The sequence below is a fragment of the Arvicanthis niloticus genome, chromosome 12 (genome assembly GCF_011762505.2).
Source record: "Arvicanthis niloticus isolate mArvNil1 chromosome 12, mArvNil1.pat.X, whole genome shotgun sequence".
In the NCBI taxonomy this organism is placed as follows: domain Eukaryota; kingdom Metazoa; phylum Chordata; class Mammalia; order Rodentia; family Muridae; genus Arvicanthis; species Arvicanthis niloticus.
In genome coordinates this window covers 7,024,879-7,096,967 of record NC_047669.1, presented here as the reverse complement: position 1 = coordinate 7,096,967, position 72,089 = coordinate 7,024,879, and the positions used below count along the sequence as shown (strand labels likewise).

The 72,089-nt window shown below is 41.4% G+C and overlaps 1 protein-coding gene and 1 pseudogene across 1 annotated transcript; one reads left to right on the top strand and one right to left on the bottom strand.

The window, feature by feature from the left end:
- The first annotated feature begins 38,929 nt into the window (after positions 1-38,929).
- On the top strand, positions 38,930-41,515 carry LOC117718262 (YEATS domain-containing protein 2-like). Its single transcript, XM_076942673.1, has 3 exons — positions 38,930-39,157; positions 39,900-39,973; positions 41,183-41,515. The coding sequence occupies exons 1-3, from the start codon at positions 38,945-38,947 to the stop codon at positions 41,289-41,291; spliced, it is 396 nt and encodes a 131-aa protein (XP_076798788.1). The 5' UTR covers positions 38,930-38,944; the 3' UTR covers positions 41,292-41,515.
- A 4,999-nt stretch (positions 41,516-46,514) lies between these two features.
- Positions 46,515-50,708, bottom strand: LOC117717992 (MAP6 domain-containing protein 1 pseudogene; annotated as a pseudogene).
- Positions 50,709-72,089: the final 21,381 nt, after the last annotated feature.

The window sequence follows — 72,089 nt, the reverse complement described above, 5'->3', positions numbered from 1 at the left end:
GTGTCAATGTTAATCATGAAATTCATCAGGCTCCTAATAAAAATTTGAAATTTGTTAAGAAACGTTATTTAAGGCAGTCTCACACTGTCCAAGCTGTTCATAAACAACATATGGTAGAGGCCGACAATTTAGTTCTACCCAAAGAGCCATTGCTACCAAGACACCAACAGCATTATCACTAAAGTGGTTGTCTAATCAACCCATTTGGATTGAGCCGTGGTTCTATGACAAAAGAAAAATTACAGGTATTAGAACAGCTGGTCCAGGAACAACTGGAGGCTCAGCATATTGAAGAGTCTACCAGTCCTTGGAATTCTCCAGTATTTGTCATTAAAAAGAAATCTGGCAAATGGAGGATGTTGACAGATCTCAGCGCAATTAATAAGATTTTCAGCCTATGGGTTCTTTGCAGCCTGGTATCCCATTGCCTTCCTTGTTGCCTAAGGATTGGCCCATTATAGTGATTGATCTGAGATTGTTTCTTCAGAATTCCTCTACATGAATGTGAGGGAAAGGTTTGCTTTCTCAGTACCTACCTTTAATAAAGGTTGCCAGTAAAGAGATATCATTGGAAAGTCTTACCACAAGGAATGGTAAATAGTCCTACCTTGTGTCATACTTGGTACAACAGCCATTGGAGATAATTCGCAAAAGGTTTCCAAATCAATTATTTATCATTATATAGATGATATTTTGTTGGCTGATTCAGATATTAATATCTTGGAAAAAATGTTTGATGAAGTAAAGAAAATTTTGCCTTGCTGGGGATTGCAAATAGCCCCCGAAAAATACAAAGAGGAGATTCTATTAATTATCTAGGGTATAAGATAAGTCTACAAACGGTTAAGCCACAAAAGTACAAATTAGAAGAAACCAATTAAGAACCCTAAATGATTTTCAGAAGCTACTTGGAGATATAACTGGCTGCGAGCAGCAATTGGCTTGACCACTCAAGAACTAAGTAATTTATTTCAAACCTTACAAGGTGATAAAGATTTAAATAGTCCTAGAAATTGACTCCTGAAGCTGAGAAGGAGTTAGCCTTGGTAGAAAGAAAACTGCAGGATACACATCTAGATCGTATTGATCCAAAAAATGGCCTGCATCTTAGTTATTTTTACCTTCTACTCACTCTCCTACTGGAATTCTTATGCAGAGAGAAGATTATATTCTAGAGTGGATATTTTTAGCGCCCACAAACAGAGTAAAAAATTAAAAAACCTACGTTGAGAAGGTTTCTGAATTAATACTGCAAGGAAAAATGAGACTTAGACAATTAGTTGGAATGGACCCGGCTGAAATTGTAGTACCTTTTACTAATGCAAAATTACCTCGTTATGGGCACAAGATGAACATTGGCAAAGAGCATGTAGTAACTTTTTGGAGAGATTACCAACAAATATCCTAAAAGCAAGCTGCTTCAGTTCATAAAAGAACTAATTGGATTATCCCTCGTATTTTAAAAGGAACTCCGATATCTGGAGCCCCTACATTTTACACTGATGCTAGTAAATCAGGAAGGCAGGATATAAATCAGAAGACATAAGTAAGGTGGCTGAGAGTCCCTATAAGTCAGTTCAAAATCTGAATTATACGCAATAATCATGGTATTGTCAGATTTTCAAGAATCCCTTAATATAGTAACTGACTCTCAATATGCCGAAGGGTTGTTTTACACATAGAGACTGCTGAACTTATTCAAGATAATCTGAATTGACCTCATTATTTTTTCAACTACAACAAATTATTGAAATAGAAGTACCCCATATATATACACACATAAGATCCCATACAGGTCTGCCAGGCCCTCTAGTACAAGGTAATAATGATATCGACCAGCTATTGATAGGAAGCGTGCTAGAGGCTTCAGAATTTCATAAAAAACATCATGTTAATAGCAAAGGTTTAAGAAAGGGTTCTCTATTACTTGGCAACAAGCAAAGGAAATTGTGAGGCAGTGCCCTACTTGCTCATTATATAACCAAACTCCTTTGCCTACAGGAACTAACCCTAAGGGTACTCAAAGAAATGACATTTGGCAAATGGATGTCTTTCATTTTACAGAGTTTGGCAAACTGAAATATGTGCACCATACTATAGACACATATTCAGGATTTCAATGGGCAACTGCATTAGCATCAGAAAAGGCTGATTCTGTAATTAAACATTTGTTAGAAGTCATGGCCATTATGGGAATACCCATACAAATTAAAACAGACAATGGTCCAGCATATACCTCTAATAAATGGAGAAGTTTTTTACATATTATAATATAAAACATGTTACAGGCATATCACATAATCCTACGGGACAAGCCGTTGTGGAGAGATCTAATCGAACTCTAAAGGAGATGCTTAATAGGCAAAAGGGATCAATAAGAACCCCCAAAGATAGATTACATAGTGCTTTATTAACTCTAAATTTTTTAAATGCTAATGAACAAAACTCCACAGCTGCTGAGAGACATTGGACTGTGGAAAAAACTTCTGAACTAAATCAACCTGTTTATATTAAGGATATTATGACGTCAGAATGGAAAGTGGGAAATGTATTACGCTGGGGGAGAGGTTATGTTTATGTTTCCACAGGAAAAGAAAAGCTGTGGGTTCCTTCCAAAATGATAAAGATCAGAATGACAAAGGGAGACCCCCTGAAGCACTAGTCGACACAGAAGAAAAGGGAGACTAACTCAACCAACCAAATGGGTGATGTATATATGGTATTATGTCTCTTACATAAACTTAACTGGCTGGGACTAAAATGTCAATACAAAGCCAAGAACATTTAATTGGGTAATAATTTCTCATGACTTAATACATGCCATCCTTTATGAGGGCATGTATATAAGTTATATATAGTTTGATTAAGTAATCAAACTAACCCGAAGAGGGCAGTAGCCTTTCTTTATTGATCTTCATTGACAAAGCTGTGTGCCCTACATGTTCCACGTGAATGTTTTTATAAAACTACCTGTTGCTTTTAAGTTTTATATGTTACAGGATGAAAGAAAAGAACTCAACCCTAGCATGATTTATACTCGGGGATTCTGAGTCTCTAGGACCTCCTATTCCAGCTTCGTGCTTGATTCTACTGCAACTGCATCGAAGCTGCTTCTTTTAAGGACTTGCTTACAGAACTTTTCCAGAACATCTAGCTTGCCTGTCCAACCTTTCTGACTGTAACAGTTATGGTGTCAGCTTTGCTATGAACTTTCTCAGTACACAGTGACTTCAAGGCAAATGATGCCAGCTAGCTCTCCTTTGACTAAGCCAATTTTCCTGTTTCCCTTTGGGCCCCAGATGGAATTCTTCACCCCAATTCAGCTGGAAGCAGACAAAAGGAGATCATCGCCCCAGTTCCTTATGTTGGGGTGGATGGTTCTGGTTACTTTGTAAATTATACATGTGTTGTAATTTAAGGAATACTTTACAAATGTAGCTTCAGACAGGAAGGGAATTAGAGAGCTAAATCTCAGAAATTAAGTGGGATTAATATTTTACTCTTATATAGGCATTGTGCCTGTATAACTCATACAGAAATACAAAGCTTAGACCCAGTTTAAAAAAAAATAGGTATATCTTACATTGGTAAGAATCTTTATGATAGTTACAAGGTTGAAATTATAATCTCTTACATTGATATGGAATTTATTTTATACAAATTTAGGATTTTCACTGGCATAAGTTTCTTATTAATACAAAAGTGAGATTAATATATTACTCTCATGTAGGCATTGTACCTATATATCTTATTTAGAAATACAAGGCTTAGACCCAGTCCTTTTTAATCAAAAAAAAAAAAAAAAAACCATTAGTGGAAGGAATTAACAGACAACTGTTCAGATTGCCTTACATAGTTGATTTTCAAAAACGTCAGAAATCCATAGAATTGACATTACAAACATTCTGATATAAACATTTATTTTATTGGAGACCTATCTGATCCTGACAGCTTCCCAGTCTTGGATTCTAAGAAGAAATTGAGCATCTTTGGAGTTACACCAGTTGTGGTATGACAGCCACTAGGCAAGAATTGCCTCTTTTAATCTACAGACAAAATAGTGTGCAAAAAAGAAACACACTTGCAGAATAGTCGACTGATTATATCTGCCAAGACAGAATAATCAGCCCTTAGTAATTCTGCATTACTAGGTCTGTCAGATGATTCCTGGGCCAGAAGGCTGAAGACCAGATGCTCCAACATTTTGAAATAAGGAACTGTCTAGATGTTCATTGGTCTATTTAAATTGGCTGAGTTTTAGAAGCCACGCTTTGTGCTTCCCATATCTTTAATTAACTGAGTCATTCTGGATTTCTGATGGGTTTGAAGATTTATAATCTCACAGCCAACCCAGGCTATTTACTTTGAGAAGATGATTTTCAGATGCTATTCATTTTGAAGACAGGACATAAGCCAGGTTCAGAACTAAGATTTTTAATTGAGAGAGATGGCAAAGGTTCTATTTAGTTAACAAAAATGATGGACTGGGTGTTAGGTTTATCTTGTACTTTAACAAACACAACATGGTAATATAGCTAGTGTTCAATTAATATGTGAAAGAAAAAAATTTTTTTTACTATTGGACAAAAAGGGGAAATGTGGTGGATAGCCCTAGCCTCTTGTTGTCATGGTAACTCCACTCCTGGGAGGGGCTGCGAAGGAGGAATGAATCTTGTAAACCTTCTGTCCAATCAAATTTGTTAAATAAAGGCTACAGCCAGTGATTGGGCAGTAGAAGAGGAGTGGGAGGAGCCGAGGGAGGAAAAGAGGAAGACGAGGGAGCCGAGGAAGAGAAGAAGGAGGGCAGCGCGGAGTTGGCAGTTGGTCGAAGCTAGAGGGCAGTTGGTGGAGAGAGAGAAGACGAAGAAGGCCTTGACCTAGGAACCGCAAGTTGTTAAGAGCTCTCATAGCTGGGGAATAGTGTAGTTTAATGGTAAATCTGCCCAATCTAGGCATGCAGCATTCATTTGATACTTATTGACTTGTGTCGTTATTCTATGGACTCCCTATGGGCAAGAGATTTACCGCAACAGACTTGAATATAAAATGTAAAGTCATGTAAAAGAATATGTCTTCATGGTTTTAGAATAGGGTGCCTTTACCTGACACAGAGCAGTCTAACCATCAAAGAAATTGAGGTTCTGGGAGTCAACAGTAAAGTGCTTTACAGTATGAATCATGTTCTAGGTTCCACACCTAGCACTGTAAAAGGAGAACACAATTTAAGGTTGAATACATTAAATAAGACTTTCTGATTGTAAAAACATATAACACAAACAGGGCACTAGTTTTTGAAACATACATGATTAAGACTTCAAAAGTATCATCCACCATTCATAAAACCCTATACATTAAGTGTTAGAGAAATAACTGGGTGGTTAAGAGACCCACTGCTCTTTCAGATGACCCAATTTGTATTCCCAGCACTCTTATGGTGGCTCACAACTACCTGTAACTTCAGTTCCAGAGGATTTGATGCCATCTCTGGCTTTTGTGGACACTAGGTGCACATGTGATACACATATAGACAAAACATCCACACACATAAAATAAAATTTAAAGTTTAAAGAAAAAATCACACTACAGGGAGTTAATCAAAAAATACATAGTTATGACATATATTAGAAAGCAATATTCCCAATAATCACATGAAAATCTGTTTTGTCTCATCCAAGTCAAGTTCATGAAATACTATACAACTGGTGTGCTAGATGCGTACCTGGAGAAATCTGGCAACAGATGCTAAAGAAGATGCAGGAGATTCTACGTATGTCCATGATGGATAGTGTGTGAACCTGATCCTAAGCATAAGTTGGGGATCTGTGGATGGAAGCTGGTGAGAAGGGCTCTGTGATTGTCACACATAGTGTCTTGAATGATTCCTGCTTATGTGCATGGAAGCCAACAGAGCCATTAGTCTCCTTGTCTGGGGAAACAGAATCTGGTGAGACAGGGTAGACAAGAACCCACAGTACAAAGCTCTGAGGGGAGAGAGCTAGGCAGAGGCTGGGGCCTGCAGAGGCTCCTCCCAACTCTCTGTCCTGAGCCTGAAGGGGGGTAGATAACTTAGGGAATGGACAGGAGGAATGTTCCCTTGGTCACCAGGTCAGGAAGAATTTGCATTTCTGACTGCTAACCTGGAACTCATGTATGATTCACAGGCGGCCATCAGAGTATTGGAAAGTTATCCACTCCTTTAGCTGCAAGCAGAATCTTCCTGCAGTGAGGAGACCACAGCTCATTGCTTTTGTGACAGGCTCTGAGTCACAGGACCCTATTAAACCAGAGCTGGATTCCTCATCCACAGACACTATGGAGTTATCAATGCCTTTTGACACCACTAAGTCAGGAACTTGTTATGCAATACTATATAACAAACACATTCATTATTTTTCTGTGTTAATCTAGCAGTTTATACAATCAAATATTCAATCAGCTAACAGCATAGTCAGGTTACTATATTCTCTAGCTGTGGAGAAGTATGGGGCAGTGGGACAGTGGGCTGTGAGAAGCAGCTGGGTGCTTGGTCGAGCATGAGATTGGAACCCTGGACCATTATTGGACAGCAGGAGTTCTGCTCTGTTCCCAGGCCCTGGTTCTTTTCATCTAGCTTCAGCTCTTTCTACTGCCCCTCCCACAGAGAGATCTATGACCATCAAACAGGAGGAACAAGCCTCAGGCCCTAGAGAGATTTACATACTAATGAGATATCTGAAGGCCAGAACATGGAGTCAATTAAGCATTCTTCCCCAGCCCCTCCCGCTCTTAGGTGTAGTTGAAATGCCACTGTGGATGGTACTGTAAAAGGATGGTGAGCCACTATCCAGAACACACCTGTATATTAGATGTGACAATCCACCCAGACTTTGCATACATGAAGAATATCCTGGCCTGGTGACTATGAGACATTGTCTCCATCATTCCCAGTTGTGTCAAATGAATCAGTGGGTTCCACAAATCCTAGAATCTGTAGACCTAACAGGTGTGGTCTAGAAGTAAGTACTCCCAGGTTCTTGAAGCTCTACATGTTAGAAATAAAGTCACCTAGAAGACAGCTCAAATGGGCATGTTCACTAGCAGGATGAAGTACTTCTGTCACTACTGCTTTGGTCGCTAAATGGAAGTGTGCTAACCTGGTCTGAGGAAGATATGTACTAGTTGAGGGTTGAAGAATCTAGAGCAGTTGGTGGAGAGGGATGATGAAAGAGATTGCAGCTCCAGGCCAGATGCTATAGAAGATCCTGTGCCTTCTGAACCTCCTTCTTGTAATCTGTTCCAGGGAGAGGTCCCCATATCTCAGAGGAGCTGCTGTGGGCTCTGAGATTAACAGCTAAAAGCATATGTCTTCTGTGGGTGCATTGTAGCAACCACTTATATGCCCTCAAGGAGAGAATCACATTTCAAATCCCTAGAGTACATAGATGCTTTTAGTTCAGAGCCTGGTGGGCTGTCCTAAGCCACAGGAGATGCCTCAGAGAGAATCTGAACTGTAATAACCATTTATGAAAATGAATTCTGAAAGAATAACACTACATTCATTACTGATTTTCTGACAAGTGTTATAAATTTTGTTGTGCTAGGGAAATGTTAGTGATCCCCAAACACAAACAGGAGCCAATCTGATTCAACTTACAGCAGGGTCTTTATTCTATCTGCGCTAGCCTGCACCCTCCCCTCACCCCCTAATGCACAACTGTCATGCAGAACAATTTTAGTTGTGGGGGAGCCCTGAATGTCTATTAGGGCAAAGCTTTGTAGTAAGCAGCAAGCAGAAAGTACATGTGCAAGCCTCTAATTTGAAATCTACTCTGGCCTTTAACATATTGGCTGGTGCTGTAAGTCATATCATAAACTTAACTTTGCTCCCCTTGTAGGAACTAAATGTGAGGCATTCAGTTCTTGGTTTGAACTTAGAATTCACTGCCCTGGGATGAATTCTGGGAAGTATCTCACTTAGCCAGAGGACACTTGCTAGATTAACATTCAGAGGAAAAAGAGAGAGGCTGATTAACATTCCTCAGACCACAGGGAAGGGAACCCACCTGCATGCCAGAGAGCCCCAGTGCACTGGTATCAATAAACCTCATGTGATTGCAGTGAATCCCATTCATGAGTGTTTCTGGGGAGCGCATCCCCTGGCTTTGGATCTTAGAGTCCAACACCCTCTGCATTGGTAGATGTTAGCCAATGGTAGGCTTGTAACTTGGGGTGCAAGTTTGTTGGGGGAATAACCTGGAAACACTGGTCTTGTTGAGGATGTAACCTGGGAACTCTAGTCTTGTTGGGGATTAGTCTAGAGACTGGAGCTAGACTCAGGTTTTCTTGAGGGACAATTTGGAAACTAATGTTAGGCACCAGCCTGTTAGTTTATCTGAGTTCAAACTTAGGTCAGGTTCTCTAAAATGGAGTCTGAACTTTAAAGATTTGGCATCTTAATTTTAAGGTAAGAATGTAGGTATAATGGTGTATGCCTTTAATACTATTGCTCTCCAGGCTGATGTGAGAGAATCATAGTTTAAGGCCAGCCTGGATATCATAGGGAGATATTGTCTCAAAAAAAAGCCTTTGTTAGGGTTTATTGCTGTGAAGAAACACCATGGACAAGGCAACTCTTATAAGGACAACATTTAATTGGAGTTGACTTATAGGTTCAGAGGTTCAGTCTATTATCATTAAGGCAAGAGCATGACAGTATCCAGGCAGGCAAAGTGCAGGAGGACCTGAGAGTTCTATATCTTTTTCTGAAGACCCCTAGGAGAAGACTGACTTCTAGACATCTAGGATGAGGGTCTTAAAGCCCACAACTGCCGGGCGGTGGTGGTGTATGCCTTTAATCCCAGCACTTGGGAGGCAAAAGCAGGCAGATTTCGGAGTTTGAGGCCAGCATTGTCTACAGAGTGAGTTCCAGGACAGCCAGGACTACACAGAGAAACCCTGTCTCAAAAAAAAAAAAAAAAAAAAAAAAAAAAAAAAGCCCACAACCAGAGTGGCACACACTTGCTCCTGAAAGGGTTAACAGGCAGAGCAGAACCAAGAGTTCAGGTCAGCTTGGTCATGAGCTCTGTGTTTCAGGAACTTGGCTGACCACAAGATAGATGGCTGATTACATACAGTCTCTTAGAGAATAGCCTATACAAAATGTTCCTCATGACTGTTCCTTGGACCCTGTCACAAACTGAATAATGGGCTGGGCATTTCCACAGGTGCTCTTCAATAGCCCTCCTTTACTCCCCCTGGATTATGGTTTTCCACCTGAGTTGTGGTTTATGGCTTTAAATTTTCTCTGTCTCCAAAGCCCTGGGGTCAGATCCCATTGCCCTGCGTGGGCTACAGGTCTTGACCTCAACATGTTAATGGAAATATACCTCTTGCTGATTGCATCAATTTCCGTGTCTTGTGAGTTAATGGGTGGCCTCTCGAATTCCCGAGGCTTGGTTGAGGTCCTCCCTTTGTGGGAGCCTTACAGTCCCTTCTCTTTTGGACTGTAAAGCCAGACCCACATGGCCAAAGCTGCCAAGTTCTGCTGCTTGCTGGGACTGGAACATGGCCCTACTTATTCTATTACCAGCTTTGTGTTTTGCAACTCCCTTATTGCATAAGCTTGGCTGTCCTGGAATTTACTCTGTAGCTTGACTTTGAACTCAGAGATCTGTGTGGCTCTGTCCCCTGGGATTAAAGCCATGTACCACCACACCTGGATTTAAGCTTTTCTTCACCTAGAACTTGCTCCATCCCATGATGGCCTTGAACTCAGAGATCTGCTTGGCTTTGTCTCCTGGGATTAGTGGCTTGTACTACCATGCCTGGTTGTAAACTTAGCAGAGTGGGATCTTGCCTGAAATCACCACTCCCTTCATCTCTTCATCTCCTTGAATGCATGATTCAGCTCCATTTTATTTCCTGTTGCCCCTTTATTATTACTTGAGCCACTCATTTTTGTATTTTCCTTTCTAAGCTTGTGACACTTTTACTAAATGTTCTTTATGAGACTTTACCAGAGATCAAAGTCTATGCTGAGTGTTTCTGAGACTTCCTTTGTCGATGTAATTAATCTGAATCTCTTCTCTTAGCCTTATGCAGACTCTTCAGACAAGGGCAAAAAGCAGCCATGTCCTTCACCAGAATATCACAAGAACAGTGTCTAGGCCACATACTCAGATTCTTCTTTGAAAACCCTTGAGCCAGGACCCAGCAATTCAAACCACCCTGAGCATCAGTGTCTTCCATATTCCTACTATAATAGCCCAATAAGCCCAACTTGAAGGATTACACTGCTTTTTAAAACTGAAGTCCCAAAATACACATTCTTCCAACAAAAGTATGGTTAGGCCTATATCAGGAATACCCACCCAGTCCCTGGTATCAACTTCTGTCTTAGTTAGGGTTTTTACTGCTATGAAGACACCATGACCAAGGCAACCCTTATAATGACAAGATTTAATTAGAGCTGGCTTACAGTTCCAGAGGTCAGTCCATTATCAACAAGACAGGACCATGACAGTGTCTAATCAGGTGTGGAGCAGGAAAAGCTGAGAGTTTTGCGACTTCATCTGAAGGCCCCTATGAGAAAACTGTCTTCTAAGAGTCTTAAAGCCCACACCCACAGTGACACAAGTCTTCCAAGGCCACATCTCCAAGTAGTGCCACTTCTTGGGCCACACATATTCAAACTATCACCACAAACAAAAACCAACAAAGAATCAAGGAAACACTCCTGGCCCGGAACACTGGTTCCTTCCGGTCTGGGCCAGAGCACTGAGCAGATCTTGGGTGGCAAAGCTCTGCCCCCAATCTCCAAGAGCCCAGAGGAAGTGGGGATCCCAGGCACTCTAACTCGGGCAGTATCTTAGGTAAGCAGACAGCAAGGCCTACCCCAAACAGGGAGTAACTGCGACCCACAAGGACCCAGGAAGTCATTCCTGGCCCAGAATAATAGTTCCTTCTGGTCTGGGCCAGAGCACTGAGCAGATCTTGGGTGGTAGCTCTGCCCCCAATCTCTAAGAACCCAGTGCAAGCAGGGATCCCAGGTGCTCTAACTGGGGCAGTATCCTGTCTGAGCTTGAACACTAAGAAGATTTTGGGCCCCAATGCTTACCCCAGTAGTTACACACATCCACAAAGTTCTGATACAACCAAGATAATAGGAAAGAGAGTCTCCAGTCAGGGACAGGGCAAGTAGCACTAAGGAGATACAGATGGCAAAAAGCAAGCTGCAAGAACATAAGCATCAGTAACCCAGGGTACTTGGCATCATTAGAACCTAATTCTCCCACACAAGAAAGTCCTGAATTTGCCATATCACTAGGAAAGCAAGATTCAGATTTAAAATCATTTCTAATGATGATGATAGAGGACTTCAAGAAAGACATAAATAACACTCTCAAAGAATTGGAGAACACAAGTAAATAGATAGAAGCCCTTAAAGAGGAAACACAAAAATCCCTTAAAGAATTACAAGAGAACACAAACACAGGTGAAGGAATTGAACAAAAGCATCCAGGACATAAAAATGGAAGTAGAAACAATCAAGAAATCACAAAGGGAGACTACCCTGGAGATAGAAAACTAGGAAAGAAATCAGGAGTCATAGACACAAGCATCACCAACAGAACACAAGAGATAGAAGAAAGATCTCAGGTGCAGAAGATATCATAGAAAGTAAAACGCAAAAAGTTCTTAACACAAACATCCAGGAAATCCAGGACACAATGAGAAGACCAAACCTAAGGATAATAGGTATAGATGAGAGTGAAGATTCCCAATTAAAGGGCCATAAATATCTTCAACAGAATTATAGAACAAAACTTCCCTAATCTAAGAGATGCCCATAAACATACAAGAAGCCTATAGAATGCCAAATAGACTAGACCAGAAAAGAATACCCCCCTTCACATAATAATCAAAACACCAAGTGCACAAAACAAAGAAAGATTATTAAATACAGTAAGGGAGAAAGGCCAAGTAACATATAAAGGCAGACCTATCAGAATTACACCAGACTTCTCACCAGATACTATAAAAGCTAGAAGATGCTGGACAATTGTCATACAGACCCTAAGAGAACACAAATGCCAGCCCAGGCTACTATATGCAGCAAAACTCTCAATGACTATAGATGGAGAAACCAAGTTATTCCACGACAAAACCAATTTACACAATATCTTTCCACAAACCCAGCATTACAAAGGATAATAGCAGGAAAGCTCCAATACAAGGAGCTTTCCTAAAAAGAGCAAGAAAGTAATCCTCTTCCAACAAATCCAAAGAAGATAGCCACACAAAGATAACTTCACCTCTAATAACAGAGACAACAATCACTGTTCCTTATATCTCTTAACATCAACAGACTCAATTCCCAATTAACAGACATAGACTAATGACTGGATACAAACAGGACCCACACTTCCCAAATTACAAAGGACCCTTCACACTACACATCTATACACTTTTTACAGGCTCCACTTCTCTGCATCAGGCTCTCTCCCAGCCTCTACTTAGTAAAAGCAGTCAAGCAAATGGTCCTAAGAACAGCTGAGTAGCCATTCTAAAATCTGCCGAGAACGGAGGACTCGTGGCTCTACTTATATAGGTAGTTGAGAGTGGCCTTGCATTGCATCAGTGGAAGTGGACAGCCTTGTACCTGAAAGTTTGGATTCCCTAGTGTCAGGGAATTTCAAGAACAGGGAAGTGGGAATGAGATGATAGTGGGAGCACACCCTCATAGTAATTGGAGGAGGAAAGATGGGGTAAGGAGTTAGGCATCAGTGGAAGTAGAGGGCCTTGGTGCCTGAAAGTGTGGATTCCCAAGTGTTGGGGAATTTCAAGAGCAGGAAGGCGGGAATGAGAGGATGGTGGGAGCACACCCTCATCGTAACTGGAGGGGGTAAGGGGTTAGGTAACGGTGGAAGTGGGTAGCCTTGGTGCCTGAAAGTTTGGATTCCCTAGTGTTGAGAAATTTGAGAGCAGGGAGGCAAAAATGGGAGGATGGTGGGAGCACACCTTCATAGAAACGCCCAGAATTATATGGATTAGATATGATAGAGGCAGGCTGCCAGAAGACTACATTCCAGAATTCAAACAAAAAATTATCTTGATACTAAAATTTGTTTTGAGAATTGTATATTGCAGAATACATAGCCTTGGTGTATCTACTCATCAGGCAAGCTGAGCACACCTGCTCAAACCTCTGATGTCCTGGAATTCCAGCTGGATGCAGTGAAGACACAGTGTCAGAGGCTTATCAATTTATTCTTCCCCCAACCCCTCTTCTAATATCTCAACACCCATAATCAGCTTGAAGAAGTTAATGAAGAGTCGGCACCCCATTCCCTGGGCTTGGGGACTGAGGTGGTTAATATTTTCTAGGGAAAAGTAGTGGTTTTGTTGGAACAGGGAGGATTAGCTCGGATTTATTGTATAGTCATAACTTACTGGTAGAAATATGTATAATTGTTATTAAGATGAAGTTATAATTTCTTAAATGGTACAAAATTTACTTTGATTTCAAATTTAAGGTTTTTATTGGTATGAGCTTCTTATTAATATAAAAGTGAGATGAATATTGTTACTATCATAGGCATTGCAATATTGCATAGGCAATGTATAACACATTTAGGAATACAAGGCTTAGACCCAGTCCTTCTTAAACTTTTTTTAACTTATTTGAGATGGTTAGACTGTGAGTTAAGGGCCTTTAGCAAATTCATGGCTTTTGGTTTATTGTTAGGGAGTTTTCTGCATTTTCTTTAGAAATAGCTGAGAGGAGTTAACAGACAACAGTCCAGATTGCCTTACATGGATAGTTGGTTTTCAAAACATCAGAAATCCACAGAATTGACATTACAAACATTTCAGTATTAATTTAATGTTCATTTTGATTAGAGACTTGTCTGCTCCTGACAGCTTCCTGCCTTGGATTCTAAGAAGAAATTGAGCATCTTTGGAGTTATTCCAATTGTGGTGAGACAGCCACGAGGCAAGAAGTGCCTCTTTCCATCTACAGACAAAATACTGTCCAGAAAAGGACACACTTGCAGAATAGTTGACTGATTATATCTGCCAAGACAGAGTAATCAGCCCTTAATAATTCTGCATCACTAGGTCTGTCAGATGATCCTGGGCCAGAAGGCTGAAGATCAGATGCTCCAACATTCTGTAGCATAGAGACTGTCCATGTGTTCAGCAGTCTCTATAAATTGGCTATGTTTTAGAAGCTATGCTTTGTGCTTCCCATAATCTCAATTAACTCAGTCATTCTGGATTTCTGCTGGGGTTGAAAACTTATAGTCTCATAGCCAATCCTTGCTATTTACTTTCAGAGAAAAGATTTGAGAGGATGGTTTTCAGCTGACATTCATTCTAAAGCCAAGAAAAAAAAGCCAGGTTCAGAACTAAGTCTTTTATTTAGGAGAGATGATAGAGGTTCTGCTTAGTCAACAAAATGATAGACTGGGTATTAGGTCTATCTTGCACCTTACTGACATAAATTAGTATAGTTATGCTCTAACTGTATTTTGAGAGAAAGGTTTTATTTTAACAGGAAGGGTGATATGTAGGAAGAGCTAAGGTGGGAGGAGTACAGAGAGGAGGAGGAGTAAGGAGAGGAGGAGGTAAGGAGACGAGGAGCTAGGTGATGAGAGAGAAAGAGAGAGGGGGGCCAGACATGGAGGTGGATGTTCACATGTCTCCGCCAGTCAAAGATAGTTGATATATCTAGATTGGGTGTTAGGTTACACTTCTGATTGATATTGAGCATTACCAAACTTATAAAGCCTTTGATTGACATTTAAAAAAATTGTATAAAAGCAAAAAGGAAAGGGGGTATGGGATAGGGGTTTTCTAGGGAGGAGAAATGGGGAAAGGGGATGACATCTGAAATTTAAATAAAATATCCAATAAAAAGTAAATTAAAAAAATAAAATAAAATCATGAAAATGCTCAAAAAAGAATCAAGGAAACAAACAAAAAACTCATGACATTGATTTTTTTTAAAAAACATGGAAAGAAAGTTCATAGAATCAAAGAAGCATTGCTGATTTTATGAGATAAATAGCATGTATATTAATTTGTATAGTCCAATGACATAAAAGAAAATGCATAGAAAAGTCTACTTAAAACTAGCATATTTTAAGCAGGGCAGTGGTGGCGCACACCTTTAATCCCAGCACTTGGGAGGCAGAGGCAGGCGGATTTCTGAGTTCGAGGCCAGCCTGGTCTACAGAGTGAGTTCCAGGACAGCCAGGACTACACACAGAAACCCTGTCTCGAAAAACAAAAAGAAAAACAACAACAAAAAAAACCTAGCATATTTTATATATTACCAAGTACAGTTTGTCATAGGGACATATATTTAAAGATTTCAAAACAGTTAGAGAGAATACACAACACACACACACACACACACACACACACACACACACACACACACAAGGTTGCATATTCCATTGTATATATGGTGAGATCAGAGGACACAGATGACAGCCTTGTTCCTGGCATCTTAGTACTAGGGATGTCAAGACAGGCAGATCTAAATGAGGTCAAGGCCATCTTGCTCTATGAAATGAGCTCCAGGCTAATGAGGACTAGAGAACATGAAAAGAGGAGTAGGAGATTATCTTTCTGGAATCAGTTCTTTGCTTCCAACTTCATATATGTTTTGAAGCTAAAATTCATGCCACTAGGCTTCTGTGATAAGACCCATTAAAACTGAGCCATCTTGCTGGGCATTGGCTGGAAATCTTAAAGTTTAATTCACTTATAGTAGTAGGATAATGAAGAATGAGGATTTTTCCCATGTAGTATGGGCTGGCCTTGATCTTGACTGTTCCTGCCTCAGCCTCTAGAGCACTAGATTAAATGTCATCATACTCATAGTGGCAGAGATGTAAGTTGATAAGACCACTTTTATTCATCTGTGTCTACTATACTTCAAGAGGCAGATAGACCATTGTCCACCCCATTTATGCTGAGATATAAACCCCAAGAGTAATTCTTTTACCTGGGCTACTGAGTCTGAAACTCTAGAGAACCTATGTTTGGGTGGCTCTATAGAGAAGTCTGTTAACCAACCAGGCTGAAGAACTGTGGCAGAGAGATCTGCCCTTTCTCTGTTATGAGCACCATTGTGGGCCTCACTGTGGTCTGTGGCAATGGGTACTTGTGCTGCCACAGGATGAAGATCCCTTTGTGAAGATCATCTTAACACCAGGAACCTTACCTGCTTCCTATTAGCTCATTCTTAGAAACTCTAGAGCCACAAACAAGGGTGAAACTTAATTTGAAAGCTGTTTTTATTTATTGTATGTGTGGGATTTTATGAATTTTTGTTACAGCCTAAGTAGTCCCTATTTTAGTAAAAAAAAAACTATCAATTGAAGTGAAAATTAAATTATCACATTGTTATGTTAATTATTATCAATTATTATTATATTAATAACAAGTATTAGAAAATTCTCCAAAAAGTCCAAGGCAAATTTCTCCATTTTCTTTCATATGCTTTCCCTTGGGTTGGGACCTACTGAAGGTCATTCTACCTTTAAATGTTTATCACATTTACCACTTCCTCGGGAATGAGCTGAGATGTAAATCTAAATAAAAACTCAAGTGTGTTCTTTATGTGCTATTGCAATGGGCTCGTGGCTTTCTTTTTTATAGTTACTGTAATAATTTGTGTGCAAGGAGAACATGTAACAGGCCATCTGGTTAGAGAATTATTTTGTTAAAGTAACACATTGGCTTTTGCACAATCCTGCCTACATGAATGACACCATTAACTTTTCAAAGAGCTTCTAGAGAAGCCCAAGCACTTCCTGAAGTGTGAAACTGACATCGACATGGATGGTGGAACACTGCTTGAATTAATCACTTATCTGTTGGGTGAGTTCATCTTACACAAATATTAGTGTAGTAGTCTTTGAGAGAAAAACCAAGATAAAAATGACATAAAGATTTTTATCCTTTTTAGTGTTTTTTATTGGACGTATTATTATTTACATTTCAGATGTTATCCCTTTCCTCTCTCATTCACACCTCATAAACCGCCTATCCCATCCCTCCTCCTTTTTTTGCTTTTAATCTTAATTTAATTTATTTAATTTTTAAATTTTTCAGTGCAGAATTTTATCAGACCTTCAAGGAAGATCTAATACCAATTCTTTTCAAACTGTTCCACAAAGTAGAAATAGAAGGAACACTGCCAATTCATTCTATGAAGCCACAATCATGCTCATACCTAAACCACACAAAGACCCAACAAAGAAAGAGAACTTCAGACCAATTTCCCTAATGAATATTGATGCAAAAATACTCAATAAAATTCTCAAAAACGAATCTAAGAACACATCAAAACAATCATCCATCATTATCAAGTAGGCTTTATCCCAGGAATGCAGGGTTGGTTCAATATATGGAAGTCCATCAATGTAATTCACTATATAAACAAATTCTCAATTGAGGAATCTCGAATGGTTGAAAGCACCAAAAGAAGTGTTTCAACATTCCTAGACATCAGAGAAATGCAATGAAAAGAATATTTCAACACACCATCCATCTGTAGCTTTTTATATTCCCCTTCCTAGGGAATACCTTCCTCATCTCTATTCCTTATTCTCTACTTAACTTCTGTAATTTTATTGGTTGTAGCTTTTTTATCAATGACTTAACAGCTAACACCTACATATAAACAAGGATCACTTTGTTTTGTCTGAGTTACCTCACATTGATTTTTTTTTTTTGTTCCATTTACCTGTGAATTTAGTGATTTCTTTTTTTACAGCTGAGAAAATTCCATTGTAAGTGTACACTTTTTTTTTTATCATTCATATATTGACAGACATCTAGGTTGTTTTGAGTTTCTGGCTTTTATAAATAAGCATCAAAATGAGCATGATTGAGAAGTGTCTTTTGAAGTAGAATGCAGAGTCCTTTGGATAAATGCTCAAGATGGGGTAGGTATTGGATCTTGGGGTCAGTTGGTCTCCTTCACCTTTCTGAGGAGCTACCACACTGATTTCTTTTTTTTTCCTTTTTCTTCAGATTATAAATGTACAGGGTGTTGGGGGCCGACTTTTAGCAGAAAGCAGCTATCAGCTCTGCAGCCATCTTGAGCCATATACCCTGACATGAGACTTGGATTACAATAGCCTACAACAACTGAGCACACTGTGATAACATCTTGCTTTAGACACCCAGGACTTTCCTTGGGTGTGTGAGATTAAGTGTGTGAGATTAAAGGTGTGTGACTTAAAGGTGTGACTTAGAGATCAGATTTAGGACAAGGCCTAAGGCATGATTAAGGTGGACTTAGAGGCATGGCTTAGAAGTGAACATGTAAAAGGTGAGAGGCAGACAGAGTAGAGAACAATTTGGAGTAACAGAGATTCAGACACTAGGAGTAGGAGTAGACATTAGACACTCGGAAGAGAACAAAAGGAGTACAACTAGGAACTAGGAACTAGGAACTCAAGACTTGGGACTTGACTAGGAAGAGAGACTGAAGAATAAACGGTATTGAAACACACTCTGTGGTCTCCATTCTTCGAATCCGTCCTCACTCTCTCTCTTGCTGAACCCTGACCCGAGGACCGAGCAGCAAGCTTGGGCCAGGATACAGTGGCCACCAAGTGCGGAGTGGAGAGGGCCTCAACATTTTAGGCCGCCCAAAGTGGGCCAGCCTAGGCCCAACGTTTTTTGCGCCCAAAACGTGGGACTAGTGTGGTTCTCAAAAAAGGGGGTGGAATACTTCTTTTCTTTTTGTATATTCAAAATACACTAAAAAGACAGAACAAAGAAATACTATTAAAAGCTGTAAGGGAAAAAGCCAAGCATATAAAGGAAGACCTATCAGAATTACACCAATTCTCAGTGGAGACTCTAAAAGCCAGAAGATCTTGGTGAGATGGCATGCTGACCCTAAGAAAACACAAATGACAGCCTAGGCTACTATACACAGCAAAACTCTCAATCATCATAGATAGAGAAACCAAGATATCTATGACACAACCAAATTTAAACTATTTTTTCACTACCCTAATCCCGCCTATAAGATAATAGAGGAAAACTTTAACACAAGGAGGGAAACTATACCCAAGAAAAAGCAAGAATTTGCTTTTCCCATAATACCCAAAAGAAGAGAAACACACAAACATAATTCCATCTATAATAGCAAAAGTAACAGGAAACAACAATCATTGATCCCTAATATCTCTCAATACCAATTGACTCAGTTCCTCAATAAAAAGATATAGGCTAACAGACTGGATATGTAAACAGGACCGTTAATTTTGCTGCTTGCAGGAAAAACACCTCAGTGACACAGTCAGTTACTACCTCAAAATAAAAGACTGGAAAATTTTTTCCAAGCAAGTAGTCCAAGAACCAAGTTGGAGTAGTGATTCTATTCTCCAATAAAATGGACTTTCAACCAAATGTTATCAAAAAGAATGGGTACAGAGCTAAACAGAGAATTCTCAACTGAGGAACCATGAATGGCCAAGAAGCACCTAAAAATGATCACCATCCTTAGACATCAGGGAAATGCAAATCAAAATGACCCTGAGATTTAGCTCACACCAGTCAGAATGGCTAGGATCACAACTCAGGTGACAGCAGATACTGGCAAGGATGTGGAGAAAGAGGAACACTCCATTGCTGGTGGGATTGCAAGCTCATACAACCACTTTGGAAATCAATTGGCCATTCCTCAGAAAATTGGAAATAGTTCTACCTGAAGGCCTGCCTATAACACTAGTGGACATAGACAAAAACATCTCCAACATATAACAAGGACACATGCTCCAGTATGTTCATACAAGACTTATCTATAATAGCCAGACACTGGAAACAACCCAGATGTCCCTCAATGGAAGAATGGATACAGAAAATATGGTACATTTATATAATGGAATACTATATACCTATAAAAACAATGACATCATAAATTTTGCAAGCAAATGGATGGCATTAGAAAATACCATCCTAAGTGAGGTAACCCAGTCCCAAAAGGACACACATGGTATGTACTCACTAATAAGTGGATATTGGCCCTCAAACTCCAAACACCCATGATACATCTCATAGATGAAACTTCACAAGAAGGAAAGCCAAAGTGTGGATGCTTCAATCCTGCTTAGAAGAGGGAACAAAATAATCACAAAGGCAGATGAAGGGAGAAACCTGGCAGGTAGAGTGGAGGGAAAGGGAATAAATTGAGCAGAATTTGGTATGGGAAGAGAAAGTAGGGAAATTCAGAGGGCTAGGAGAAGAATAGAAATATTTAGCAATGGGAGTGGGAAACAGGGGTAGCACTAGAAAGTCCCAGACACCAGGGAATCGAGATGCTCCCAGGAACCATTGGGGATGACATTAGTCAAAATACCCAACAGAGAGGAGTTAGAATCTGAAGAGACCACCTCCAGTAGTTAGACATGGCTCCCGTTGAGGAATGGGGCCACCCACCCATTTCAAAATTTTAACCCAGAATTGTTCCTGTCTACAGGAAACAATCCCCTTCACCTCCTTCAGTCCTTCCTCTAACTCTTTCATATTGGTCCCTGACCTTAATCCAATGTTTGGCTGTAAGAATCTTCATTTGTCCCAGTCAGTTGCTTGTAGAGACTCTGAGGACAGCCATGTCAGCCTCCTCTCTGCAAGCACAGTATGGCATTAGTAATAGTGTCAGGGTTTGGTGTGCATGCATGGGATGGATCCCAAGTTGGGTCAGTCAGTGGGTGGCCTTTCTCGGTCTTTGCACTATTTTTATACCTATATTTCCTTTAGACAGGAACAAATCTGGTTTAAAATTTTTGAAGATGGGTAGGTGGCCCTCAACCTCAATTGGGGGCCATGTCTATCTACTGAAGGTGATCACTTCTGCTTCCATTTTCACACTGTTAGCCATTTTGGCTAAATGTCATCCCCATTGAGTCCTGATAGCCTCTCACATCTCAGGTATCTGAGACTTTCTAGAGGTTCTCCCTGACACCTAACTGCCACTGCTGCATATTTCTATTCATTTTCTTGGCCTTCTGTGTGTCCCTCCTGTCTTTCTCCATACCCGATCCTTCCCCTCTTTTCACCTCTCCCCTCCTCATCTCACAGAGTCTCCTACTTCCATCTGCCTCCCATGATTAATTTGTTCCACTTCTATATGGATTTCAGGTACCCACACTTGGGCCTTCCCTCTTGTTTTACTTCCTAGGTTCTATAAATGGTATCATGGGTGTTCTGACCTTTTTGGCTAAAACCCACTTATTCGTGAGTACATACCATGCATGTCCTTTTGGGTCTGGGTTACCTCACTCAGGATGATATTTTCTAGTTCCATCCATTTGCCTGAAAAATTCATAATGTTCTCATTTTAATAGCTGAATAGTTAACCAGTAGAAATAAGAAAGAGTGCTAGAAATATGACCATACATGCAAGAAATACAAATCATAAGAATGATGCATTAACATTAACATCCTTTCTGTAGTCATAGTAAAGTAGGATAGTCATATTTGGGATGAGGTCTGACAATACTGCAGGCCTCGTCTTAACACTGAATTCATCCATGTGTTTTAATTATGATGCATTAGTGTTTTGACTTCATTTTTAATTTCTTTCAGGCAATTCCTATAACTGTAAAGACAGCGACAATAAAATTGTATTTCTTATTGCTTTGGATCTTTCTTCATAATAGTCAGCATGTAAAATGTCTGTTTCCTTAAATGAAAGAACAGCCTTAAAATTATTGTTATTACAGATGCTTCACTAATTTTGATTTTTTAAAATTTTGTTTCATTTGTATATGTGGTTATTTTGTCTGCATCTTTGACTATATAACCTGTACCAGCCTGGTACTGTGGAGGTGAGAAGAGGGCTTTGGATCATCTCGGACTGGAGTTATAGACGGCTGTTAGAAGCCATGATATGTTCTGCAATTGAGCCAGGACCATTGGAAGAAGAGCCACTGATCTTAACAGTTGAATTTCTCTCTAACCTATGTCTTGCTAATTTTAAACTCAGTTTTTACATTATAGTTAAATTTTTAGATGTGCATGGTTTTATATATCAGAACCATGTAGTTCTTTGTTTTATTTTGAAAAAATTAGAATATATGATAAGTGAACACTTAGATAGACATTAATTTTTATGTATATAGATTTCATTCTGATACACTGGCCTTTAACATTTTCTTCCTTTGTGTTGGAATTAAATTTATGGATGGCTGCATGCCACATAAAATCCATTTGCTCCTCCTGCCTTTTAATGAGAGTCTGGAATTGCACTACAGTTCTAATAAAAGGTAAAACTCTCACTTGAAATTTGTATGGTTAAAGTTGTCTAACATATTATACTGAGTGTGGTAACCCAGACCCAGAGGGAAAGTGCCACATTTCTTCCTTATTTGTGCTTCTAGAAATGTGACCCTATAACCTGGAGCAAAGGAAGAAGTCAGGAAATTAGAAGGCATTTTGTGGAGAAGGGAGCTCTAGAGGGAGTTAGTAGGATGCAGGTCCTATGAAGAGGGAAATGGGGAAAAGGGGAAGAGGCTCTAACTGGGGAGGGCAGAGGAAAGGTAATACAAAGGGAGAGGAAGGAAGGACAGATACACAGAATTAAAGATGCTTGAAACTACCATAAGGAAATATTGTTTATTATTACAGAAAGGTAAATCTACTATATATGTTTTGTATATGGAGTTTAAATTGATTTATGCTACATGTGGTGATAATGATTCCACTAATAGTCACAGACTAATGCAAATCAGAGTGCCATGGGAAACCTCACTTTGTCCTGTTGGTCAGAGGAGGGAGCTGAGAGACTCCCTAAACAATTTATGCTATCACCATTGCCCTTGGTTATCTATCAGAACATGAAGGATAGATCCTCTTGCTGAAGGCACCATACAGTTTAGACAGAGGACTATGAGGTACTCAGACTAGAATTGATCTGGACACCTTCTCCTCGGAGACAAGCTCTCATGGTATTGGAAGGAGCTAATAAGTAAGGCTGGTAAGAGAAAAAAAAGAAATCAATGGTCCTAACCAGCTGTAAATTCCATGAACATCAACAATGACCAGACTGGCAAGACAACACAGGGGTGCAATGGTGTTATTTTTTACCTTGAAGTTGACCAATAGTTGTTTAATTGTACTTAGGGCCCACTAATAGAAGGAAGTTCATATAGGAGCACTGCAAAACTTAGCCAACTACTACTGCTTGGAGAGTCATAGACTGGAGAGTAAAACCTGTTATTGCCCATTTGGTACATCAGTATAATGTCTAACTACATTCTATGTTCTTGTCTTTATATATCCATAGGTGTGTGTAGCTCTCAGCCCTCATCAAAGAAGCTTCTTTTGTAGCACATGGAGACTATTATTGGAGTTTATAATTCACCAAACTGCAGAGAATAAGCAACTGAGGTATGCCATCCCAAACGGTACATCTCTAACACAACCCCTACACCTAAGGCTCAGGGAATGCCATGGAAGAAGGAATGAAATCAGTGTAAGAGCCAGATGACTAGGAAGTCTGCTGGGAGACAGTGTCTTCTAGTTCTGGAACAGAAGCTGCATTTATGAAATGTCAACACTGGTTTGAGTTTTATGAGCCTTCAAATATACGCAGTATTGTGCATTTTAAGTAAAAAAATAGTGTAGATGGGTGTGCTAGTTACTTTGTGTTGCTGTGACATATCATCTTGACTAAAGTGACCTGTGCTTTATGTTTCCAGAGTGTGAGCCATAATGGTGAAGGAGGCATGGCTGCATCACGAAGTTAATAAAGCATATATTTAACCATATGTGGAAAGAAGAGAGAACAATATGAAAGTGGGACAAGGCTATAAACTATCAAAGACCACCCTCACTGATGTCCTCCAGCAAGGTTCTATATGCCAAAGATTCCAAACCTCCCAACAGCATTGCACCTGGGCACCATGTGTTCAAATGCCTGAGCTGCTGGAGACATTTCTCTCTCAATCATCACTGTAAGAGACAGATGCAGGAACTAGAGAAAGACCTGTCACTAGACATGTCACATGGCACTGTATATTCATTCCTCTTGTTCTGTGTCTAAACCAAAGATTCTGCAGTTCTGGATAAATCACATGGCAATGTATGATGTCATGGTTACTGTTTCTCTCTACGCGCTTAGAACTTCAAGGTCCTGTCAGTGGAAGCAAGCAGAGAACACTGATTCCTTGTGATAATATGTCCAGTAGTAACAGAGTGTAGCTTCTACAAATGCTTCTACAGATGTTCAAAGTTGTTAATTAGGCTCTTACCTTTGTAGTCAGATAATAAAGCAACAAAAAACAAGTCAAGCACAAAAAAAAAATGCTTTAAAGTTCTTCCATGTAATTTAAGGGCTGGAAATCTAGTTCATTGACAGCATGCTTGACGGGAATGCATGTGGCTTCATGTTTAATTTCCAGTGCACGTGCGCGTGCACACACACACACACACACACACAGAAATGTAAACAGTTCAAAGGTTAGACTCAGATGATGTTCCTCCAAGTATCTTTCCAAGTATAATTTGAAAACACTCCCAAAAATCATGCTTCTGAGCAAAGAAAAGGTACCAGTGGTCCATTTGATGAGTCCAGGGATGCATTCTCCCTCTGGTGTTAGAATGAACATCTTATCATTTGTACTTCTGAAAACAGCCAACAACAAAGTAAAAAGCCTAAAACATAGAATTTGGGAACTTGGGAGGGGTTAGAAAAAGGCGGCAGGAAGAGGTCGGAGGGAGGAGGGGAAAGTAATGTAGTTTTATTTCAATGAAAAATGTAGATCAAAATTGTCGAGGGTGTGTCTTTTTTTCCCAGCTGGGTAGTTACAGATAAGTTTCCCAGCATCTAGTAAATAATGTACTATCCAAGATCCTGCAAGTAATTTATTAAATTAAGTGGGTTGCACAGATTATAATGTTAAGAATAAGGAGGACATGCTGAAATGAGAGAGTTGGTAGCAAAGAAGCATAAAATTGACTACAATATATTTCACATATCTTTTGATATTATACAACAAAATACTAAAACAAAAAATAAGAATATAGCCAATTATAGAATAAAATGAAAACAGCCACATAGTATGTAGCATTCCCTTTGAAAGAAAGGCTTGGGATATATAAGTCCTGGCTGATCTATAACTCACAACATAGAGCAAGTTGACCTACAATATGATATGAATTCCCTGCCTCTACCCTTATTCGCCTGGACTACAGGAGACACAGCTATGTCTGGCTCAGTAATTCAAATTCTCTGTGAAGTAGCATTTATCAAGTGGGTCTGATTAGATTGTGGTCCCAGCATTTGATCTGTGGAGGCAGGAAGAACAGGAGTTCCATGCCATCCTCCTTGCATAGGGACTTCAAGGTCAGCTTGGGCAATGTGAGATCAATCCTAGGAGGAAAGCATAGCAGAGCCAGCTACAGTTCTGGTTTCCAGTGAAACCCAGTGAAAGGTGAGTAATCCCAAGGTCAGGGCAAGGATGCCTGGGAGACAAACTGGAATATGGTTTTTATCGAGTAGTATACAAACCAGGCCTTGCCTTAATGAAGGGCTATTTTCTTGAGCCTCATTGCAGACATGGCAGAGCTGCACAAGAAAGGGTCAGCAATGTGCAGGCTTGGTGACACTGACTTGGCAACCTCCATCCAGCAAGTGGGACAGAAGTACCTCACAGAAAGTACACATTTTACTGACTGGAAGCGAATCAAGGGAGTGAGCATGGTGACAGCCACAGCTCAGAGAATTGAGGAGGAAGGCCTTCTCACACTGCAAAAAGTAAAACTGGCAATGAGAAGTAAGGGTGTCTTGTCTATATACATTGTCCCTAGGGGACATCAGTGCCTGCCCCACCAGGACAAAAAGTGGGTTAGCTCATTCTGTGGACAACTGAGCTCTCTCCCTGTCATCCAGACTCTGGAAGCTAGAGTTACACTTAATCTCCAGTTACACAAGGCACTGCCCTAATTTCACCTTGGCTGCAAGGAATGCACACAGGGTGGCTTCAAGACAGCAGCTAATTCAGCATGAAGACATACTTGGTATGTTTCCAGAATGGTGTGGTGAATATTGAGGACACTGTGACCTGGCTCAATTGTATCTGTGACATACTTGCACTTTCGGTGAAAGGAACAGGCTGTGACACCACCTAGAGTGGAGAACAGGAGTTCAAGATACAGCTGTGGGAGTCTAATGGGGCCAGTTTAGGCTATTAGCCTCACCCTACTGGGGTTCTCAGAGGTGACAGCAGGTATAAGATGCCATCAAAATGTGGAGTAATGTGGTTTCAGGACTGAGTAGCACAGGTGTTTGAAATAACATGTAAGGACACCTGTGACCCTCCTGTGGCTAGGTGTCTAGTGTAAACTTGTTATCCAGTCCTTGTGAGAGGGTCCTACAGCAGCTCCCCATCTGTGAAGCTCAGCAAAGTGCTTGGTGGCTCACTGAGCACTGGGCAGCCTGCCTTCCCAGGCCTAGAACACTGCCCGGAACATTTTAAAAGGAGTACTCAATGATCTATGGTTTGAAAGCCAAGAAAACTGGTTCTACCTCAGAAATACCAAGGAGCTGTAAAGTGTTAAAGGAGCATGGGAAACAGGCCAAGGAAGAGGGCCTTCATCATTTGGGCTCATCATGTACAAGTTAGAGAGTCACAGGACAGTGCTTGTGTCTCCCTCACTCCATGCCTCTTACTTTGCTGTGCATTTTGCTAGTTTCTCATGGTCTAGAGAACAGAAGAAATAGCAGGAATTGTTCCATATACATACCTTCTACATTGCTAAAAATCTGGAGATATGGCTATAAACGTGTGTAGATACCTAAAGAAGCAGAACATTATGAAAATGCACACTTAGCATGTGCGAGATGTATACATTGATTGTCCTTGTCAGCATGATGGGTCATTATTCACATTAATTCTGGTGAAGCATTTCTTGCTGCTTCCACTGTACAATGGAGAAAAACTTTCTTAAAGTTCCCAGTAAGTCACCAAGTGAAGTCCCACAGAAATGTGAAACACTTTCCTCACATCATCCCCATTCACCGGATTTTCCAGCCTGTGCTCAACCAGAAACCAGGCTGCCTTTCAGGATCCTACAGGTGTGTTGGAACCCAAGAGGGATCTCTCGCTTCTCAGTGAAAAGGATTATGTGGGAGGGGCTGAATGTAAGAGAGACTTGGGGAAAGAGGTCTTCCTGGATGTAAAGTGAATAAACAAATTAATGAAAAAAATAAAAAATAAAAATCCAAATTAGAAAACAACAAACACTCAAACATACATATTGTCTTTAAGAAGGAGGTAGCAAAAAAAAAAAAAAAAGAAGGAGGTAGCAACCTGTGAGGTAAATAAACTTCTTTTCATTTTAACATTATGCCACTTTAGGTATTTTATAACAGTAATAAAAAAATGACCAAAAAAAAAGGAGGAGGTAACAAATTTTATAGAAGACAGAGACCATACATTTTAGGTTATGTTTCCAATGACATGAGTAACTATGCTGAGTGCTCTATAATTTCCTGTTCAAGTTGATCTTATGTCCATAGAACTGCCCTTCACTCATAATGATTTCATGGACCTACTGAGCTACTGAGATTTCTATTTAAAAACTATATCTAACATTAATACATCTGAAAAGCACTTCCACAGTTCTGATGGAAACTATAACCATCTAGTTTAATATCAGACTGTTCAATTTTATATTTACAATCATCTCACATGAAAATAGTGGTTGGTGACTTGTGGAACATTTACCTTAAATTCCTTGAATTCAAAAACTCTTCACTGCTATAATTCTCACAGGCTGTGCAAAGCTGCCAGGAGATAAATGTGTGGACAGAGGTGCAGTTGCAGTGGAGGGATGATTCCCAAGAAAGTGTATGCTGTATTCTTTGACTGGAAAGTCAATTTCTTCTTACAACACCACAAACTCTACCAAGTTCTACCAAGACTTCACATGAGTATGGAATCCACATTAAAGACTCCAGTGAAACTACGGTCTCATTTGATGGGTCTAAGCTGGAAAACAGTGATAGCTTCTACACTCCTGATCAACAACTCTGGAACACCACCAAGTTAGGAGGTAGAGGTAAAGGAGAAGCCATGGACCAGAGGCCAGAGGAGGAATTACATTTTTGAGAACAAAGGGTAGAAAGAAGGCAGCTCTAGGAGACATGTTATTTTACGGAATTTGGATTTTTGTAATTGAACAACTCATTAAATTTTCTAAACTTCCAATGGATGAATGTCTTTGTGAATTGGTTAAAAACCAAAAATATTTTGGTTTTTAACATGAATTTAAATATACATATCAAATGAATTAGAATGTTTTATATGTCCCCAGAATGTCAGCAAAAACAGCTCCAGAGAGCTTCTCTATATATCTGCTGACATTAGGCATTAACTAGCTGCTTTTAAAGTATGTATCTTCATGTGCATTGATGTTTTGTCTGCATGTGTGTATGTATGAATGTGTCAGATCACCTAGAACTGGAATTACAGACAGCTGTGAGTTGTCACGTAGGTGCTAGGAATTGAACCTAAGTCCTCTGAAAGAGCAACCAGTGCTTGGCACCACTGAGCCATCTCCCCAGCTCCTGTAGCTGCCTTTTTATTGCAGAAATTCCTTTATTCTAAGTCCCAAGTGCTTGGAGTAATTAAATACCAGAACCACGTAGGAGGAATATAGAAAAAGGAATCTTTAGATATTGTCACAGATACACAGATACACACAGAGACACTGATAGGCATAAAAACGCTGTCTTAGAAGGGGTTTTACTACTCTAAAGAGACCTCATGACCAAGGCAACTTTTATAAGGAAAACATTTAATTGGGGCTAGCTTATAGCTTCAGAGTTTCTGTCCATTATCTTCAAGGTGGAAGCCTGTCAGCTTTCAGGCAGTCTTTGTGACAGAGAATCTGAGTGTTCTACGTCTTGCTCCAAAGGCAAACAGAAGTCTGGCTTCCAGAGAGCTAACATGAGGGTCTTAAAGACCACACTCACAATGACACACTTCTTCCAACAAGACCACACCTCCTAGTAGTACCACTCTCAGGGCCAAACATATTCAAACTATCACAAACACCAACACAAACACACATAAAGATACACACAGACATAAATAGACATGGACACAGATACAAACATACATACTGATAGATAAACACAGGTACAGGCACAGATACACAAGAAACACAACATATATAGACATAAACACAAATAACATACGGACACACACATACATAAACACAGGCATGCATACTGATATACAAATAAACACAGGCAGGTGAACATACACAAATACACACAGGCAAACACATACATACTGACACACAGAGACACAAGTAACCACAGATATACATTCAGATATACACAAATACACAGGCAGACTGACACACACTTAGTAAAAATAAAAATAATGTATGCAAATAACAGAATTTTCTATAAACATTTTCCATGTTTACTGCTGTGTACAGCAAAGGCATTCCTCTATCTGGAAATCTCTGTATGCTTTTGAATGGTGTAAAGAAATGGAGGGTGTCCTCAAACTTGCCAGCAGCTTGCAAATTACTAATCTGGCCATTTTAGGCATTTCCTAACATGCCAGAGACTGCTTAGAGATCACATCAAATGCAGCATGTCTGTCTGTCTGTCTGTCTGTCTGACTATGTATCTATCTATCTATCTATCTATATCTATCTATCTATCTATCTATCTATCTATCTATCTATCTATCTACATACCTACCTACCTACCTACCTACCTACCTACCTATTCATTGGTATTACTTTCCTCATTGCTGTGACTAAGTAAGAAACAGAAGAGAAGAGAATGATATACTTTACCTCATCATATAGGAAGGGGACAAGGGCCCTAGTGTCTGGGAAGGCATAGGAGCAGGAAGTAGGAACAGACAGGAAGTAAAGCTAGGTGGCAAAACCTCAAGGCCTATTCCTAGGGTACCCACTTCCTTCAGTGGGGCTCTGCTCATTAAAGGTTTCAGAAACTTCTGTAACCATGCCAAGAACCCAGGACCAAGTGTTTAAGCACATGAGCCTCTGGGGATATTCCCATTTCATACACAACCACAACAGTCTGATTTTCAAAGCAATGGGAAATTACCACAATTCCTTGTCCTATATTCTGTGTCCAAATTTAAAATGGCACCCTGACCATATCCTCCAGAGATCTTTAAAGTGCTGTGAGCTTCAGGTCTCTCAATGGAATGTCTACATGGCTAAACAATCTATAGCACAGCCAAGGTGTTAAACACTGTGGTATTGAAAGCATATAAGAAGATATGCATTGGCCAGAACTGCTTCCCCCAATGCGTTTTCAGAAAAATGAAAATTGTGGAATAGCACAAAAGTATCATCTCAATAGGGTTACACAAAAATAGATATACAGATTTATGTAATTTTATATGTATAAAATGTAAACTTATTCCTAAATTTGTGGAAAATGGTCCGGACTTTATTACCGCTTGGTGTTCTGAGACCAAACAGTGTGATCTAGCGAGACTCTGATTTGGTCTACCTCCCCTCTTCATGGGTTACCTACTAGAAAACAAGATAATTTGGGAAATGGGGCTATAGGTCAATGGATACAACATCTGGCACACAACTATAAGGCCCAGAGTTTTAATTCCTAGAGCCTCCCCAAGCAGTTTGGCATGCATCCTTGCACCCAGGAAGCAGAGATGAGAAACTCAGGACAAGCTTGCTAAGGAAACTGTCTGCAATCAGGGAGCTCCAGCTGCAGTGACATATTTTGTCTCAATAAATAAATATGGAGCACGATGGGGAAAAGCCCTGAAATCAGTGAACCCTGGACTTGCACATATCTGTGCACATGCACCAACATGTACACATGCATACGGGGCACACTGAGAAGATATGCAAAAGAGAGGATGATCTAGTTGGAGGAGTGGCACACCAATGTGCAGGCCCCTTAGTGGTAGGGAATCCTGCATCATCAGCTCTGAAAAGGGTACCAGCTGGAACAGAGGTGGTACCAAATCACGTGGAGGACATTTTCCTGGCCTAGACCTATAAGGTGGCAGAATCAAATTACAAGGAAAGGAATCCACAGGTAAACAGGCTGCAGAGGCTGGAACAATGTCAGCCAGAAAAGGAGATGTGCCTCAGAAATGCCAAGGGGGATAATGTTGATGGTTCAGGGATAGATGAAAATCTCATTTTCTCAGTGGTCACATGGCCTAGCAAGAGAATTGTGAACTCAGAATTTTGAGATCTGGTCTCAAAAAAAAAAAAAAAAAAAAAGTCAAAACATCCCTAGAACAATGACTAATGTGCTAAGACTTGAATATAAAATGTAAAGTCATGTAAAAGAACATGTCTTCATGGTTTTAGAATAGGGTGCCTTTACCTGACACAGAGCAGTCTAACCATCAAAGAACTTGAGGTTCTGGGAGTCAACAGTAAAGTGCTTTCCAGCATGCATCACGTTCTAGGTTCCACACCTAACACTGTAAAAGGAGAACACAATTTAAGTTTGAATACATTAAATAAGACTTTCTGGTTGTAAAAACCTATAACACAAACAGGGCACTAGTTTTTGAAACATACATGATTAAGACTTCAAAAGTATCATCCACCGTTCATAAAACCCTATACATCAAGTGTTAGAGAAATAACTGGGTGGTTAAGAGAACCCACTGCTCTTTCAGATGACCCAATTTGTATTCCCAGCACTCTTATGGTGGCTCACAACTGCCTATAACTTCAGTTCCAGAGGATTTGATGCCATCTCCTGGCTTTTGTGGACACTAGGTGCACATGTGATACACATATAGACAAAACATCCACACACATAAAATAAAAATTTAAAGTTTAAAGAAAAAAAATCACACGACAGGGAGTTAATCAAAAAATATATAGTTATGACTATATATTAGAAAGCAATATTCCCAATAATCACATGAAAACCTTTTTTGTCTCATCCAAGTCAAGTTCATGAAATACTATACAACTGGTGTGCTAGATGCGTACCTGGAGAAATCTGGCAACAGATGCTAAAGAAGATGCAGGAGATTCTACGTATGTCCATGATGGATAGTGTGTGAACCTGATCCTAAGCATAAGTTGGGGATCTGTGGATGGAAGCTGGTGAGAAGGGCTCTGTGATTGTCACACATAGTGTCTGGAATGATTCCTGCTTATGTGCATGGAAGCCAACAGAGCCATTAGTCTCCTTGTCTGGGGAAACAGAGTCTGGTGATGACAGGGTAGACAAGAACCCACAGTACAGAGCTCTGAGGGGAGAGAGCTAGGCAGAGGCTGGGGCCTGCAGAGGCTCCTCCCAACTCTCTGTCCTGAGCCTGAAAGGGGGGTAGATAACTTAGGGAATGGACAGGAGGAATGTTCCCTTGGTCACCAGGTCAGGAAGAATTTGCATTTCTGACTGCTAACCTGGAACTCATGTATGATTCACAGGCGGCCATCAGAGTATTGGAAAGGTATCCACTCCTTTAGCTGCAAGCAGATCTTCCTGCAGTGAGGAGACCACAGGCTCATTGCTTTTGTGACAGGCTCTGAGTCACAGGACCCTATTAAACCAGAGCTGGATTCCTCATCCACAGACACTATGGAGTTATCAATGCCTTTTGACACCACTAAGTCAGGAACTTGTTATGCAATACTATATAACAAACACATCCATTACTTTTGTGTGTTAATCTAGCAATTTATACAATCAAATATCCAATCAGCTAACAGCATAGTCAGGTACTATATTATACTATATAGCTGAGGAGAAGTATGGGGCGGTGGGGCAGTGGGTTGTGAGAAGCAGCTGGGTGCTTGGTCGAGCATGAGATTGGAACCCCGGACCATTATTGGACAGCAGGAGTTCTGCTCTGTTCCCAGGCCCTGGTTCTTTTCATCTAGATTCAGCTCTTTCCACAGCCCCTCCCAAAGAGAGATCTATGACCATCAAACAGGAGGAACAAGCCTCAGGCCCTAGAGAGATTTACATACTAATGAGATATCTGAAGGCCAGAACATGGAGTCAATTAAGCATTCTTTCCCAGCCCCTCCCGCTCTTAGGTGTAGTTGAAATGCCACTGTGGATGGTACTGTAAAAGGATGGTGAGCCACTATCCAGAACACACCTGTATATTAGGTGTGACAATCCACCCAGAGCTTTGCATACATGAAGAATATCCTGGCCTGGTGACTATGAGACATTGTCTCCATCATTCCCAAGTTGTGTCAAATGAATCAGTGGTTTCCACAAATCCTAGAATCTGTAGACCTAACAGGTGTGGTCTAGAAGTAAGTACTCCCAGGTTCTTGAAGCTCTACATGTTAGAAATAAAGTCACCTAGAAGACAGCTCAAATGGGCATGTTCACTAGCAGGATGAAGTACTTCTGTCACTACTGCTTTGGTCGCTAAATGGAAGTGTGCTAAGCCTGGTCTGAGGAAGATATGTACTAGTTGAGGGGTTGAAGAATGTAGATCAATTGGTGGAGGGGGATGATGAAAGAGATTGCAGCTCCAAGGCCAGATGCTATAGAAGATCCTGTGCCTTCTGAACCTCCTTCTTGTAATCTGTTCCAAGGAGAGGTCCCCATATCTGAGAGGAGCTGCTGTGGGCTCTGAGTTTAACAGCTAAAAGCATATGTCTTCTGTGGGTGCATTGTGGCAACCACTTATATGCCCTCAAGGAGAGAATCACATTTCAAATCCCTAGAGTACATAGATGCTTTTAGTTCAGAGCCTGGTGGGCTGTCCTGAGCCACAGGAGATGCCTCAGAGAGAATCTGAACTGTAATAGCCATTTATAAAAATGAATTCTGAAAGAATAACACTACATTCATTACTGATTTTCTGACAAGTGTTATAAATTTTGTTGTGCTAGGGATATGTTAGTGATCCCCAAAACACAAACAGGAGCCAATCTGATTCAACTCACAACAGGGTCTTTATTCTATCTGCGCTAGCCTGCCCTCTCCCCTCACCCCCTAATGCACAACTGTCATGCAGAACAGTTTTAGTTGTGGGGGAGCCCTGAATGTCTATTAGAGCAAAGCTTTGTACTAAGCAGAAAGCAGGAAGTACATGTTCAAGCCTCTAATTTGAAATCTACTCTGGCCTTTAACATATTGGCTGGTGCTGGAAGTCATATCATAAACTTAACTTCTGCTCCCCTTGTAGGAACTAAATGTAAGGCATTCAGTTCTTGGTTTGAACTTAGAATTCACTGCCCTGGGACGAATTCTGGGAGGAGTATCTCACTTAGCCAGAGGACACTTGCTAGATTAACATTCAGAGGAAAAAGAGAGAGGCTGATTAACATTCCTCAGACCACAGGGAAGGGAACCCACCTGCATGCCAGAGAGCCCCAGTGCACTGGTATCAATAAACCTCATGTGATTGCAGTGAATCCCATTCATGAGTGTTTCTGGGGGAGCGCATCCCCTGGCTTTGGATCTTAAAGTCCAACACCCTCTGCATTGGTAGATGTTAGGCAATGGTAGGCTTGTAACTTGGGGTGCAAGTTTGTTGGGGAAATAACCTGGAAACACTGGTCTTGTTGAGGATGTAACCTGGGAACTCTAGTCTTGTTGGGGATTAGTCTAGAGACTGGAGCTAGACTCAGGTTTTCTTGAGGGACAATTTGGAAACTAATGTTAGGCACCAGCCTGTTAGTTTATCTGAGTTCAAACTTAGGTCAGGTTCTCTAAAATGGAGTCTGAACTTTAAAGATTTGGCATCTTAATTTTAAGGTAAGAATGTAGGTATAATGGTGTATGCCTTTAATACTATTGCTCTCCAGGCTGATGTGAGAGAATCATAGGTTAAGGCCAGCCTGGATATCATAGGGAGATATTGTCTCAAAACAAAAGCCTTTGTTAGGGTTTATTGCTGTGAAGAAACACCATGGACAAGGCAACTCTTATAACGACAACATTTAATTGGAGTTGACTTATAGGTTCAGAGGTTCAGTCTATTATCATTAAGGCAAGAGCATGACAGTGTCCAGGCAGGCAAAGTGCAGGAGGACCTGAGAGTTCTATATCTTTTTCTGAAGACCCCTAGGAGAAGACTGACTTCTAGACATCTAGGATGAGGGTCTTAAAGCCCACAACTGCCGGGCGGTGGTGGTGTATGCCTTTAATCCCAGCACTTGGGAGGCAGAGGCAGGCGGATTTCTGAGTTCGAGGCCAGCCTGGTCTACAGAGTGAGTTCCAGGACAGCCAGGACTACACAGAGAAACCCTGTCTCGAAAAACAAAAAGAAAAACAAAAAAACCTAGCATATTTTATATATTACCTAGTACAGTTTGTCATAGGGACATATATTTAAAGATTTCAAGAACAGTCAGAGAGAATACACACACACACACACACACACACACACACACACACACACACACAAGGTTGCATATTCCATGGTATATATAGTGAGATCAGAGGACACAGATGACAGCCTTGTTCCTGCCATCTTAGTACTAGGGATGTCGAGACAGGCAGATCTAAATGAGGTCAAGGCCATCTTGCTCTATGAAATGAGTTCCAGGCTAATGAGGACTAGAGACCATGAAAAGAAGAGTAGGAGATTATCTTTCTGGAATCAGTTCTTTGCTTCCAACTTCATATATGTTCTGAAGCTAAAATTCATGCCACTAGGCTTCTGTGATTAGACCCATTAAAACTGAGCCATCTTGCTGGGCATTGGCTGGAAATCTTAAAGTTTAATTCACTTATAGTAGTAGGATAATGAAGAATGAGGATTTTTCCCATGTAGTATGGGCTGGCCTTGATCTTGACTGTTCTTGCCTCAGCCTCTAGAGCACTAGGATTAAATGTCATCATACTCATAGTGGCACAGATGTAAGTTGATAAGACCACTTTTATTCATCTGTGTCTACTATACTTCAAGAGGCAGATAGACCATTGTCCACCCATTTATGCTGAGATAAACACCCAAGAGTAATTCTTTTACCTGAGCTACTGAGTCTGAAACTCTAGAGAACCTATGTTTGGGTGGCTCTATAGAGAAGTCTGTTAACCAACCAGGCTGAAGAACTGTGGCAGAGAGATCTGCCCTTTCTCTGTTATGAGCACCAGTGTGGGCCTCACTGTGGTCTGTGGCAATGGGTACTTGTGCTGCCACAGGATGAAGATCCCTTTGTGAAGATCATCTTAACACCTGGAACCTTACCTGCTTTCTATTAGCTCATTCTTAGAAACTCTAGAGGCCACGAACAAGGGTGAAACTTAATTTGAAAGCTGTTTTTAATTTATTGTATGTGTGGGATTTTATGAATTTTTGTTACAGCCTAAGTAGTCACCTATTTTTTAGTAAAAAAAAAAAAAACTATCAATTGAAGTGAAAATTAAATTATCACATTAATAGTTATGTTAATTATTATCAATTATTATTATATTAATAACAAGTATTAGAAAATTCTCCAAAAAGTCCAAGGCAAATTTCTCCATTTTCTTTCATATGCTTTCCCTTGGGTTGGGACCTACTGAAGGGCATTCTACCTTTAAATGTTTATCACATTTACCATTTCCTCGGGAATGAGCTGAGATGTAAATCTAAATAAAAACTCAAGTGTGTTCTTTATGTGCTATTGCAATGGGCTCGTGGCTTTCTTTTTATAGTTACTGTAATAAGTTTGTGTGCAAGGAGAACATGTGACAGGCTATCTGGTTAGAGAATTATTTTGTTAAAGTAACACATTGGCTTTTGCACAATCCTGCCTACATAAATGACACCATTAACTTTTCAAAAGAGCTTCTAGAGAAGCCCAAGCACTTCCTGAAGTGTGAAACGGACATCGACATGGATGGTGGAACACTGCTTGAATTAATCACTTATCTGTTGGGTGAGTTCATCTTACACAAAATATTAGTGGTAATAGTCTTTGAGAGAAAAACCAAGATAAAAATGACATACAGATGTTTATCCTTTTTAGTGTTTTTATTGGATATATTATTTATTTACATTTCAGATGTTATCCCCTTTCCTCATTCACCCCTCATAAACCCCCTATCCCATCCCTCCTCCTTTTTTTGCTTTTAATCTTAATTTAAATTTAATTTAATTTTTAATTAAAAATAGGAAATACAGTAAAGAAACAGACGACTGCTGATGAATTAAATTAGGGGCATGAAAGCATCTGGCTGTGCCTTAAAGAATAAGAAGGATTCAGCCATTGTTCACATAGACGTCAGAATGCTCCGGCCCATCTAGGGAAGTCTTATTTTCTGCAGAAATCTTCCTGGGAGCCTAGTATTCAGTGGTCTTTTCTCTCATTTCCTGTGGCATGTAGTATCCATGCTGAGAGGGTTTGTTGGCTTCTAGAGCTATGTCCTTGGTGAACAGAGACCAGGTGAACACCTCCAAGTTTTACTGGTGCTCTCTATATAGCACGGAGTCAGAAGAGCAGGCAGCAGCCAGGAGTTGCTGAGCCACCACCTTTGTATTGCTCATAGGAGCCTACCTTGTACCTGGCCTGGATTTCATGTCCTTTGTAAAAGCGTTTGGGCATGACTTTATTGTCCTGACACTCTACAACCCATTGAAGGCTGTGTGCATTACCATGGCAACAGTGAGACAGGAATTTTTTTTTTTAAAGTGAGAAGTCTCAAGTATCCCAGGCTTCCCTGGAGTTCACCGTGTAGTTGCAGATGAACTTATACATCTGATCCTCCTGCCTCCGCCTCCCCAAGTGCCACACCTAGTTGATACAGTGCTGGAATCAAACCCAGGCCTTCCTGATCCCAGGGACTCCTACTTGCTTGGCAAGTGCTCTCACCACCTGAGCGTCATCCCCAGCTTGAATGGAAATCTTTTTAAAAAATGAAAAAAAATCAATTTAATGATTCAGAAAGTCGGGCAGTGGCCTAGTTTTCCAGGACTGGAGTCGATTGTGTACTGTGTCTTTGGTCTTAATGGCAGATAGAATACATTTGGAATAGGACACTTGTCTGCTTTTCTACTTTATGAGGCACTGGTTCTCATGAGAGATCCATAGAAAGGTTAGCTCCCTGCAGACTCTGCCTTCCTCAGCCTGGGGTGCTTGTCTGTCCTCACCTCAGCTGTCACAGACTGCTTCCTCTTATCTAGAGTGCCTGTCGTCCTTCTCCACGGCTGATGACCTCTGCCAGAAGCTGGAGGATCTGCAGCAGTTCCAGAAAGGGGAGCCTGAGAGTGAGGAAGAAGTGGATATCCTCAGCCTGTCAGAGCCACTGAAGACAAACATTAAAAAGGAGCAGGAAGAAAAGCAGGAAGAAATGAGGTTCTACCTGCCACCAACCCCAGGCTCTGGATTCGTTGGTGACATCACTCAGAAGGTGGGAGGTTAAGGCTGTGGTACTGTCAGGTCACAGACCACACATTCTGCCTCATGAGCTTAGACACCAGTCTGCCCAGCTGACATGTGATTGGCTTTTACCCATAACTTAGGTGTGTTCCCACTCTCCCATGTAAAAAGGTTGTGTTGGCTACAGAGTAGAGGAGGGTTGTCACAAAGACTTTGCTCCTGGGTTTTTTTCTCATCTGCTTCAGAAGTACTTCTTCTTTTTGAGGCATATTGTGATGTTTTCAGGTCATACTTGAATGAGCTGTCCCCATCCATCCCATACTGTCAACTCCCCGACCCCCTGCATACCAAAGCCTGTGTTCCCTTGTTACTTGGGAGAGAGCTATCCAAACCTGATGATAGGCAGCAGCTCTTTAGCATGAGCCTCTGCTAGCTGCTCAGGATCCAAGGGCAAAGGCAGTGTTCGCCCCCACCCACACCTGCAGGGTGCACACTGGAAGTGGGACGGTGAGTTTCCCAAGGGCTTTGCTTTGCGTCTTGTAAAAATGGCCCTGGAGTCTTGATTTTAGGCCTTCCAAAATATTGCTTATATATTATGAATTCTTGGGAGATTCCATTGGTTCATGATGAGATATTTGGGGATAAAAGCATGATTACATATAGTCCAGAGTGGTTGGAGAGCCCTTCTTGCAGCCAGGGGCCCGTGTGTACCAGAGAAGTTCACTCGATTGGGAAAAGGCTTGCTTCTATTGCTGATGGGACAAACGGCCTTCTTCTGCTCTTGCAGATCGGGATCACCCTGCAGCCTGTGGCACTGCACAGGAACATGTATGCCTCAGTCGTAGAGGACATGATCTTAAAGGTAGGTACCTGGTAGCACTGTGACCAAGGCTGGCCAGTGTGGATTCTAGGTCCTTGTGAGGAAGGGACAGGAGGGGAACAGAGAGGATGACTTTCAAGTCCCTCGTCTCACTTAGGTTTTATGTTTCCTCTTTTGTTTTCTTTTTCCTACTTAAAGTACATGAAGTTGTGTTCTGTCTAAGAATTGAGGGTTTATTGTGCTGAGGATAGAACCCAGGGTCTCATACTTTCCAGGCAGGTAGGCGGTCTGCCAGGGAGTCCCCTGGCTCCCACCTCTATCCTTATGTCTATGAAGAAGTATCCTACTGTGAAAAGTGTCTGCTCTTCTGATAGATAGGGAGAAAACACAGCCATGGCTTTCCCCGGCTTCCCACAGCAGAAACAGCCACAACTGTCCTGTCCTTGGGCAAGGGGTTAAGGAAGATACGGCTTCCATGCCAAGCTTGCTTCTTACCTCAGCTCTTCTTTTCCATTTTTCATCCCTCTGCAAGGGAGGCTTCGGGAGCAGCCCTCACTCACAACCTGCTTTCCTTAGAAAACTGTCCAGTTAATAAAAACCCTTAGTCCAGTTTCTAATATACCTACATCATGACCTCTTAAACAAACAAAGTTCAATTGTTCTTGAGAACTTTGTAATATTTAGTTGGCAGTTATTTCAGAAGTTCGGTAAAGAATGAGGTTGGCTGCATCTCTCCCACTAGTGAGCAGGCGGCTCTTCTGTCAACACCAGTCTTCTATTGTAGGCCACGGAGCAGCTGGTGAGTGACATCCTGAGACAGGCACTGGCGGTTGGATACCAGACAGCATCTCCCAACAGGTACTGGTGCTGATAGTGGAGGCTGAGTGGGTCAGTTACTCTTGAAGATGTTCGTTTTACCCATATGTCAGTGCAGGGCGAGATAGAGTAGGCTGTACTTGAGACGTTAGAGCCTGACAGACTTGGGGATCTATTCTGTAGTTCTGAGGGAGCCTCTTGACTTGAAAGCCTGGCTGTGCCCTCCCAGCTAGTACTTCATAGACCTGCAGGTCTGTGGTATCACAAGGTAGAGCAGGCAGCAGGCTCTCACATTAAAGACAGTATGGTTCATGTGGCAGATTCTAGGGTCGAGATTGAGAAATACTACCTAAGGTGTGTGTCACTGCTGACACACTCTTCCTCTAAGAAACTGGGAAACTAAGCTCTGAAAGGGAGTTGTCTCTACTGCCCTAACTACAGGTCCTATAGTCAGACTCCTTTCATCGCTGTGGACCCTTGGGCTCACTGCACCCCTCTCCTGAGCAGTCAACTGTTGAGTGGGATGCAGTTCCCAGCCTTCTAAGAGATGCAGCTCACATCCTTTTTTCCCTCTTACTCAAAACAATACTCTTCCTACTATGTGGAAGGCTGCCTTGACACTGTAATGTAGTACCTCAGGTCAGGGGCCCCCAAATGAGGATATTAGGTCAGATATACACAGATAACACAGAGGTCTTGAGTAAATGAGGAGGGGAGGAGGAAGAGGTGTTAGTAGCAGTAGTTGAAGAAGTTGGAGTAAAAATTTCCAGGCCTCACCCTGCTTGAAAAGGAGGAGGAGCCATGCTTTCTATGTTCCTGACTGGAGATATGGCAGACTGGGTGATTTGAATGAGAGCATGTAACATCACTCTTGGCTGGCCTCCCATCCTCTGAGATAAGTGATGGATCTATATTTTTATGGTGCTTTGAAACAAACTTCAGTCTGCTAAGACTTAGATGCACACCATTCTCTTCTGTCTGCAACCTCTTTTTATTTCTGTCATTTGGCCAGCATGGCATCCTCATTCCTTTGACCAGAAAGTAAGATTTGAGTCCTGGGTAGGACTACAGATGGAGAAGAATTCATGAAAAGTGTGAGAGGCTGGCTTCAAGCCTTTGCTGTCACCTCCTTCTATAAGAGACGGCCCCTTCAGTATAGTAACTGACTAAATTATTTCTGAATGCATTTGACAAATTGCACCTAATTATACTTTTGGATTTGTTTTGTTTTGTTTGGTTTTGTTGGACTAGGATTCCCAAAGAAATCACAGTGAGTAATATTCATCAGGCCGTTTGCAACATTCCTTTTCTGGATTTTCTCACGAACAAACACATGGGGAGACTGAACAAAGATCAGTGACTGCAGTGAGGAGATCCCCGAAAGGCGGGATGGAAGCTGTGTCTGCACTGTGCAAACTGTGACCCTTGTGCTTGGGGAAAGTTGGTGTTCTCTGTTGGAATGCCATGGCTGCCAAACCATTCCTTCCATCTAACTGCGTGTTACACAAGGGCATCGAGTCCCAGGAGCCCCCCTTTTAAGACAGAGTTGTTTCCAATTCTGGAAGGAAGCTGAATGGACACAGTTCTGTCAGTTTGCATTTCTTTACTCCCACAAGGCTCTGCAGAGTCTTGGTGTGAGGCAACCTGTTCTTTGTCTACGCATACACAGGGTGCTTGCCCCCTCTTTGGAGTGTGCTTGGATTCACCTGAGGCCTGCTTTTCAGAAGGCAAAAATAAGCCCAGCATACTGGGCTGGGGAACTCAGAACAGAGCAAGCAAGTACCTTCTCCCACCTTGCTTCAGCATAGAAGGGCTACACTCTTGGCCAGTGTGAGTCAGCTACAGAGGGGGCAATACACCATGTGGCAAACCCAAGGCCAAGGAGGCTGCACTGAGACTGTCACAACAATGTTAAGGGGTCCCAGCAGAGTTCAGAAGGCATCAGGCCTGTGCCCGTGTAACCCAGGAACTACAAGTTTTAGTGTAGGTATTGACCTTAAAGCCAGGCCCTTGAGCCGCGGATGATCCTCCTATTCATGTGGGCTTCAGAAGCTCCTGCTGCTGCCTCATGTCAAGGGGAGGGAGGCAGCCCCACTGCAAACTTTACTAGGATTGTCCTCTTGGTGGACTGGAGTCCTGTCCTTCCCTGCCAAAGAGTTTTCCCAAGGTGAAAGGGTTGAAACACCTGTGAGTGCCTTACCGTGGGAAGAACTGCTCTAACCCAGTGTGCTAATCTCAGGAGCAGAGCCCCTCAGTGAGAGGTGCAGACAGGAGGCTCTAGCACCAGTACACAGCGCGCAGACCCTGGGGACTCTCCAGTCCTCCTAACTATTATGGGGACACAGGAAAGACCTCAGTCTCAGTTGTAAACGTGTTCTTTTTCTGCTCAAAGGAAACTTGAAATATTTGAGTAAAAGTCAAAGAAATTTACTTAAGCAACGTAAAGCCTGTTCTCTGAGGTTCTGTAGGTGTGTGTGTGTGTGTGTGTGTGTGTGTGTGTGTGTGTGTGTGTGTGTCAGGAAACACTGGAAACAGTGCAGGGAGGATAAAATAGACCTTTAATTCAGCACCTGGGAGCTGTAGGTACAGAAGGGACCCACCGTGCAGGGGCTGGGCAAGCATAGCTGATGGTATAATTGGCTTAAGAAATTGGTCTGCAGACCATACAGCAGATTGACACAGATGTGTCCAGAAGTGGACAGACACCTACACGGTAGAACATCCCAATGACAGCAGATTCATTTGTTGTGATGAAAACGCAAAGAAATTACTTTTTTGCTAAAAAAAAAGATTTAATAGTTCTGTGTATGTTAAAGTTTCAAGTGTTTTTTAAAATCATAATGTGTAATAATTGTGTATCATTTTGTCTACAATAAAACGTTTAGTATTTGCAATGGCTTTTCAGAGTGGAAGCACTGTACTTAGATGGGCTCGTTGGGAGGTGGCCGTGGTATAGGTCTTTGCGGGTTTAAATTGATGTCTTTCCTTCCTTAAAAAAATGCAGCCATGCAATGTACAAGGGTCACAGTTCCATTCAGGTCACTTTACTTGGTGACCATGGGCATAATTATTTCATACAACTTGGGGTAAAGGGAAATGCATAAATGGGTTGTTTCTCAGAAAAGCAGACCCCTTGTCTAAAAGCTAGTTTATCTGGTGAGATAACGTTGGTCTGTAGTGAGGTCTGAATCCCTCCTGTGATGCAGTTCTTATAAAAGAGTGTGTAACAGTCCAGACCCTGCAGAACTAAAGGCTCTAAAGTCCATGCCTTTTACAGGGAGTGTCTGTGAAGAGGTATTGGGATGCAGACTATAGAGATAGCTGGCTGGGAGGCAACTTGACAGAGGGCTAGCAAGAAAGCAGAGCCCTGGAGAGTAAGGCTAGCCGGGGGCATAGGTCCAGTGGCATACCCTATCCAATAGAAGCCGGAAGTCCTGAGTTCTGTCTCTCGAAGCATGGAGCGGTAAGACCTTGCTTCAGCATAAATGGACTTTCAGGCCTTTGATTAGTTGGCCTTGTAATGTACACCTGATTGAGGCAGTTCCCACATTGGTCACTGTGGTTATGGAATAATTAATATTGAATACTCTTCTCAAATTAACAGATTAAACTATTTTTCAAAACTTACAGGATACAAAAGTTACTAAATTTTATAGGAATTTTAGCAGGTATGATAAAGTATTTTAAAATTTGAGCTGGAGAGATGGCTCAGTTGAAGTGCATGCAGTACCTGAGTTCAGTCACCAGAACCCACATAAAAAAGGCAGGCATGGTGGTGCACACTTAAAATCTGAGCACTGGAGAGGCAGAGATGGGTAGATCACTTGAGGCTTGCTATACAGAGAGCCTAACCTACTTGATGAGCTCTGGACCAATGAGAGAAGTGAAGGGTACCTGAAGAATACTTTTGAGTTGTCTTCTGTCCTCAACACATGTACCTGCACATACATGAACACACATCCCCATACATACAGGAGTACACACATATATGTACCTACATATACACCATATGCACACTCGTTCTCAGAGATGAGCCCTGCTCATCCTCCAGTGTATTTTTCTGGTCTTTGTGCACGTTGTGTGTAAGGTGGACTCAGGACCAAGAGAAGAAGGCTGACATTGGTCTTGGTTGCTTCTTGGGCTGCTCATGGAACCGTGTGGCCGTACTCAGATCTGCAATGAGGAGTGCCTTCCTAAGAGCAAGTTTTCATTTCTCATGAGGACTGGCGGCACACTGATGAGGTTCTAGACAACTTGTGATCTAGCAGAGGTCAGCTTCACTTCATGGCCACTATAGTATGACGTTACCAGGAAGGGACTGGTGTGCTTTTTCTATCCAAATGCAGCAGGGTCATGCAACTCTACACCAAGAGTGAATGCAGGGCTGGGTTTGTTGTGCATGTGGTGTGGTCACTAGCAGAGTACAGATGGGGGCTTTTAGCTGGGGCATGCCAGAGTCTACAGCAGGACCAAGAGGACCAGGAAGAGTTAAGCAGAAAAGGACAATTGAGCCATGCTTGACTGGCTTTACCTGTGAATGTTCCCAGCAATCCAGCAGGGTGTAGGTTATAGCAGCCTTACTTTCAAGTGCAGAAGTAGAAATGCCCACTGTCCCTGCTAGTGAGGAAGCAGCACAGATGGCCCCTTTTCCCACTTAAGGATGCAGGAGAAGTGAAGTGGGAAGAAGGCAACACCCACAACACTGGAGGCATCTGCAGCCCGGAGCAAGAAGGGTTTGGAGTTCACAAGCTTCAAGGATATTAGCATAGTTATACTATATTGTGGTCATTATTGAGGTGCCATGGAGATGGGATATGCCTGTGTTTATAACAAGTTGCTGCAGCACAGTTTTGCATTTTACTAAATTGTTAATCTAACCAGCAGGCAATCTTTTCCCTCTTAGGAACACTGAGCATACAAACTGACAAATCTAGAGTAACAGGATCCTTGGTGTATGCATATGGTTTCAATTTTCCCTTTAGAAACATTTCCTGGACCTAAGAGGGAGGCTGGGCCTGCTAACACCTCTGAGGGGAGGGATGCTGTGTGGGAAGTCTGAGCTGCTTCCTCAGCCATGGCTTTGAAACATGAGCCTCACCACCAAAACTAGACACTCCCATAGGGAGAGCCTGGGAAGAAAAGGGAACCACAAGGAAATCCTTATAGTTCTTACCAAACACTGTGCCAAATCTCTCAGACATAGGCTCTTTCCAGTGTTTGAAGGGTTGTGCAAAGGGGAATGGGCTTGTTCCACACAGACATGCTTGCTTGGAATTTATGGAGATGAGTTTTCCAAAGAGAAGATGAGTTGTCCCCTCAGCATGGTAGTGAGTAGCTAAGCAGAGTTGGGGAGCCTAAAGCTCTAAAGGAGATGCTCTCAGACATGCTGCCACTCCTCATGAGTATGCAGGGTAGGCCCTTTGTGTTGAGGGGAGACAAATTAGTAAAACAGGGTTCAGCCCCTAGCAACATGGGATGGGTGCCGTTCATGCTTACAGTGTCCCACTTCTAGGAAATGTTTGCTTGAAACAGTATCATCTTGGCTATAAAGAAAGTATGTTTGAAATTGAAGATATGGATGATCACCCCAAGTTGGCGCTAGCCTCGTGTCCTCTCCAGATGTAAACAATTATCTGCGCAGCTGCTAGGCAGAAAGGCGTGCCAAAGTCACTGAATGTTGGGTGGTGAGCGAACAGCCAATCAGAAGTGAATATGTCACTCTAGACTGTATATAAGCCAGACCCCTTCCACAGCTCAGCCCTTCCGCGTTTTTCCACGTGTGTGATACAGATTAAAAAGCCTCGTTTTGCAGTAACTAGCCGATCTCTGCGTCTCGTGCTTTCTCTCCCACGGATGCAAGGCTCGGGGGTGCGCGTTAGATCTGGTGCCGAGAACCCGGGTATATCCAGGCGCGCGCGGGATTTCCTAGGTTCGGGTGGAATTTCTAGGTGCCGCAGAGGGACCCTGAGACTCGAGGAAGGTTGAAAAACTGCAGGTGCGCGAGGTACACCTTTAGCAGATATGTCTGAAGTAGGGGTCGTGACAAGCGGATTTAAATCCACCGCGGCCACTCCATTAATTAGCCTCTTGCTTATATTGCAATTGTTTTATGGCTACTCGGACATATCAGAACTAAAGTGTGTTGGCAGGCTACAGAGAAGGCCTGGTGATAAAAGGGGGTGTTCAAAGGGAACACGGACTGCTGCAGAGTCCATGGAACCACCGGCAGGTGGGGGAAGGTTGAAGAAAAAAGGAATCTGCCTTTATAAAGGAGTCTTTGGAGAAGCGTCTGAGTTCCGCTACATGCGGCAGACAAAGCAAGCCAGGTGGTGGTGGCACACGCCTTTAATCCCAGCACTTGGGAGGCACAGGCAGGCAGAGGATGCCGCGGCGAAACGTGCAGCCGCCTCTCGTGGGAACGGGAGGCTGCGAGATTGCCTAGGTGCGTGCTGCAGGCCGGTAGGAGAGGCTATTTGTGCTTATTTCACAGGTGAAAACAATTTAATTTGGGACCATGGCTCATGGCAGTGGCGGCGGCTCTCAGTGGCTGGAGCTGGATTCTATAGCCCGGGGTGGGCCAGCTTCAGTCCATCCGTCCTTCAGCCCCTCTCGCCTTCCGGAGCGCAGCCGCGATGGTGGAGCTGGCCACGGCACCCCGAGGTGTGGGTGCAGGAGGCGGAGCTGGAGCTGTCTGAGGATTGGAAAGAAGGAAGCTGGATTACAAGATTTCGGCTCTGACTCTCCTGCCATTTGTGGATGAGTATACCGCTGTGGGCCTTGGTCAGACCTTATGTTTATACAGAAAAGATACAACACGTGTCTTTTAAGGTTTACAGTTTAAATTTAAGGCTTTAAATAAAAGCAAATTCACACAGTCCAGGCCGGTGCCTGGAATCAGCAGGCAGAGGGAGGTTAAGTGCATTTACATTTGAATTAGGACATGCAGGCCTTGGCCACAGAAGCCCAACTGCTTTGTTCTGAGTCTTCACAGACCAGATCCTAGAAATGTGCTTATAAAATATGGTTCAAATTATTTTAATTCCTTTATATTCAAAGTTGTTAAAAACGAGATGCCTTAGATTCCTTTAATATGTGTAACAATTGTTAGAAAATAAGATCGGCTTTTATCCAATATTCTCATGGGACAAAAAAGATTGGTTATTAAATTAATCCAAAATAAAGTTCAAATTTAAGATTTATACAGCCTAACTTGTCTTCTCCAGCTACCATTTCAAAAAATGTTTACATAAAAGATATTTTTATACCATTCCTTTACATTTCTGGTAGAGGTGAAAGGTTTATAGATAATAAATTTATTCATAATGTTTAAGAGCCCATGAAGCGATATTTGTTAAAAATAATTGCTTCAAAAAATGGTTAATGTTTTACTATATATATATATATATATATATATATATATATATACACAAATTTTGTTGCTTTAATACAAAAAGGTAAGAGGTTAAATCTTTTGGTGTGTATTATTCATATGTGATATTTTATTAGTGGATTTCTCTAAAGAAATTTTTTCTGCAAGCTATTGCTTCAATATAATGAGCTTTAAAAATTTTTTAAATACTTGTTACTTCAAAAAAAAGGATTCAAAGACAGTGTCTTTCAATATTTGAGTCAATTTGGCGTTAAAAATAGCTCAGCCATTAAGGCTGGACTTAATTTAAAATATAAAGGCTAAGCTCCCAGCGGGCACGTGGTGACTCACAACCATTTGTGGTGGGGATCTAACGCCATCTTCTGGCTTGTGAGTGTACATGCAAAGGAAAATAGTTTACTTTTAATCTTGATTTGCTCTTAGCGATTTTTAAAAGTTGTTAAAAGATATTATTTGACTAAAACCTCATCTTAAGCTTAACATAGGAGGATTTAAAACCTTTATTTAATGTTTTCAAAGGAATGTAAGTCCTAAATTAAATCATATGTGTATTTTCTTAAATTTACCCTGCTTCAACACAATTAAATTATGTGCTGTAGCCACTGTTTTAAATGTTAAAAAGGGGTATATCTGCCTCTGTCTTGTTAAATATGTTTCATGAAGTGCAGAATGTTTCGGCTACAAGATTTAATATCTCTAGCCATTTAAATAACATTAAAATTAATAAGGTGTTTAAAAATGCATCTACACAACCGGTGTTGGTGTGTGTAGACCCTTTATTTTTCTTTATGTTATCCAACTTTCAGAATAATTCTGATATCTTGGATTGTAAGAATGTTACATGCTTTTTGGCACAATGCTGGAATGGATCACTAGACCTAGCCTTGGTTGTGCATGTGCCTACCTTTGTGCCCATCTCAGTACATCATTATGGAGACTTAAAAGAGACTTTGGTCAATCAGAGAGTTGATTGGCTCCAAGCCCATGTGAAGCAGCTCACGGATGTGGTTCAAATAAGCTGAGTGTCAGCAGCCCCACTTCCAGGTGTTACACCTCTGAGATTTGTGAATGATGCATTTACTAAAAGCCATAATCTTTCTGCTTATTTAAAAGGAAAGTGGAATGGGAAGCTGGACCAGGTACAGCAGCAATTGCAAATCCGGATTTCCAGTCTTGATGGAGTGCGGATGGAACCTGTTTCCCGTGGAGATTTTACTTCTCAAATTTCTTCTGCCCTTTTCTTTCTTTCTTTCTAAAGAGCGGGAATAGGCCTGCTTGGTACAGCCCTATGATGTGAATTAGTATTCATAGATGGTTGGTTTGTAAGCTCAGAGCCCAGCAAAAAACATGACAAGGTAGCTAAAGCCTAAGCACTTGCAGCCTTAGAGCAAGCGTCTCCCTGAAATTTGACTATCTAGGCTAAGAAAGTAGCCAATTGACTGAGGCTCTCAGTCGTTGCACCCCAAGGGGCTCAGCCCATTGCACTGGGACGATGAGAGCTCTAAGTCCAACCAGCCCTTGCCTAAATAATTGTGGTACCTAATAGTAGGTTGACAGCCCTTGCACTCCTGGGAACTATACTCCATTGCACAGGAATGGGTGTCAATGCCTCTTTACAGCTCCTTAGCCCTTGCACCCAGAGGACTGGTTTCCATTGCACCTGGTTAGGGTAAGGGAAAAATCTTCGGGCTATAAGCTCTTGATCACTTATTCCCCCAAGATGGAGTTTGCTTGATCGGGTTTGAGTTTGAATCTTAATTGGTACTACATTTAATAGGCAAAAGGCTGTTTCATTTTAATAATTTAAACAGGGGGAGATGTAAGGAGCCGCAATATAATCTGCCACCCCAAGTTGGCGCTAGCCTCGTGTCCTCTCCAGATGTAAACAATTATCTGCGCAGCTGCTAGGCAGAAAGGTGTGCCAAAGTCACTGAATGTTGGGTGGTGAGCGAACAGCCAATCAGAAGTGAATACGTCACTCTAGACTGTATTTAAGCCAGACCCCTTCCACAGCTCAGCCCTTCCGCGTTTTTCCATGTGTGATACAGATTAAAAAGCCTCGTTTTGCAGTAACTACCCGATCTCTGCGTCTCGTGCTTTCTCTCCCATGGATGCAAGGCTCGGGGGTGCACGTTAGACAATACAGTTATTAACATTCAGAACATCTATCTATGGTCAAACATTACATTAGGTTTTTAAAAAGGTAATGTAGTTATATGTTTGTCAGATGGCTCAGAAGGTGACTGCCTGGCACAAGCCTGACAGCCCGAGTTGGATCCCTGGAACCCAAGGCAGAAGGGGAAGAGGAGTGACTTTCTAAAGTTGTCCTCTGACCTGCTCACCCCCTTCTCCCCCCACGCACTAATATATATTAAATATTTTTAAAACATCGTGACAGCAAGAATAGGATCATGAAAGAAGCTGAATGTGTATGAATTCATTTTGTACTAAGAATTAGGATGATCCATCTGTTTGGGAGGGGAGGTGTGAGGGTGTTAAGGTGGTATTTGTTATTTTTATTCCTAATTCCCCCACTATGAGCATTCATTAATCTTCTGTGTAGAAAGAGAGGCAGGAAGTCCTCAGCTGTTCAAAGCTGAGCAGCTAAGGGAGCAAAGGACCTTCCTTAAGTGGGGTCTTGAACAGAGCAGGCACTGGTCCTGGGCACAGCGTGAGGCGTGGGATGGGGGGCCGTGCACCGCCCTCAGTGCTCACCCCACAGAAGTTAAAAGAGAACTATCTGAGAGTAAAGGAGGAGGAACCGAGGGAGGGGGTACTCCCTTGTGAGGTGCGCTCATCCTGGATCCCAGGGTAGGGAGCAGACGGGAAGGCAAGGCTGTGCCTACAGTGTCAGGAAGGGATGACCCTGAGGCTCCCCTGCCACTCTCCAGATCCTGTGGTATTCAGGCTCCATGCTCTCCTCGCCCCCCCACCCCGCTTCGGGACTCCAGGACTCAGTTTCCTCCCACCACAGGTAGAGATTCCAAGTGTTCCTTTGCCACAGTCAGCTACCCACATGGTTGCTACTACAGCTGTGTCCGCGTCCCCGACCGGAAGCACGTAGACCGTCCGGGTTGGGGGCGCCAGGGACTGGCCCCTGCGGCCGCCAGACCCAGGTGTGCGCTCTTGAGCCACATCCCGGGACCCCTCGCACGCAGTTCGCACACTGAAATCCCGCTGGTACTGGGTGAGCTGCACAGCGCGGCTAGGCTCCCGCGCGCCTGCAACCGACGGGCTCCCGTAGGAGACGCTGCAGTCCACGCCGGGCTCCTCGCTCCCCGGGTCCGAGTAACCGTGCAGAGTTAGCGGCACCTCTACATCTAAGCGGTCCAGCTGGTTCCAGCGCCGGGCCAGTCAGCACAACCGGCTGATGCAGGGCCAAGCCATGTCGCTTGGCCGCGCGCCTGTCACCCGCACGCGCATTACCCCGCAGCCCCTGCGCAGCTCTGTGCCTGACCAGGACTGCCTGCGGGCAGTCTTCCTGGTTAAACACAGAGTTCCTGTTGAGGCCCACATTCTGCCTCAACACTTCTGCCTCAGCACTTTGGGGGCTAAGTGCTCTGGTCAAGAGAGAGTGTGGCTCTTGGGGCAAGAGATGCGAAGAATGGAGACAAGACAGAGATTCTGATCAAGTCTCGTTTATTGAAGGGAATTCTGAGCTATCTTTAGGCTTTTGCCACGTGCCTTGTAGGTGTTGATATGACGTAAGCCTTACAGGCGTCTATAGCGTGGACAGCACGTGCACCGCAATGCCTTGCAGGCGTGGATAGCATGTGTGCCTTACAGGCATGTATGGCATAGATAGCACGTGGACAGCACGTGAACCGCATGCCTTGCAGGCGTGGCCACCACGTGCACCTTGCAGCTGGGGGCAGTAAACAGCAACACAAAATATGTGGGATATCAGAGTGTGCTTCAGCTGTTGTAGGCTATTGAAAACCAAATCTTTCCGTCAGGGTATATGGTTCCAGATGGCTGCAAAGATGATCTAGCCGCTTTCTACTAAAGTCGGCTCCGAACAAGTTCCCCCGAATGTGAGCTCAGAAATCAGACCTGGGCTTCACAGAGGGCGAGGCCTGAGGGAGGCATTTCCTTGCGGTCACTCTGCCTGCTTTTCTTTAAAGGAACAATCCATCAAGAAGGCTCCGATGGCGGAGCCAGGGGACTCTGATGAGGCTTGTGGACACGGGTGGCTGCAAAATAGAGTTTCAGCTGTGCTAAGGGGGCTCGGTGGTCACCCTGAGTGGAAGTAGTGGTCAACAAGGAGGGTGATGCAAGTGAGGACTTGGAACCATGTTTTCCGAAAAATCCATTTGAGTCAGCTCGTGAACCGCCATTTGCCATTTACTGTGCTGTTTTAAATGGGTGACAACCAATCCAGTTTTCCAGTGAACTGTCATGAGCTCCCAATCATCCTTTTTCTAGGTTGTAAAACCCCAAACTGGTTTTCTTTTCCTGATATGCATGTGTGCTTGTTTCATTGCAGAGCTATATTCCAACCTGAATGAAGGTCAGTTAAATACAGAGACAACCTCCAGCTGCCCTCCCAAGGCTTCCCAAGTGTATCCTGCATGCACTTAGACCTGCAATCATACAAGTGGTGGTAGTTACACTAAGTTCTGGCTGAACCTGGAAAGTATCCAGTCTGCACCTCAGAGGACTGCCCAGTCTGGGCCAGTTGGTCAGCTCATCTCCCTCAACTTGGTTAGCTGGAAGTTGTACTGGAGTGGCATACCATTGCTGGTTTAACACCCCAAGTTTGGCTATGGCCCCATACTGACAGTTAACTCTGGAGCTGGAAAACCTGTACCAAAGGAGCATTCATGGGTGTGGTGGTTAGAATAAGCTTGGCCCTGGGAGTGGCACTATTAGGTATAGCCTTGTTGCAGTAGGTGTGGCCTTGTTGGAGGAAGTATGTCACTGTGCGGGTGGACATTGAGACCCTCCTCCTAACCGTGTAAGAGTCAGTCTTCTTCTAGTGGCCTTCAGATGAAGATGTAGCTCTCTCAGCTGCGCCTGCACCATGTCTGCGTAGATGTTGCCCTATTCCCACCTTGATGATAGTGGACTGAACCTTAATGATAGTAAGCCAGGCCCAATGAAATGCTGTCCTTATAAGAGTTGCCTTGGTCATGGTGTCTGTTCACAGCAGTAAAACCCTAACTAAGACAATGGGGACCCCCAAAAGTCTTCTCTCAGTCAGAACCAACTGACTTTGTGAAGCAGGAACTAGTCTTTGGATTAGTCAACCTGGCAGATGAAGGTTAGGTCTGAGAAGGAAAGTGTTCATTTCTGTTTATAATGGAAGCCAAGGCTTGAGCTGGAGGCAGGAAATTGGAAGCAGAAACTCCAGAAGCGTCCATGGAAGACTAACATTCTTTCCTGTCTTGTTTCCAGGCTCATGTTCAGTCCCATATCACACTGACATTATTACCTAGAGAATAAAGAAATTACAGGGCTCATGAGAAGTAAAGGAGCAAATAATTAAAATGTTGAAAATGTTCCTAACTCAAGCAGACACATCCAACAGCATAGATGCAGTGAAGGAAAGACACCTCCACAGGGCAGACAAAAGACTGGATGGCTTCTCATTTATCAGGCTAAGTGGTGCTTGTTTCTGCTTAAAAAAAAAGTTGCAAATATGGCTGGGTGTGGTGGTGCATATTGTTAATCCTGGCATAAGGGAGGCAGAGGCAGGCAGATTTCTTTCATTTCTGGGCCAGCCTGGTCTAGTAAGTGAGCCCATCCAGCTCTCTGTTATTGAAAGCCCATATTGGAATCAAAAATACCTCTCCAAATCAACAACAAAAAACAACAAAAACAAAAAAAACCCCAAACCACACCAAGTAAACAAACAAACAAACCAAAAACCCAAAATAATGTCACTGCTTTTGGAGTCACCAAAGTCGTCTTCCTTGCCTAATGGCTCCTGCTAAATCCCCATGGACAACAATGGGGGCACAGTGGTTTTGTTTTTGTTTTTTGTTTTTTTGTTTTTTGTTTTTTTTTGCCTTGGGAAGGAAGTCAAAGAAAGGGCAGTTTGACTGACAGGTTTTTAGGAAACTGCTCTTGGAGACTAAACCAGTGCTGGCTTCAGCAGGCTCCATCAGTCCCAGCGAATGTGTGGTTTCTCAGATCCAAGGCTAGACTGAGCTGGATCCAATTTCCCAGATCAGGCCATGAGCATAAACAGCAAGCACTGCCAGCGCTAGCACTCCCCTGCCGCCAGGCGCCCCTCTTCCGGTCTGAGGCCTGGGCCGGACCTCTGCCAGGCCAGCTTGTGGGGTACCCCGGATTCCGCCAGACACATTCTGGGGGAATCCATAGAACCCATAGCCAGTGCTAGCACTCCCCTGCCGCCACGCGCCCCTCTTCAGGTGTGAGGCCTGGGCCGGACCTCTGCCAGGCCAACTTGTGAGTGCACCCCGGATTCCATTCCGCCAGACACATTCTGGGGGATCCATAGAACCCATAGCCAGTGCTAGCACTCCCCTGCCACTGCACGCCCCTCTTCCGGTCTGAGGCCTGTTGGTGAGTGCAACCCAGTTACTGCTGCCAGACACATTCTGGGGGCTCCACAGATCCCACAACCAGCTTTAGGTAGGAAAACCCACATATTACCCTGAACTCATAGCTGGGTGCCCTGAGTGCTCAGAATCCAGCAGATACCCCCACCCCCACCCCTGCCGGCTAGCACCCCCCTTCAGCCCATCTCCCGGGTCTGAGGCCTAGACCAGACCTCTGCCAGGTCTGCAGTTGTGTGGACCCCGGATTCTGCCTGAGACATACTGGAAGGTCCACTCAACCCAGAGCCACAGAGGAACAACTGAACTCAGAGTGTCAAACAACATATCCTGAGATATCCAAGAGGAGACACTGCACCCAGAACAGCAGACAAATAGCTGGACTGCTACCTTGGAGGCACCATATCCTGAGGCATTCTAGAGATACCACCATAATCAGTGCAGCTAGAAAAAATCATAGAGACATCTGGACCCCTAGAAGACCAAACACAAGCGAGACAACTGGAAAGGCAGGCTACAATCAGAGACAGAAGCACAGGTAGCACTAGATTTAACCAGATGGCAAAAGGCAGGCACAAGAACATAAGCAACAGAAACCAAAGTTACATGGCATCATCAGAACCCAGTTCCCCCATCATAGCAAGCCCTGAACACCCCATCACACCAGAAAAGCAGGATTCAGAATTAAAATCACTTCTCATGATGATGATAGAAGACTTTAAGAAAGACATAAATAACACTCTCAAAGAACAGATAGAAACCCTTAAAGAGGAAACACAAAAATCCCTTAAGGAATTGCAAGAAAATGCAACCAAACGGGAGAAGGAATTAAACAAAACCATGCAGGATCTAAAAAGGTAAGTAGAAACAATAAAGAAATCACAAAGGGAGAATACCCTGGAGATAGAAAACTTAAAAAATCGATCAGGAGTCATAGACACAAGTATTACCAACAGAATACAGGAGATGGAAGAGAGAATCTCATGTGCAGAAGATACCATGGAAAACATTGACACAACTGTCAAAGAAAATGCAAAATACAAAAAGCTACTAACCCAAAATATACAAGAAATCCAAGACACAATGAGAAGGCCAAACCTAAGGATAGTAGGAATAGATGAGGGGGAAGACTCCCAACTTAAAGGACCAGTAAATATCCTCAACAAAATTATAGAGGAAAACTTCCCTAACCTAAAGAAAGAGCTGTCCATAAATATACAAGAAGCCTACAGAACTCCAAATAGTTTAGACCAGAAAAGAAATACTTCCCGCCACATAATAGTCAAAACATCAAATGTACAAAACAAAGAAAAAATACTAAAAGCAGTAAGGGAAAAAGGCAAAGTAACATATAAAGGCAGACCTATAAGAATTACACCAGACTTCTCACCAGAGACCATAAAAGCCAGAAGATCCTGGACTGATATCATACAGACCCTAAAAGAACATAAATGTCAGCCCAGACTACTATACCCAGCAAAACTGTCAATCATTATTGATGGAGAAACCAAAATATTCCATGACAAATCCAAATTTACACAGTATCTCAACACAAATCCAGCACTTCAAAGGATAATTGGTGGAAAACTCCATCACAAGGAGGGAAACTACAACCTAGAAAAAGCAGGAAAGTAATCTTCTACAAACCGTAAAAGAAGGTAGCTACACAAACATATCTCCACTGCCAATAACAAAAATAACAGGAAAAAACACTCATTTTTCCTTACTATCTCTTAATATCAATGGACTCAATTCTCCAGTAAAAAGACACAGACTATCAGACTGGATACGTAAACAGGACCCAACATTTTGCTGCATTCAGGAAACACACCTCTGTGGAAAGGACAGACACTACCTCAGAGTAAAAGGTTGGAAAACAATCTTCCAAGCAAATGGTCCCAAGAAACAAGCTGGAGTAGCAATTCTAATATCAAATAAAATCAGTTTTCAACCAGAAGTAATCAAAAAAGATAAAGAAGGACACTTCGTATATTCATCAAAGGAAAAATGTACCAAGAGGAACTCGCAATTCTCAACATCTATGCCCCAAATGTAAGGGCACCCACATATATAAAAGACACTTTACTAAAGCTTAAAGCATACATTGCACCCTACACAATAATAGTGGGAGATTTCAACACCCCACTCTCAGCTATGGACAGAACATGGAAACAGAAACTAAATCGAGACACAATGAAACTAACAGAAGTTATGAACCAATTGGACCTAACTGACATCTATAGAACATTTCATCTTAAAAAAAAAGAATATACCTTCTTCTCAGCACCTCATGGTACCTTCTCCAAAATAGACCATATAATTGGTCACAAAACAGGCCTCAACAGGTACAAAAAGATTGAAATAATCCCTAGTACCTTATCAGACCACCATGGGTTAAGACTTGTCTTTGACATAGACAAAAACAACAGAAAGCCCACATACACTTGGCAACTGAACAATGCTCTACTCAATGATGACTTGGTCAAGGAAGAAATTAAGAAAGAAATTAAAGACTTTTTAGATCTAAATGAAAATGAGGACACATCATACCAAAACATGTGGGACTCATTGAAAGCAGTACTAAGAGGAAAAATCATAGCTCTAAGTGCTCACAAAAAGAAAGTGGAAAGAGCATACATTAACAACTTGACAGCAAACCTGAAAGCATTAGAACAAAAAGAAGCTAGTATACCCAAGAGGAGTAGACGGCAGGAAATAATCAAACTCAGGGCTGAAATCAACCAAGTCGAAACAAAAAGAACTATACAAAATATCAAAAAAGCCAGGAGCTGGTTCTTTGAGAAAATCAACAAGATAGACAAACCCTTAGCCAGACTAACCAAAGGGCGCAGAGACAGCATTCAAATTAATAAAATCAGAACTGAAAAGGGAGACATAACAACAGAAAGAGAAGAAATTTAAAAAATTATCAGATCCTACTACAGAGGCCTATACTCAACAAAATTGGAAAATCTGGAGGAAATGGACAATTTTCTAGATAGATACCAGGTACCAAAGTTAAACGAGGAGCAGATAAACCACCTAAACAGTCCCATAACGCCTAAAGAAATAGACACAGTCATTAAAAATCTTCCCACCAAAAAATGTCCAGGGCCAGATGGTTTCAGTGCAGAATTCTTTCAGACCTTCAAGGAAGACCTAATACCAATCCTCTTCAAGTTATTCCATCGAATAGAAACAGAAGGAACACTACCCAATTCATTCTATGAAGCTACCATTACACTCATACCTAAACCACAGAAAGACCCAACAAAGAAAGAGAACTACAGACCAATCTCTCTTATGAATATTGATGCAAAAATACTCAATAAAATTCTCGCAAACCGAATCCAACAACACATCAAAACAATTATCCATCAAGATCAAATAGGCTTTATCCCAGGAATGCAGGGATGGTTCAATATTCGGAAATCCATCAATGTAATCCACTACATAAATAAACTCAAAGAGAAAAACCACATGGTCATCTCACTGGATGCTGAGAAAGCATTTGACAAAATTCAACATCCCTTCATGTTAAAAGTCTTGGAAAGATCAGGAATACAAGGCCCATATCTAAACATAGTAAAAGCAATATACAGCAAGCCAGTAGCCAACATCAAACTAAATGGAGAGAAACTTGAAGCAATCCCACTAAGATCAGGGACTAGGCAAGGCTGCCCACTCTCACCTTACCTATTCAATATAGTACTGGAAGTCTTAGCCAGAGCAATTAGACAACAAAAGGAAGTCAAAGGGATACAGATAGGAAAGGAAGAAGTCAAAATTTCACTATTTGCAGATGATATGATAGTATACTCAAGTGAACCTAAAACTTCCACCAGAGAACTCCTAAACCTGATAAACAACTTTAGCAATGTGGCTGGATATAAAATCAACTCAAACAAATCAGTAGCCTTCCTCTATTCAAAGGATAAACAGGCAGAGAAAGAAATTAGGGAAACGACACCCTTCACAATAGCCACAAATAAAATAAATTATCTTGGAGTGAATCTAACCAAGCAAGTGAAAGATCTGTATGACAAGAACTTCAAGTCTCTCAAGAAAGAAATTGAAGAAGATCTCAGAAGATGGAAAGATCTCCCATGCTCCTGGATTGGCAGGATTAACTTAGTAAAAATGGCTATCCTGCCAAAAGCAATCTACAAATTCAATGCAATACCCATCAAAATTCCAAATCAATTCTTCATAGAGATAGAAAGAGCAATTTACAAATTCATTTGGAATAACAAAAAACCTAGGATAGCAAGAACTATTCTCAACAATAAAAGAACCTCTGGGGGAATCACCATTCCGGACCTCAAACTGTACTACAGAGCAGTAGTTATAAAAAAAACTGCTTGGTATTGGTACAGAGACAGACAGGATGATCAATGGAATAGAATTGAAGACCCAGAAATGAACCCGCACACCTATGGTCACATGATCTTTGACAAGGGAGCTAAATCCATCCAGTGGAAAAAGGACAGCATTTTCAACAAGTGGTGCTGCCTCAAATGGAGGTGAACATGTAGAAGAATGCAAATTAATCCATTCTTATCCCCCTGCACAAAGCTCAACTCCAAGTGGATAAAGGACCTTCACATAAAGCCAGATACACTGAAACTATTAGAAGAGAAGTTGGGGAAGACCCTCGAATACTTAGGCACAGGGGAAAAGTTCCTGAACAGAACACCAATGGCTTATGCTCTAAGATCAAGAACTGACAAATGGGACCTCATCAAATTGCAAAGCTTCTGTAAGGCAAAGGACACTGTCAACAAGACAAAACGGCAACCAACAGATTGGGAAAAGATCATTACCAATCCTACATCCGATAGGGGGCTAATATCGAATATTTACAAAGAACTCAAGAAATTAGACACCAAACAACAAAATAACCCCATTAAAAATGGGGTACAGAGTTAAACAAAGAATTCTCAACTGAGGAAACTCGAATGGCCGAGCAGCACCTTAAGAAATGTACAACATCCTTAGTCATCAGGGAAATGCAAATCAAAACAACACTGAGATACCACCTCACACCAGTCAGAATGGCTAAGATCAAAAACTCAGGTGATAGTAGATGTTGGCGAGGATGTGAAGAAAGAGGAACACTCCTTCATTGTTGGTGGGGTTGCAAGCTGGTACAACCACTTTGGAAGTCAGTCTGGCGGTTCCTCAGAAAATTGGATATAGCACTACCTGAGGACCCATCTATACCACTCCTGGGCATATACCCAGAAAATGCCCCAACAAATAACAAAGACATATGCTCCACTATGTTCATAGCAGCCTTATTTATAATAGCCAGAAGCTGGAAAGAACCCAGATGCCCTTCAACAGAGGAATGGATACAAAAAATGTGGTACATTTACACAATGGAATATTACTCAGCTATTAAAAATAATGAATTTGGGAAATTCTTAGCTAAATGGATGGAACTAGAAAATATCATCCTGAGTGAGGTAACCCAATCACAAAAGAACACACATGGTATTTACTCACTGATAAGCGGAGATTAGCCCAAAAATCTGAAACAACAAAGATTCAACTACCAGACGACATGAAGCTCATGAAGAAGAAAGAACAAGTAAGGATGCCTAGGTCTTTCTTAGAAGGAGTAACTAAATACCCAAGGGAGCAAATATGGAGTCAAAGTGTGGGACAGAATCTGAAGGGGGGGGGTGTAGGGAGACCATTCCATCTGGGTATTCATTCCATGGGCAGTCACCAAAAATAGACGCTGATAGGGATGTCAGGATGGGAAAGCTGACAGCAGCCAGATAAGGCTATCTCCTTAGAGGTCCCCCAGAGTCGGACATACCCAGAGACAGATACCCACAGCTATCCATTAATCTGATCAAAGGTTCCCAATGGAGGAGTTAGAGAGTAAGTAGAAGGAACCTTAAGGGCTGGTGGCCCCGTGAGGAGAGCAACAATACCAACCAGCCAGAGCTCCCCAGGGTCTAAACCACCAGCCTAGGAGCACATATGGAGAGACACATGACTCCAGCTGTATATGTAGGGGAGGATGGCCTTGTTGGGCATAGGTGGGAGACAAGATCATTGGTACCCTGAAGGCTGAGCACTGAGGGGGGGGAATCTGAGGGTGTGGAGGGGGGCTGGGAGTAGGTGGGTAAACACCTTCATAGAGGCAGGAGGAGGGGGGATGGGATAAGGGGTTCCTGGGTGATGGGGAAAATATGGTAAGGAGATAAAATTTGAAATGTAAATATTATATCCAATAAAAGGGGAAAAATAGAAAAGTGGTTAGAACCAACATTCTTAATAAAATGTCAGTCCTCTTTAAAAAAAAAAGCTATCTTGATACTAAAAGTTGTTTTGAGAATTGTATATTGCAGAATGATCAGCCTTGGTGTATCTACTCAACAAGCAAGCTGGGCAGACCTGCTCAAACCTCTGAGGTCCGGGAAGTCCATCTGGAGGTAGACACAGTATCAGAGGATTGTCAACTTGCTCTCCCCCCCCCACTCCTCTTCTAATATCTCAACGCCCATAATCAGCTTGAAGAAGCTAATGAAGAGTCAGTGCCCCTATTCCCTGGGCTTGGGGACTAAGGTGGTAAATGTTGGGCTGTCTCTCTAGGGAAAAGTAGAGGTTTTGTCGGAATAGAGAGGATTAGCTAGGGTTTATTGCATAGCCATCACCTATTAGTAGAAATCTGTATAATTAATATCAAGATGAAGATATAAATTCTTAAATGGCACCAATTTACTTTGATTACAAATTTTAAGATTCTCATTGGCATGAGCTTCTTAGTGATATAAGAGTGAGGTGAATATTGTTACTCCCATAGGCATTGTACCAGTATAACACATTTAGGAATACAAAGCTTAGACCCAGTTCTTCTTTAACTTTTTTAACGGATTTGAGATGGTCAGCCTGTGAGTTAAGGGACTATAGCAAATTCATGACTTGGAGTTTATTATAAGGGTGTTCTCTATGTTTTATTTAGAAATAGCTGAGTGGAGTTAACAGGCAACAGTCCAGATTACCTTACATGGATAGCTGGTTTTCAAAACATCAGAAATCCTTAGAATTGACATGACAAACATTTCAGTATTATTGTTCATTTTCATTAGAGACCTGTCTGCTCCAGACAGCTTCCTATATTAAATTCTAAGAAGAAATTGAGCATCCTTGGAGTTACTCCAGTTACTCCTAGTGGTGAGACAGCCACTAGGCAAGAATTGCCAATTTCCTTCTACAGACAAATTACTGTCCAGAAAAGGACACACTTGCAGAATAGTTGACTGATTATATCTGCCTAGACAGAGTAATCAGCCCTTAATAATTCTGCAGCACTAAGGTCTTTCAGATGATCCTGGGCCAGAAGGCAGAAGAACAGATGCTCCATCGTTTTGAAGTAGAGAGACTGTCCAGGTGTTCAGAGGTCTCTATAAATTGGCTAAGTTTTAGAAACTATGATTTGTGCTTCCCACAATTATAGTTAACTCAGTCATTCTGGATTTCTGATGGGATTGAAAACATATAGCTATTGACCTTAAGAGAAAAGACTTGAGTGGATGGTCATCAGCTGACATTCATCCTAAAGCCAGGTTCAGAACTACATGTTTTAGTTAGAATAGATGACAGAGGAGCTGGTTAGTCAACAAAAGGATGGACTGGGTATTAGGACTATCCTGTACCTCACTGGTACAAATTGGCATAATTATGTTCTAATTGTATTTTGAGAGAAAAGTTTCATTTTAACAGGAAGGGTGATGTGTAGGAGGAGCTAAGGTAAGAGGAGTACTGAGAGGAAGAAAAGGAGTAAGAAGAGGAGAAGAAGAAAGAGAGGAGAAGCTAGGTGAAGAAAGAGAGAAAGAGGGGGGAGACAGGGAGGCAGAGGTTCAAGTATCTCCACCAGTCAAAGATAGTTGTTATATCTAGGTTGGTCAGTGGGTTACACCTCTGATTGAACAATTCCAAACTTATAAAGCCTATGATTAACATTATGTTTAAAAAATGTATAAATGCAAAAAGGAAAAGGGGGCATGGGATAGGGGTTTCCTAACGAGGGTGGGGGGGGGATGGGGAAAGGGGATGCCATCTGAAGTGTAAATAAAATATCTAATAAAAAAAAAGAAAAAAAACATAAAGAAAAAAAACAAAAAACAGCAAGCACGCTCCTATCATAGTAGTTTGATCCAGGCGTTCCAATTGGTCAGCGTGCGAATGCCTGTGTTTTGATGCGTTGCTTGGCAACAGTGGGATTGGACTTCGGTTGACAGGAGTACCTGTGCTGCCTGGACTCTATCCTACTGAGCTTGCTTTGTGGGTGCTTTGTCGTGGTGGTGGTGGTGGTGACAAAGCTCACTTGGCTTCCTTTTGTGTTGGTTGAGAGTGGCCAACAACCAAGGGGGAGGGGAAGAGGGAGGGGCAGGGAGAGGGTGACTTGGGGTGGGTGGGTGGGGGAGTTCCACCATGAAGAAGTTCTTTGGCAACTGGAATCTAAGGCGTTCTTCCTCTGGCCCCTCCACCAGCCAGAGGGAGTCCTTCCCGAGCCCTGATGCTATTGTTCCCCACGCCTTCAGACAGCTCAAAAGCTACAATGCTTTTGGAAAGATCCACAAGGCTGCGAGCCGGGGTGCTGCTGTCATAGTTCAGTGCAGACTCATGCTTGAAAGAAATGGTGTCAATGACCGAGACAAGAATGACAGGTAATTGGGACTGAGAGTCACGGCCAAGGCACAGGTTGGGAGTCGAGTGGAGGAAGATGTGTCAGCTTTCCTAAGTAGCCCAGAAAACTAGAGAGGAGGGAACTGCCAATGCCTTCAGTTCTGGTGACTAGTATGTTGACCTTTGTCATTAAGATGTCTTGGGAATCAAAGGTGCTAATCTCTGAACTTGGCAGTTATTCTACTGTTCCATGAATGCGGGGTGGGGGTGGGGACGCTGCTGACCTAGAACTGTTCACCACTCAACTCCCTTGATACTTGAATTTCTTTACGTTTTGATACCCAGCCTTCCTTTTTTCTGTGATTGCCTGATGTACCTGTTTCTCTCCCAGGCTCTATAGTAGGCTGATACGTTCATGTTATTAAATTTCATTCCTTCAGTGCCCCAAAATAACTCACTTAATAGTAATAACCACGCTTTCAGTTTGGCGTCTGAGTTCACCTATGGGGGAAATATACAGAGAATCACGTATACGGCAAGTATACGTGAACTCCTGCAATGCTAACATTAATCTTTGGAGTCATTTTCAAAGGCTCTTTAGCTGACAGCCAGGCTTCTGGAAACTATGGTCTTATCATGCAGCCCAGGGCAGAAATTCAGGACCACATGTTTATCTTTTGGAAGGCTTAGCTCTCCTCGGCCAGCGGAGAGCCACCCATGCTGCTTCCCCTTCACTCCTTGACATCTCTTTGTGTTTTTCATCATCTGCAAACTGTACAGTAGCTTTGGTTTTCCCTCAGCTCTTTTGTGTAGAGTGTGTTGTTACCTTCATTTTTTTTCAAGCTGTACAATCCAATGAATTCATATCCAATATGTCAGCCTTGTTAGATGGCACCTTTATTTTTTCTTTATCTGTGAATTCTGCCATGAACACGTGGAGAAATATTATTATACATTTATTGGTAATAAAGTATCTCTTGTGACATGCAAGTTTATGACTTTTTTCACATAATTATTTTATACTATTTGTACTGTATATTATCTTGTACTATTATACTGTATATATTCTAAAAGCAGTTAATGCCTTTAGAAGTAAAGAATAGATCTTAATGCAAAACTGAAAATTCATTATGCAATCATAATATTATATACTTACAGGTTTGTTACATATAAATTATTAGACATCATTTTAGTTGAAGTTTTCTGAAAATATGACATTGAATATGTTTATCTCAAATACAGGTTTTCTTTCCATTTATACAACTTTTCCTTCAAGAGGTATAATGACTGCAGTCATAATAGTGAGAAGGAAAAATGACTTCAAACTGAAAATCTGTCTTAAATATGCTCATTACTTTTATCAACCTTCTTTTTTGTTTGTTTGTTTGTTTGTTTTTGGTTTTTCGAGACAGGGTTTCTCTGTGTAGCCCTGGCTGTCCTGGAACTAACTCTGTAGACCAGGCTGGCCTCGAACTCAGAAATCTGCCTGTCTCTGCCTCCCAAGTGCTGGGATTAAAGGCGTGCGTGCCACCACCTCCCGGATTTTGTCAACTTTCAAAAGAAAGTGTTTTAAAGCTGAGATACACAAATCATATGTAGTGCTTCGTCCTAGAACAGGAGGAAGACAAAAGCTTAGGTTAGATATGTTGAAGGAAAAATCAGAGATGTTCACAGAAAAAGCAAAAGTGGCTTCTTCCTAAAATCAGGAGATTATAAATATAGGCACAAGAGCACAAGTATGAGCTTTATAAATTTGTATGCATTTGCATGTTGGAAAATTTAGGACAGGATGATCATTTACCTCTCATTATGCTTGGTAAACACCAAATGGTTATATACGTCCATATATGAATACCAGCAGTTTGAAAATCCAATTGGCATCCTCTGTGACAACTTCATTCTTTCTTAGAGAGTCTGCATAATGCTCTCTATATTTTCACTGGCCATTGTCTTATTTATATCTCTGGTACAGTTTGTATTTTATCTTGAACATCAGGTACTCATCACAAAACTTTTTAAGGGTCATTTTACTATTTCCATGGCTTCATTTCTGTTAGATCAAACACCCTGACAAAGCAACATACTGAAGAAAAGGGGGGTATTTGGCTTACAGTTATAGGTTATAGTTCATCATAGTGGGGAAATCAGAGTCAGGATCTGGTCACACCACATCCACAGACAAGAAAGGAATGAAACAAAAGCAAGCTGTTTGCTCACAGTTAGCTCTCATTACTCAGCCTGTGGAACATTGGTACCTGTAGTGTGTCATTCTACAGTTAACAAGAAAATACCCTATAGACATCCCCACAGCAAACCTGATGTACAGAATTCCTCATTTAAGGCTCTGATTCTAGGTGATTTTAAGCTGTGGCAAGTTGTCATTTAAGACAATTTAACATAGCTTCCTGGGTGTTGAAATACATGTTTGTTTCAATAAATGAAATAATGAATGACCCATATTGTAACTATGTAAATGAAAAACTTTCCATAACTGTGGGCCTTGATGTGAAGACAATAAAATAAAGACTTAAAAATTAGCTAAAATTATTAATCCAGAACATACATAGGCACACCTGCGCACACACACACACACACACACACGCACAAGCACACACACATACACACATTAACACAAAAAAGACAAACACTCCCCACATACATACATGCACACACACACACACTGTACACATGCACACACATACACCATACACACACTCACAAACACACACTCACAAACACACACACCCCTGAAAATGATAGAAGTCTAGAAAATAAAACTATTGGACATACAAATGCAAATGCAGAGGTTTTGCACTTCATGGACCCATTTGTTGAGGCAATTTTCTCACATTAGGGGAAGAGAATGATTATTGACAGTATTTTACTGTATACCTCCTAAAGCTTGCTGATAAAATAACTATAATTTCAATTTCACCCATTTCTTGATTTATGGGTTGTGAGTTATAATTAATAAAATAATTAATTAAATTTATCAGAATCCTCACAATTACTAAGTATAAAGCATTCAACTCCTCAACTTTATTTATTCTTTTTACACAGTAGTTCACCAAATATACATCGATTCTCTATTATGTAGGTATCACATTTATTCTATGTCCTGTAAATGCCTCTCACCTTGTCCAGATTTTCTGCCTTGTGTAGAAATTTTAGAGAAATAGGCTTCAAGTCTAATTGAACCTCTACCTCTTTCCTTTCAGTTAACAATATTTCTAAAATTAGGAAATTATAAAGAGTAGCTATTTTGAAAAATTATAGCAGTATCAAAATCTATTAATCATTAAAACCTCTCATTTCTGCACACTGTATACATTTAAGTAATGAATAAAACAATCCATACTTTCTCATTGGAGTCCTGGTTTTTCTTTAGCTAATGATTTATAAATCAAAAGTTATTTTTTAGATACAATTTGCTATTGTCCCTTGTGCAGAAATGTATGTCCCATGTTTTTAACACTGCAAGTAAAAAAAAAAATCTCTGAATTGGTTGCCCTAACTTAATGAATTGTGTGCTAAGAGCTGATATATATTATGTCTACATCAAAAGAAAAGTAATTACATGCTAATAATGTTTACAATTAGATGAATAATCATGTGGTTTTGACTTTGTTTTGTAAAAATATTTTTATTGGATATTTTATTTATTTACATCTAGATGCCATCCCCTTTCCCCCTTTTTCCTCCCTAGAAAACCCCTACCCCATGCCCCCTCTTCCTTTTTGCTTTTATACCATTTTAATTACATGCAAGTATTAAGGTCAGTTCTATGTTGAGGAACTAGCAATAAAATAGATGCAAATAGTCAAGGAACAAGCGAGACAATAAACATAAATAGGCAAAGAACAAGCAAGGCAATAAACAAAGTTCTGTGAAGAATTCCATGATCACTGTTTTTAAGCGCTTATCTGGATGACCAAAATATCTGAGCCTACTTTCCTGTATTAGCCCAAAGTCATTTTTATGGCTGAAGCTTACTTTCTTGTTCTAGCCTAAAATTTAGATTCCTGCCTGAAATTATTTCTTTGTTCTAGCCTAATATTTAGATTCCTGCCTGAAATTACTTCTTTCTTCTAGCCTAATGTCAGATTCCTGCCTGAAGCCCACTTCCTTGTCCTTGACCAATGTCACATTCTTGCTAAGAAGTCCTAAAAGCTCTCCACCTCTCCCCCTTTTTTTATTTTGTAAATAAGATGGAGCCTGTCTTAGGTCATTTTGAAAAGAATTTCTTCCTTACTCATCATGCAATATGCATTCTCCAAAGCAATGCACTTCTGTCTTACGTTGGTAAGGCTCTGTGCAGACTCTTACCCGTCCTTGGCTTGCCAGCCTGTTAATTTAATAACTCTATCTAGGGGTCCATTTTCAGTTTCAAGCCATGTACTTTGGCTGCCAACATGTTGTTACAGACAAGCTTTATCATGATGGGCAGGAATAAAATTATTCCCAGGACAAAAAGGGCTAGCATGATCAAGCTATATATGCCATTCTTGAAGATTGACCAAAATAGAAATACTGACCTCAGGCCATGGGTAATTTCATCAACAGTATCTGCTGCATCAACACTCAGCAGAGCAGCATTCTTTAAACTTATAAGTTCACTATGCAAAATTTAAAAATCCAGAGAGGTGTTAGAATTATGCTAAATACACTGCAAGTGTCTTTAAACTTTTTCCTAATTATAATGACTACTATTATAAATTTTAGAACTAACAGATCCAATGGTATTTGGCATGACACTTGAGATGGCTCCATACTCTTAATCTCTGAACCTCCTTCCAATAATTTGAATAGGATAAATGCATCAATTTGTTCTTCCAAATGCCTATCTAAATCCTCTTGTCTATTCAACACATTAGTAACATTTTTTGCTAAATGATTAACAAAAGTAGCTGTCTTAACTTCTTGTGTCACAGCAATTGCAGAAGCAGTGGTGCTAGCAATTAATGTAATAAAAGCCGTTATACCAGCAATAATCTAGCCCAATACCCTCCTGCTTCTGCTTAAGGCCTGACTCACTTTTTTCTAGTACTTGCAAGCTTTTTTTCCAAAGACCAAAGTTCTGTGATACTCAAGGCAATAAAACAAAAGCTGGTCGAATTCCCCCTCACTGAGGAATCCAGCTTTCAAGAGACCAAGGACCTCCTCTCCCACTGATGCTCAACAAGGCCATCCTCCACTACATATACAGCTGGAGCCATGGGTGTTCCATGTGTGTTCCCATCCTAGCTGTTTAGACCCTAAGAGCCCTGGTTGGTTGGTATTGTTACTCTCCCCATGGGGCTGCAAGCCCCTTCAACTTCTTCAGTCTTCTCTCTAACTCCCCCATTGGGTCCCCGTAATCAGTTCAATGGTTATATACTAGCATCTGCCTCTGTATATGTCAGGCTCTGGCAGAGCCTCTCAGGAGACAGGTATATCAGGCTCCTGCCAGCATGCATTTCCTTACATCAACAACAGTGTTTGCATTTGTTGATTGCACCTGGGATGGATTTCCAGGTGGGGCACTATCTGAATGGCCCCCTTTCCAGTTTCTGCTCCACACATTATCTCCATATTTGCTCCAGTGAGTATTTTGTTACTACTCCTAAGAAGGACCGAAGCACCCACACTTTGGTATTTCTTCTTCATGAGCTTCATGTGGTCTGTGAGTTATGTCTTGGGTATTGTGAGCTTTTGGGCTAATATTCCACTTATCAGTGGGTGCATACCATTATTGTTCTTTTGTGACTGGGTTACCTCACTGTTATAATTAAGGTTGCTATGATTACAGTGGAGCATGTGTCCTTGTTATATGTTGGAGCATCATTTGGGTATACACCCAGGAGTGGTATGGATGGGTTCTCAGGTAGTACTATGTACAGTTTTCTAAGGAACCACCAGATTGATTTCCAGAGTGGTTGTACCATCTTGCCATCCTTCCAGCAATGGAGAAGTGTTCCTCTTTCTCCACATCCTCACCAGCATCTGCTGTCACCTGAGTTTTTGATTTTAACCATTCTGACTGGTGTGAGGTAGAACCTCAGGGTCATTTTGATTTGCATTTCCATGATTACTAAAGATGTTGAACATTTCTTTAGGTGCTTCTTGGCCATTCGATATTCCTCCGTTGATAATTCTCTGTTGAGCTTTGTATTCCATTTTAAAATAGGATTATTTGATTGTCTGGATTCTAATTTCTTGAGAGTTTTGTATATTTTGGATATTAGCCCTCTATCAGATGTAGGGTTGGTAATGCTCTTTTCCCAATCTGTTGGTTGCCGTTTTCTGTAATTGACATTGTCCTTTGCCTTACAGAAGCTTTGCAATTTTATGAGGTCCCATTTGTCAATTCTTGATCTTAGAGCATAAGCCATTGGTGTCATGTTCCAGAACTTTTCCCCTGGGCCCATGTGTTCGAGGCGATTCCCCACTTTCTCTTCTGTTAGTTTCATTGTGTCTGGTTTTATGTGAAAGTTCTTGATCTACTTGGACTAGAGCTTCATACAAGGAGAGAAGAATGGATCAATTTACATTTTTCCACATGCAGAACTCTAGTTCAACCTGCACTACTTGTTGAAAATGCTGTCTTTTTTTCCCCACTGGATGGTTTTAGCTTTTTTGTCAAAGATCAAATGACCATAGTAGGTGAGCGGGTTCATTTCAGGCTCTACAGTTCTGTTCCATTGATCTTCCTGCCTGTCTCTGTACCCATACCATGCAGTTTTTATCACTACTGCTCTGTAGTACAGATTGAGGTCAGGAATGGTGATTCCCCCAGAAGTTCTTTTATTGTTGAGAATAGTTTTTTGCTATTTTTTTTGTTGTTATTCCAAATAAATTTGAGCCTTGCTCCTTCTAACTCTATGAAGAATTTAGTTGGAATTTTGAGGTGGATTGCCTTGAATCTGTAGGTTGCTCTCAGCAAGATGACCATTTTTCACTATATTAATCCTGCCAATCCATGAGCATGAGAGATCTTTCCATCTTCTGAGATCTTCATTTTCTTTCTTCAGAGACTTGAAGTTCTTGTTATACAGATCTATTACTTTCTTGGTTAGATTCACACCAAGGTATTTTATATTATTTGTGACTATTGTGAAGGGTTTCATTTTACTAATTTCTTTCTCAGCCTGTTATTCTTTAAATAGAGGAAGGCTACTGATTTGTTTGAGTTGATTTTATAACCAGCCACTTTGCTGAAGTTGTTTATCATGTTTAGGAGTTCTCTGGTGGATGCTTTGGGGTCAGTTAAGTGTAATATCATATCGTCTGCAAATAGTGATATTTTGACCTCTTCCTTTCCAATTTGTATCCCTTTGCTCGCCTTTTGTTGTCTAATTGCTCCAGGTAGGATATCAAGTACTATATTGAATAGGTAGGGAGTGAGTGGGCAGCCCTGTCTAGTGTGTGATTTTAGTGGGATTGCTTCATGTTTCTCTCCATTTAGTTTGATGTTGGCTACTGGTTTGCTGTATATTGCATTTACTATGTTTAGGTATGGGCCTTGATTTCCTGTTCTTTCCAACACTTTTACTATGAAGGGGTGTTGAATTTTGTCAAATGCTTTCTCAGCATCTAATGAGATGATCATGCAGGTTTTTCTTTGAGTTTTTTTTATATAGTGGATTAGGTGGACGAATTTCTGAATATTGAATATCTAATATTGAACCATCCCTGGATTCTTGCCTACTTGATCATGGTGGATGATAGTTTGATGTGTTCTTGGATTCAGTTTGTGAGAATTTTATTAAGTATTTTTGCATCAATATTCATAAGGGAGATTGTTCTGAAGTTCTCTTTCATTGTTGGGTCTTTGTGTGGTTTAGGTACGAGTGTAGATGTGGCTGCATAGAACGAATTGAGTAGTGTTTCTTCTGTTTCTATTTTATAGAATAGTTTATAGAGAATTGGTTTTAGGTCTTCGAAGGTCTGATAGAATTCTGCACTAAAACCATCTAGTCCTGGGCTTTTTTGGGTAGGAAGACTTTTTTTTTTTTTTTAAATTATTTATTTATTTATTTTATGTATGTCAGTACACTGCTGCTCTCTTCAGACACACCAGAAGAGGGCATCTGATCCCATTACAGATGGTTGTGAGCCACCATGTGGTTGCTGGGAATTGAACTCAGGACCTCTGGAAGAGCAGTCAGTGTTCTTAACCATTGAGCCATTTCTCCAGCCCCTGGTAGGGAGACTTTTAATGACTGTTGTTATTGCTTTAGGGGTTATAGAACTATTTAGATGGTTTATCTGATCCCGACTTAACTTTGGTACCTGATGTCTGTCTAGGAAATTGTCCATTTCATTCAGATTTTCTAGTTTTGTTGAGTATAGGTTTTTGGAGTAGGATCTGATGATTTTTTGAATTTCCTCAGTTTCTGTTGTTATGTCTCTTTTTAAATTTCTGATTTTATTAATCTGGATACTGTCTCTGTGCCTTTTGCTTAGTCTAGCTAAGGGTTTATCTTCCTTGTTGATTTTCTCAAAGAACCAGCTCCTGGTTTTGTTGATTCTTTGTATAGTTGTTTTTGTTTCTACTTGGATCATTTCAGTCCGGAATTTGATTCTTTCCTGCCTTCTATTCCTCTTATGTGCTTTTGCTTCTTTTTGTTTTAGAGCTTTCAGGTATGCTGTCAAGCTGCTAGTGTATGCTCTCACCAGTTTCTTTTCTTTTCTTTTCTTTTCTTTTTTTTTTGGCACTTAGAGCTGTGAGTTTTCCTCTTAGCACTGCTTTCATTGTGTCCCACAAGTTTTGGTATGATGTGTCTTCATTTTCATTAAATTCTAAAAAGTCTTTAATTTCTTTCTTTATTTCTTCCCAGAGCAAATTATCATTAAGTATAGTGTTGTTCATTTTCTAGGTATATGTGAGCTTTCCATTGATTTTGTCATTATTCAAGACCAGCCTTAGTCTGTGGTGATGTGATAGAATGCATGGGATTATTTTAATCTTCTTGTATCTGTTGAGGCCTGTTTTGTGACCAATTATATGGTCAGTTTTGGAGAAGTTACCATAAAGTTCTGAGAAGAAAGAATATTCTTTATTTTTTGGATGAAATGTTCTATAAATATCTGCTAAATCCATTTGAATCTTAACTTCTGTTAATTTTACTGTGTCTCTGTTTAGTTTCTGTTTCTATAATCTGTGCATTGCTGAGTGTAGGGTATTGAAGTCTCCCACTATTATTGTGTTAGATACAATGTGTACTTTGAGCTTTACTAAAGTTTCTTTTATGAATGTGGGTGCCCTTGCATTTGGAGCATAGATGTTTAGAATTGCAATTTCATCTTGGTTGATCTTTTCTTTGATGAGTATGAAATGTCCTTCCTTATCTTTCTTGATAACTTTTGTTAGAAAGTTGATTTTATTCCATATTAGAATGGCTACTCAAGCATGTTTGTTGGGACCATTTGCTCGGAAAATTGTTTTCCAGCCTTTTTATTTTGAGATAGTATCTGTTTTGTTACTCAGGCACATTTCCTTTATGAAGCAATATGTTGGGTACCACTGACGCACCCAGTCCATTAGTCCTATGTCTTTTATTGGGGAACTGAGTCCATTGTTATTAAAGGATACTAAGAAAAATTGATTGTTGCTTGC

Bases quoted from the DNA above. Each gene is read 5' to 3' on its own strand.
- LOC117718262 (XM_076942673.1), top strand. From the start codon at position 38,945: ATGATTACATATAGTCCAGAGTGGTTGGAGAGCCCTTCTTGCAGCCAG. The intron at 39,158-39,899 runs GTAGGTACCTGG...CTTCTATTGTAG, and splicing joins TAGAGGACATGATCTTAAAG to GCCACGGAGCAGCTGGTGAG. The intron at 39,974-41,182 runs GTACTGGTGCTG...TTGTTGGACTAG, and splicing joins CAGACAGCATCTCCCAACAG to GATTCCCAAAGAAATCACAG.